The sequence below is a fragment of the Prunus persica genome, chromosome G4 (genome assembly GCF_000346465.2).
Source record: "Prunus persica cultivar Lovell chromosome G4, Prunus_persica_NCBIv2, whole genome shotgun sequence".
In the NCBI taxonomy this organism is placed as follows: Eukaryota; Viridiplantae; Streptophyta; class Magnoliopsida; order Rosales; family Rosaceae; genus Prunus; species Prunus persica.
Genome location: NC_034012.1, coordinates 9,525,546 through 9,587,847, shown reverse-complemented (window position 1 = coordinate 9,587,847; position 62,302 = coordinate 9,525,546). Strand labels below are relative to the sequence as shown.

The window sequence follows — 62,302 nt, the reverse complement described above, 5'->3', positions numbered from 1 at the left end:
ACTTTTTGCTATTTTTTATTTTCTTTCAATTTCGGTACCGAGTTCTCTGTGTTCATTGAGAAAAACTAATATTCAACGACTATCGTACATGAGTTTTGAACTCAAAACTTCTTCTAACAAAATGGAGACAGGAGTTAAATCTATTTGATCAAGATTAATCCTTCTTTGATGCAAGTCTGTAGAATGCAGAATTTAGCTTTCGCTATGGTTAAGGATGTACATATCCAAGGCATAACTTCGAAGCTCACATTGTCATTTACAAGAGCACGGATGTGACAGTGGATGACGTTGAGATCACTGAGTCTGGCGGGAGAGAATTATAATCCAAGAATCAACAATCGTGAACAACAACTGTGTCACTATCCTAGATGGAAACACCGGGATCAACGTCCAAAAAATGACCTGTACACGCAGACGGCAATGGCTTGGCATGGGGTCCTAGGCAAAACTGACAGAGGGGCCGTTTATGGGAGTGACGATGAGAAACTGTACCTTCTCACACTGAGGGTGCTATTATAAGATCCAGAGTTTGGTGGCTTCTAATGTTGATATAGCCGTCTATAATTTGGTTTTTGAGGACATTGGTATGGACTAGCTTCAGAACATCCATATAATCTTAGACCAAGAGCATTGCCAAGCAAAGCAGTGCCCCAAGCCAAATCCCCCTCCATTGGTATCAAATGTGAGCTGCAAGAACATTAAGGGCACCTCCGTGCACCCTCATATCATCGTTCTTTGAGTGCAGCACCGCACTCGATCGGCGCATGCAAGGACGCCAAGTTTATCCATGTGAAAATTACTGTCGAAGGACGACCGTTTCGAAGCTCAATTTAGATGTAAAAGCGTGAAGCCTGCTGTGTCTGGCCAAGTCCTGCTCCTTGTCTTGCTCATTGCATTTGCTTACTTCCTTTTTTTGGCTAAGAAAAACAAGGATAACAAACAACCATGCACAAGTACATATACATTAAGGCAGATGTGCTACACCACGGCATATATCTCTGTACTATCTTAAGAATATCAGATATTTGGTTTCTTGCTTCTCCCAAATTCAGTTTTGTCATATTCTTTGTGAAGCAACTTTGTTGAGAAAGTATGGGTGCATGTATATTTAGTTAAAGAAAAGTTTGAAAAGATGCCTATTTCACCCACCAGTACCCAGAACATACAAAAATTACTCCTATTTCACACACCAAGTATTCACTAATTATGTAATACTCTCTTTGTCCCACACTACTCCAACCCCCATTATAAACAATTAAATGAGATCAATATCAAAATATGTGTGCAGTGACGCGAATAGATATAATAGGCCGATTTTTATTCATAAAAAATAATAGGTACATTATTATATATGTATATACATCAAGAGTATTTACAAAAATTAGAATGCAAACTATTGTTGTAGGTATATTATAATTACTAATAATAAAAATAACCAATAAACATTATAATATTAAATAAATTATCATTGATGATTTGGTCTACTAACACAGAGTCTCTATTTTGTTTAAGTAGATCATGAGTTCAAATCATGTGGACGAAAGTTATTGAAACAATTTGTTAGAGGTCAACAAAACTTTTTCTTATTCACAGAATTTGCCGGAGGTCAACGAAATTTACCCGTGAACGTAGTTTCTTGGAAGAAGCAAGACATATGTTTCTTGTGTGAATAGTAGGAGCCTAAATTAAGCAAAAATAACAACTAAAATTGGAGGAAATTGAATCCACCTAAAGGAAAGTAAATAAATAAAAGAAAGTCAGCACCTGAATAGGACTTAAGAGATTAGTAGTGGTCCACATAAATTTTGGTTCACAATTTTGCAGTGGCGAGTTTCCTTTTTGACACTATAAAATGCACCCTTTGAGAACGATCCTGAATCCAACAGTATTGAGATTATCAGCGGCTAAAAGTTGTACAAATACAATTCTAAAACATGGGTTCAAAATTTATTCATGGAATTACCTGGTTTTTGTTCTTGGTAGCGATATGTGCCATCAAAGCCAAAGCTATCAGTGTTGATGTCGTTAAATTTGGAGCCAAGGGTGATGGCAAGACAGATGATACCAAGGTAACAAATAACCAACTCTCGATCATGATATTGAAATTCAGATTTTTCTCTAACAAAATAAACTTTAGTTTTTTCATCGAACAATCAAATACTATTGCGTCATTCGGTGAATAAAATTTAGTGTGCTGTGTGATACCTTTGGTGTTATGAAAAAGTTTACAAGCCAACTGAATTGTTTCTCATCAAACTAATGTTTTCTTGTTACGTGACTAAATTGTCAGGCTTTCACACAAGCATGGACACAAGCCTGCAGTGAGAGGCAAAATAACAGATATGTGATACCCAAAGGAACATATATAGTTGGTCCGGTTGATTTTGCAGGGCCCTGCAAAGCAAAAACTATTCACTTTAAGGTTGACGGAACAGTGCAGTCTTCAAAAAAGCAGTCGGTAACTGGAGGTGCGCACCCTAATGCGTGGATTAGTTTCACGCAGGTTAACAACTTGTTCATCTCAGGCGATGGCATTTTTGATGGCCAAGGATTTGAAGGCAATTGTACTAAAGCTAAACAATGCGAACAACCGCCTCTAGTACGCATCCCCATTCTCAATAATTTTAATTTTTTTGTTTGTTTATTCAACAACTATTTATCGTACATGAGTTTTGAACTCAAAACTTCTTCAAACAAAATGAAGACAGGAAGTTATGATCTGTTCGATCGGGATTAATTAATGCTTCTTTGATTGAATGCAGAATTTAATTTTCGCTATGGTTAAGGATTCACACATCCAAGGCATAACATCGAACAATAGCGTCGGCGGTCACATTGGCATTTATCGGTCAATAAACGTGACAGTGGACGATGTTGACATTGGCATCAAAGGTGGGGAGGGAATCCTGATCGAAAAGTCAACAAACATTAACATCATCAATACAAACATCAAAATCCTTCACGACAACTGTGTCACTATCCTAGATGGAAACACTGGGATCAACATCGAAAAAATGACCTGCTCACAAGGCAATGGCCTTGGTGTGAGTGTCCTAGGCAACACTGGCAAAGAGGAGCCGATTAAGGGCGTGACCGTGAGAAACTGTACCTTCTCACATACTGAGGGTGCAATTAGGATCCAGAGTGCGGCGGCTTCTAATGCTAATATAGCCATCTCTAATTTGATTTTTGAAGACATTATTTTCGACTATCTTCAGAACATGGCTATAATCCTAGACCAGGAGCATTGCCCATCAAAACAGTGCCGAACGACAAACCCCTCCAAAGTTAAGGTGGAAAATGTGAGCTTCAAGAACATTAAGGGCACTTCCGTGGACCCTCGTATCGTTATTCTTGAGTGTGGCACTGCTCCCGACGCATGTAAGGACATCAGGTTTATCGACTTGAGAGTTCTCGTCGAAGGGGATGACCGTTTGGAGACTCAATTTAGATGTAAAAACGTGAAGCCTGCCGTGGCTGGCCATGTTGATCCTGCTGCTTGTAATACACGAGCTGTTGCCTGATATTAGTTCACCTACGACATCTTTACATCCAAGATAGAGAAAGAGATAAAGACAGATAGAGAAAGAGATAAAGACAGATCAAAATGGTTTGTTATATATATAATAGGGTATTCACCCCTTCCTTCATACTTAATTGAATGATGGGTGGTGATGTACGTATCTAAGAATCACATCTGGCTTTAAATATTGCTGCTTTTTGTAATAACTTCTGGCTTTAAATATTGTTTGTTCAGACTAATCATTTACTAGTATTCGTCGGGAACAAAAATTAGCTCAAGGAGTTCGTTCCAATGTGGTGATTATTATTTGGATTTTAACTGCATTTGCGTGTTTATATCAAACTTGAACATTAAATCAAGGTAATATAGCATGCATTAATAGGCTCTGTTTTATGGGGTTTGTTGGATGTCAATGAGTTATTTCACAGACGCCGATTAAGCAAACGCACGACTGAAAATTGCAGGGTAATTTGACTCCAACCAGAAGAAATTAAAAGAAATCAAGGAAGTTAGGAGGACCTCTGCAGAGATAAGTCCACAAAAAAATCGGTTCAAAATTTTGTGGTAAGATTTAGTTGAACTCACAGATATAGCAGATAGAGGATACCCCTTGGATTTTCAATGCATGGATTCTAAAAATTTAAAAGCCAAGAAATGCCAAAACAAACAGAGGAGTTAGATTCTAAAAATAATGGTTTATAATTTCCTGCATAAACTTTGATTATACTGACATAGCACAAGCTGACCTGATTCGCTTTTTAGAAATCATTCCAAATCCAAGTAAAACCAGAATCACTTTGGGTGCAGATACCTCAACTACAATCCAGAAGAATCCCCACAAAATGAAATTGAGTACAGAATACACATATTTATTTGAGGTACCACCAAACAGGAAGATGCACGAATGTGGATGAGCTAGACTTTCCTCATTGTTCTCACCAAAAGGCCACAGTCTTCTTAAGCCAAAATCCAAATTAGACAATGATTTTTTGTTGCATTTGCTCCCCACAGTCTGCAAGGTGCAGTAAGAGCTACAATTGATGACGGTGTTGTAATCCTAGGCTACTTTTATGAAGCTTACAAAAGACCGAAGTCGACTTGCTCTGGCTACCTTGTTTTTCTTTTTTGGCTTGAGATTACCTTCATCCCTTATGAAGAAATGAGATGGATTATGATTATAATTGTGAGTTTTTCTTTGGGTTCAGAAAAAAAATAAAGAAATGTATCTCCCTTGTGTAATCCTAAGACCCGCTCGATTATGATTTTGTTAGTTGATGTTTATGTATAGATGGCCATAATTTTTATCAACAAAAATTCAAATGGAGCATTGTTTGTTCCTGGTTTACAGCAGAGATAAGTTTTTGGAGAGGCTGCTAGGTGGCTGTTGGGTGGTTGGGGAGGTGCTGCAAGTTTGGACCAAAATGCCCCTCAATAAGTATCAGAAATTGGGAATTGTCCTTAAATTGGTTCAAATTGAAATCACAGGGACAAAAGTGACGAAATTGAAACCACAGGGACCTTAGTAGTAAAAGTGGTAAACCACATGGACCTAAAATTACTTTTTGCCATTTTTTATTTTCTTTCAATTTCGGTACTGAGTTCTCTATGTTCATTGAGAAAAACTAATATTCAACAACTATCGTACATGAGTTTTGAACTCAAAACTTCTTCTAACAAAATGGAGACGGGAGTTAAATCTATTTGATCGAGATTAATCCTTCTTTGATACAAGTCTGTAGAATGCAGAATTTAGCTTTCGCTATGGTTAAGGATGTACATATCCAAGGCATAACTTCGTGAAAGGACCCACCCCGAATTTCTCAAAACCCGAGGCGAATCCTGTGGAATTTCCGACATCATCCTGATGCCGGGCCCACTTACTAAAGACTGAGACTTTCTGCCGAAATTTCAGCAGAGTCTCCCTTATAAATTGGACATTTCCCAAAATTTCAATCTGCATAAAATACATTTAATATTCCCAACAGGCAGCATGCACAAAATAATTTCATGCAATTCATATAAACGGCCTTCGGCCTTCCAATAATTCTCAACAAACTATCAAGTACACTAACAAATCAATTCATGCCTTAAACAAGGCAACCAATAAATTCAAATATGAACTATGACTACTAAATTTCGACATGCATCATTTTGCTTTTCCAATCCCAATATATAAGGTTTTAACCTCCTAACACAATCATATCTATGTCCGCAGCTGCACCTAATAACCTTAGGCTGCCTACATACCCTCACTGAGGGATCAAGCCACACGTAGTTCTTCCCTAAAACCCAATTCCACACATAGGCAATACTTTTATTCATTTATCTGTATTTCACATAATCTCCCCATACGCTGGTACTACCCACGCCACGTATGGGGTCTGTCAACACGTCGAATAACCTACGCCACGTGCGACCTCACCATACTATCACAATATCTCCCCATACACCGGTACAACCAACGCCATGTATGGGGTCTGTCTCAACGCCGGATAACCTACGCCACGAGAGACATGCACATCATATCACATATCTCCCCATACGCCGGTACAACCAACGCCGCGTATGGGGTCTGTCGACACGCCGGATAACCTATGCTACGTGCGACCTCACCATACTATCACAATATCTCCCCATACGCCGGTACAACCAACGCCACGTATGGGGTCTGTCGACACGCCGGATAACCTACGCCACATGCGACCTCACCATACAATCACAATATCTCCACATACGCCGGTACAACCAACGCCACGTATGAGGTCTGTCTCAACGTCGGATAACCTACGTCACGTGAGACCTCAACATCATATCACAATATCTTCCCATACGCCGGTACAACCAAAGCCACGTATGGGGTCTGTCGACACGCCGAATAACCTACGCCACGTGCGACCTCAACATATTATTATGTAATCTCCCCATACGCCGATACTACCAATGCCACGTATGGGGCCTGTCCGCACGCCGAATAACCTACGCCACGTGGGACCTAACTTTCACAGGGTGGTACATGTAGTGTAACCAAAATCCGGGGATGTGCCTAAGGTAGTGCGTATAGCACTTCAAACTGACATTCTAGACTCTCTTTTATACTTTTATAAACATATATAAACATACATATTAATTTCTAATCCCACATAATCAACAAGATTCATCTAACACTCAAGACCTATCTCTACGGCCACTTAAATCCTCCTGGGAAGGTGAGACTACTCCGGAAGACTCACGATCAACCAAGGGTCAAACTACCCTAACCCTGGTCAAACGGGCCCACGGGGCCCACGACCTCCAAATTCTGATCTGAAAGATCCTATGGATTCTACAAGGTATAGGATACTTGTCCTGCAAGTTTGGTCCAGATCGGACGGTCGGATCACTCACGATCGCACGATCTGACGGTTGTTACAAAACATAAACTTTAAATTTATAAATCGGAACATCCGGGGCTCCGATTCACAATCCGTGAAATCCTACACGATCCTAGAAATACCTAGATTAACATATATTAAATTTGACACCATTCAAAGGTCCCAACCTATCGAACCCGGATAACACGCAATAGGCGGTATCCGTTCGATAGTCAAATGACGTCCGAATTGAGATTCGCGAAATCCTACGCACTCGTGACAACCTATGGATGTCATCGAGACACAGTGCAACTTCACTACCCTGGCCCACGCGCCGCCACATGCGCCGGCAGCGCTGGGTGCCCAAACCGATTACGCATCGCCGGAAAATCTCAAAACCATGGCTCCAAACTCCTACCCTAGGTATAACACCCTATTTGAAGCCACTTTTGTTCTTAGACCTACCCCAAAAACTGACCGGAGGTGGCCGGAATCGCGATCCCTAAACCGGCCGAATTTCAATTCGTAAATCGAATTACCTACGCTAAGAATAGATCCAATCCTACCCGACAGGCAACTAGATTATGAAGAATGGATGAATTTCCATACCTTGATCGCCAGAAATAGAGGCCGAAGGAGGAAGATCGGAGCCGGCGAAGTTTGAGAAAAAACTGGGCAAAAATCGCCTTTTTCCGGCGGCTGGAACGACGGCCGATGTTGGGGAAGGGCCGGGTCGTGACGCCGAGGCCGAGCTAGTCCTTTTGGCACCGGTCCCGTCCGCGGCCGCGGCCGGTGGCAAGAGATTCGAGGAGAGAGAGAGAGAGACCGTCGGGGAGAGAGAGAGAGAGAGAGAGAGAAATCTGGTTTTTATAAAAATCCCATTTCGAAATAATTACGATTGTGCCACTGAGTTTCTTTTGACTATATCTCTCTCGTTACAACTCCGATTTGAGCCTACCACGTGTCTACGAACTCATCTCAGTACGACTTATCCAAAAATACCAGTCACTGCCCCTAACTCTCTCCGGGTAAGAAAATGATCAAAATACCCTTATCCCAAGGGTAAATTTATAATTTCACTTAAATAATTTAAATAAGGGGTTAAATTTGGAGTTGGGGTGTTACACTTCGAAGCTCATATTTTCATTTACAAGAGCATGGATGTGACAGTGGACGACGTTGAGGTCACTGAGTCTGGCGGGAGGGAATTATAATCCAAGAATCAACAATCGTGAACAACAACTGTGTCACTATCCTAGATGGAAACACCGGGATCAACATCCAAAAAATGACCTGTACACGAAGACGGCAATGGGCTTGGCATAGGGTCCTAGGCAAAACTGACAGATGGGCCGGTTATGGGAGTGGCGATAAGAAACTGTACCTTCTCACACTGAGGGTGCTATTATAGGATCCAGAGTTTGGCGGCTTCTAATGTTGATATAGCCGTCTATAATTTGGTTTTTGAGGACATTGGACTAGCTTCAGAACATCCATATAATCTTAGACCAAGAGCATTGCCAAGCAAAGCAGTGCCCCAAGCCAAATCCCCCTCCATAGTCAAGGTGTCAAATGTGAGCTGCAAGAAAATTAAGGGCACCTCCGTGCACCCTCATATCATCGTTCTTTGAGTGCAGCACCGCATTCGGCGCATGCAAGGACGCCAAGTTTATCCACGTGAAAATTACTGTCGAAGGACGACTGTTTCGAAGCTCAATTTAGATGTTAAAAAGTGAAGCCTGCTGTGTCCTGCTCATTGCATTTGCTTACTTCCCTTTTTTGGCTAAGAAAAAAAGGATAACAAACAACCTTGCACAAGTACATATGTATTAAGGCAGATGTGCTACACCACGGCATATATCTCTGTACTATCTTAAGAATATCAGATATTTGGTTTCTTGCTTCTCCCAAATTCAGTTTTGTCATATTCTTTGTGAAGCCACTTTGTTGAGAAACTATGGGTGCATGTGTATTTAGTTAAAGAAAAGTTTGAAAAGATGCCTATTTCACCCACCAGTACTCGGAACATACAAAAATTACTCCTATTTCACACACCAAGTATTCACTAATTATCTAATACTCTCTCCGTCCCACACTACTCCAACCCCCATTATAAATAATTAAATGAGATCAATATCAAAATATGTGTGTAGTGACGCGAATAGATATAATAGGCCGATTTTTATTCATAAAAAATAATAGGTACATTATTATATATGTATGTAGATCAAGAGTATTTACAAAAATTAGAATGCAAACTATTGTTGTAGGTATATTATAATTACTAATAAAAAAATAACCAATAAACATTATAATATTAAATAAATTATCATTGATGATTTGGTCTACTAACACACAGTCTCCATTTTGTTTAAGTAGATCATGAGTTCAAATCTTGTGGACGAAAGTTATTGAAACAATTTGTTAGAGGTCAACAAAACTTTTTCTTATTCACAGAATTTGCTGGAGGTCAACGAAATTTACCCCGTGAACGTAGTTTCTTGGAAGAAGCAAGACATATGTTTCTTGTGTGAATAGTAGGAGCCTAAATTAAGCAAAAATAACAACTAAAATTGGAGGAAATTGAATCCACATAAAGGAAAGTAAATAAATAAAAGAAAGTCAGCACCTGAATAGGACTTAAGAGATTAGTAGTGGTCCACATAAATTTTGGTTCACAATTTTGCAGTGGCGAGTTTCCTTTTTGACACTATAAAATGCACCCTTTGAGAACGATCCTGAATCCAACAGTATTGAGATTATCAGCGGCTAAAAGTTGTACAAATACAATTCTAAAACATGGGTTCAAAATTTATTCATGGAATTACCTGGTTTTTGTTCTTGGTAGCGATATGTGCCATCAAAGCCAAAGCTATCAGTGTTGATGTCGTTAAATTTGGAGCCAAGGGTGATGGCAAGACAGATGATACCAAGGTAACAAATAACCAACTCTCCATCATGATATTGAAATTCAGATTTTTCTCTAACAAAATAAACTTTAGTTTTTTCATCGAACAATCAAATACTATTGCGTCATTCGGTGAATAAAATTTAGTGTGCTGTGTGATACCTTTGGTGTTATGAAAAAGTTTACAAGCCAACTGAATTGTTTCTCATCAAACTAATGTTTTCTTGTTACGTGACTAAATTGTCAGGCTTTCACACAAGCATGGACACAAGCCTGCAGTGAGAGGCAAAATAACAGATATGTGATACCCAAAGGAACATATATAGTTGGTCCGGTTGATTTTGCAGGGCCCTGCAAAGCAAAAACTATTCACTTTAAGGTTGACGGAACAGTGCAGTCTTCAAAAAAGCAGTCGGTAACTGGAGGTGCGCACCCTAATGCGTGGATTAGTTTCACGCAGGTTAACAACTTGTTCATCTCAGGCGATGGCATTTTTGATGGCCAAGGATTTGAAGGCAATTGTACTAAAGCTAAACAATGCGAACAACCGCCTCTAGTACGCATCCCCATTCTCAATAATTTTAATTTTTTTGTTTGTTTATTCAACAACTATTTATCGTACATGAGTTTTGAACTCAAAACTTCTTCAAACAAAATGAAGACAGGAAGTTATGATCTGTTCGATCGGGATTAATTAATGCTTCTTTGATTGAATGCAGAATTTAATTTTCGCTATGGTTAAGGATTCACACATCCAAGGCATAACATCGAACAATAGCGTCGGCGGTCACATTGGCATTTATCGGTCAATAAACGTGACAGTGGACGATGTTGACATTGGCATCAAAGGTGGGGAGGGAATCCTGATCGAAAAGTCAACAAACATTAACATCATCAATACAAACATCAAAATCCTTCACGACAACTGTGTCACTATCCTAGATGGAAATACTGGGATCAACATCGAAAAAATGACCTGCTCACAAGGCAATGGCCTTGGTGTGAGTGTCCTAGGCAACACTGGCAAAGAGGAGCCGATTAAGGGCGTGACGGTGAGAAACTGTACCTTCTCACACACTGAGGGTGCAATTAGGATCCAGAGTTCGGCGGCTTCTAATGCTAATATAGCCATCTCTAATTTGATTTTTGAAGACATTATTTTCGACTATCTTCAGAACATGGCTATAATCCTAGACCAGGAGCATTGCCCATCAAAACAGTGCCGAACGACAAACCCCTCCAAAGTTAAGGTGGAAAATGTGAGCTTCAAGAACATTAAGGGCACTTCCGTGGACCCTCGTATCGTTATTCTTGAGTGTGGCACTGCTCCCGACGCATGTAAGGACATCAGGTTTATCGACTTGAGAGTTCTCGTCGAAGGGGATGACCGTTTGGAGACTCAATTTAGATGTAAAAACGTGAAGCCTGCTGTGGCTGGCCATGTTGATCCTGCTGCTTGTAATACACGAGCTGTTGCCTGATATTAGTTCACCTACGACATCTTTACATCCAAGATAGAGAAAGAGATAAAGACAGATAGAGAAAGAGATAAAGACAGATCAAAATGGTTTGTTATATATATAATAGGGTATTCACCCCTTCCTTCATACTTAATTGAATGATGGGTGGTGATGTACGTATCTAAGAATCACATCTGGCTTTAAATATTGCTGCTTTTTGTAATAACTTCTGGCTTTAAATATTGTTTGTTCAGACTAATCATTTACTAGTATTCGTCGGGAACAAAAATTAGCTCAAGGAGTTCGTTTCAATGTGGTTATTATTATTTGGATTTTAACTGCATTTGCGTGTTTATATGAAACTTGAACATTAAATCAAGGTAATATAGCATGAATTAATAGGCTCTGTTTTATGGGTTTGTTGGATGTCAATGAGTTATTTCACAGACGCCGATTAAGCAAACGGACGACCGAAAATTGCAGGGTAATTTGACTCCAACCAGAAGAAATTAAAAGAAATCAAGGAAGTTAGGAGGACCTCTGCAGAGATAAGTCCACAAAAAAATCGGTTCTAAATTTTGTGGTAAGATTTAGTTGAACTCACAGATATAGCAGATAGAGGATACCCCTTGGATTTTCAATGCATGGATTCTAAAAATTTAAAAGCCAAGAAATGCGACAACAAACAGAGGAGTTAGATTCTAAAATTAATGGTTTATAATTTCCTGCATAAACTTTGATTATACTGACATAGCACAAGCTGACCTGATCCGCTTTTTAGAAATCATTCCAAATCCAAGTAAAACCAGAATCACTTTGGGTGCAGATACCTCAACTACAATCCAGAAGAATCCCCACAAAATGAAATTGAGTACAGAATACACATTTATTTGAGGTACCACCAAACAGGAAGATGCACGAATGTGGATGAGCTAGACTTTCCTCATTGTTCTCATGTAAATCGGAGACCAGCAAAATTCATTCGAGCACCAAAAGGCCACAGTCTGCTTAAGACAAAATCCAAATTAGACAACGATTTTTTGTTGCATTTGCTCCCCACCTTGTCATAGAGTATTGTGTAGTTTGAGCTGCTTATATTTCTGAAGTAACAGAATTTACCACCATCATATCTGTAGACTTGCTGAGTGCTCCCCAATCCACTCACAACCAAATTGTTTTTCACAACCATATTGCCCTCAGCACTCTGCAGATTTCTGAGAGAGCTGTTCGAGAATCCCAAACCAGACTTCTTCTCAATAAATCCCAAGTCCACATTTGTAATCAATAAATAAGTTCCATTTCCTTGTCCTAAGAAGTCAGTGTACAAATAAAGTGGAAATGTTTTGTGTGATGTCAGTGAGTGAACATAGGAGGATGGCAGGTTAATATGAACTGAGTCATTGAAAATGATCTTCTGGTTGACTATCTGCATATTACCATCTTTTCCCAGGACCATTGAGTTACTGTAATAGAAGTCTTGAATTGAACGGGTTGTGATATTCCCATAGGAAGACTTCACCCATCCAGTTGATGACACGGCCCTGCTTGTCCTTGTCAAAAATGTGCCATTTAAACCCTTGAAATCTGAAACCAGGGAAACAACAAGGGGCAAGCTACTATGTTCAGAAAGCTTTCCTTCAGTTTTTGTGCTCTGTTTGTCCAACCAAAGATGCAAATTTGCATCAACGTACCAAACATTTAAGGCATTTGTAACATTAAACCCAAACTTGTGGCTCTTCCCATCTAATATCTTCCCTAAAAATGGTGTAATTTCGATATCATAAGTCGGAAGATCGAATGAGCCAATTGCAGTAATGGGTCTCCACAAAAGAGGATTGATCCCTCCAGTGAAAATCACTGTAAAAGGCCAGACTGCACCAACAATCTCACCATCTAGACTGACCACAACCTCCCTAAAAGGCCCATTTCCAGGTGTACCGCTAAGGTTGTTTGCAGCTATGTACTCATTAGGAAGATTTGAATACCAAAATTCATCATTCTCATGAAATGAAACATACACCTCCAACACAGCCCTATAAGCATTTTGTGGAATCTTGAACTCCTTCAACTCCGTATCATTTGAATTCTGAACTTCAAACCACAACCCATCATTCAAAGGCAGATTTCTCGAAATGGGTAAAATCAAATCAGCCCAAGAATGGTACCCAGATGCCAAATTATCCAACTTTTGCTCAAAAGAATTCAATTTCTCTTCAGCAGGGTAAAAACGAATGCTTATATTCACATGATAAATCCCAGTGTAGGTTTTATCTATCAAATTGCCAAGATAAACAGCAAGTGTTTGATTACTCTTAAGCAGTGAATAGTACCTTGTGATGTCCTTCTCGACAGTCCAAACAATCCCATTAGGCCTTGGTTCTGCTGTGCAGCTCCTGAGAATCTCAACCCCACCAAGCCAAACCCCGAAAATGCGGTCAAATTGCCTTCCTCTGCAGGTAGCTTTCCATTCAAGGACAATTGTGGAGAAAGTTTGAGATGGGCAATGGGAAGGAGGGGTGTAGTTTGCAAAGACTGGAGCTTGGCCATATGTGTAGGCAAAGTCATGCTGGAGAATGAGCTGGGAACACGGCTTGGTTTTTGGTACTTCAATGGGTTTGGTTACTTCAAAAAATACAGTTGGTGGGGTGTCATGTAGAGGTGTGGGTTCGGAGAGAAGCTCGGATCGGAGGAGGTTGAGCTTGTGGACATTGGCTGTGGAAAACAGAGGTTGGTGGAGGAGTAGGAGGAAGAAGAGGGGCAACAGAGAGGCCATGAGTGACTGACTGGTGGTTGAGCTTTTGCTTTGGTGGTTTACTTTGTTTTAGATGCCTTGGTTTGGTGGTATTTTTCTGTTTTATTAGGTGTCTAGGAGTGGAAAACAATGGTGATTTTAACTATGTAATTTTTATTTATTCATAAAATGTCCACTTTTTGATTTGAAATTCTGTTGAAGTTATTGTTGCGTTTGTTACTGGCTCTCAACCTAAGCAAAGGAAATGATCGAATGTAGCCATTGATTGTTATTGTCAATCTATGAGATGATGGTGACAACCAATTGAGCTATATACCTACACCCACTGAATGATTGTTTTAGTTTTAATTTTAACTAGCCTCTCTGCACGCGCTTCCGCGCTTGCGAGAGGCTTTTTTTTTTAAAAATTTAAATTTATTTTAGAATTAAAAAAGATAATGGGTAGTTGTGTTCCCTAAAAATAGGATCCATTATCTGCTTTTTCTTTTTCTTTTTCTTTTTTAAAATATGAAAAAGTATGAATTTACCGTATTATCCTCATTTAATTAATAATTTGAATTCTTAATGTTTGCATCAACCAAGAGTATTTTCTGGTATTTGGAATGTTTCACCATTCTCTGCCTTTTGCTTTATATATATAGATAAGGAAAGTCAAATTTCAATTTAGTTTTTCAAATTGGCGAGTGCTTGATAAATCAATTTACTTTTCTCCCTTGCTCTTCGGCTTTTAATTTATCTTTTAGTAATTCCAGCACAAATCAATTGTGATAAAAGTAACTGGCAACAAAAAATTGTGATAAAAATAGCTACATTTAGAACCAAATTTTGCAATTTTTATTTTCTAGAAAGGGCAATTGGAATGTCTTTGGAAAAATTGTACATACTACTACTATTGTGAAAGTGAACAGTGACAATTCAAGTGACATTTCTATGAAGAATTGTATACCATAAGAGCAACTCCACCCATTTGCCCTTAGCCATGGCAAGGGGGGAGCCAGGGCAGCCACTATTCACGTGAATAGTGGTTGCCCTTGCAAATAGTATTTTGAGTTTCCACCCATTGCCATGGCTAAGGGCAATTACTATTCATTTTTTTGTTTTTTCACAACTTTTTTTTACTTAAATAATTAATTTGGATAATATTTTCGGATAAGATTTTTGGGTTCCTACGTGTCAATACTATTCATATCGGATAAGATTTTATTTTATTAGTTGTATTGGTTGGTATTCATTTAAAAAAAAATTAGGATTTGGTGTTAAAAGTGAAGAGTATTGGTTGGTATTTATAGACACGGGCGAACCCATAATTTTTTTAGCGGAGGTGCAATATTGGCTAAGTATGAAAAATGGTTTTTCGGAATAATTATTTTCTCAAGATAATTTTTGGCGGCTTTTATTCCTTACACATCAAATAAGAAAACTTGATTTTATGGGATTTTAATATGAAGTATATATTGACTTAATGAGCCATCATTTTTAGCCTAAATCGTATTTTGCACTAAAACCGATTTTTCATATTTTGATTTGGTGGGAATTTGATTTTCTAGTATTTTTATTTGAATCCAAATGGGGGGTACTTCCTTATTTACATTGTAAACTTAAGTAAATGGAGTAATATAAAAATAAATTAAAGTAAAAGGACAAAGACATTTACTTAGGGTATTGATAGGTATTTATAGAAAAAAAATATCAGAATTTTTTAGAATTTTTTAAAAAAATTTACGATTTTTTTTCATATTTTTATTGCCCAAAAAAGCCTCAGCCGTTGGATTAATTTGGAGAAGCAGATCGGAAAGCTGGGGAGGCGACACGTGGCAGCGTACCTTGGACCTGGCGCGCTGACGTCAGCGTGACGCGAGGCTGACGTCAGCAACACGCGAGTTGGACCTCGGGCTGGTCTCGCCTTCGGGCTGGCCCGAGTTGGTGGGTCCCACACCACCCCCGGGCCTGGGCTGTACGCTGGAGCGACTTTTTTTTTTTTTCCTGCCCTCGCCTCGGGCTGGGCTCCCTCGCTGGAGCTGCTCTAAGAAGAAATTTATCCACGTGGCTCTTTTTTTGGGGTTTCTTTGTTGCTTTTAATACATTGATAGCAACGAACATTCTCTATTATTTTTAGTCTGTAAAATTAACCTGAAAAATATCGTCATTTCATTACACTAAGATTTACACATCTCTGATATTTACACTCAATTAAGAGTTCGATTTAAAACTGATATTTGACCAGAGTCACCGTTCAACAAGAAAACCTCCAAAGGGACATAGGTGGAGGCTATTGATGATCCAAATCTGTAGGTAGGTTGCAGTAGTTTGCTTCCTTTGGCACACTGAAATGATCGAAGCCTCGGCCCAGTTCTCATCTGCCAAATCTGCATGACATTGCCACATGAGCAAAACATATTTAAGTTAATCAACTGAAACCAAGGTTGATCTTAACAACTAAGGCAGTGGTTTAGCAAATGCACAGAGAAGGCCCCATCAGTCCAAAACTAAACAGAATTTTGCGATCGTACTTAAATTTGAACTATATGTTCTCTCTTTAATACATAATGATATCCATTCATTCTACCCTCGGGCCGCCACAAGCATTTGATGCATATATGCAACTCATTCACATCATTTAAGTTAAATGGAAGAAGAGTGGAGCCCTGTCCCCATCATCTAATTTCGAACAAAACTTTCAAAAGCTTGCATAAAACTTTGAAATATGATTCTTAAGGCAACTAATATATAGAATGCCTCTAAAAGAATCAACTATCAATTTTACACTCTATTTCTCTAACATTTATACATGGACTGCTGTACAATACCTTCAAGATCCACAATCGTCCGCATAAGACTCATAATAATTAAGGTAGAAAATGTATCTAGAGGAACTTATCACTTTACAGTCTATTCTTTGCAATTAAAAAATTTACTAAAGAGTTCCTGATACAAATACCTTCAAGAAAACAGGAAAGATTTATTTGCAGTCTCACTAATATAGTATAAATAGTAAGCTAGCAAAACAATGTAACTACGAGAATGCAAAGGATCTTTGACTGCTTTAATGTCGGAAAATGGAGATAATTTCTGAGGGCATAGTAAAAGAAACTACCTCAACAATTCCTTTCCGAGGGGCATGAATAGCCAAACACAAGCAGTAATCACTCTTCGTAGGTTCATAATAACTAGAACCGGAAGCTGCAGTATCTTTTTTTGCCAGCATCTCCATGAATAGGCAACTAGCATCCCGATATCCCTACAAATCGATTCAAACCACTAGTAGGAAACAAAATGAAAGGAAAAAAAAACAAGTAAAAATAAATTCAAGGATTCTGGGATGAAACCTTCCAGAGCCGCACTATAACAAGTGCTTGAGTGTCTAAAAGCAATATACGACCAAGTGAATCTGTAATTGCAGCCAACGTGCCACTAGGTGATAAGGTAAGCTTCTCACCCTTTCTTGGGAAATCCTTCAAACATGTCAATGGCGAAGCTGTCACAAATCACACTGCAGGTCAGCCAAAATGCAGTTGATAAATGATTGTACGTAGAATTTGATATCCAAGAAGAAAAAACCAATTATAATAGTACCACAAAAAAATTAGATTGGATTTCTTTTGAGCTTACACTAAAGCATATCATATCACTCTTGATTGAATGTCACAAGCACAGAAAAACTAAGGAGAGCACAATAGTCATGCGAGTAGCAGACAGGGCCACCAGAGATAAGGATGCATGATTCACCATTTCTCTATTCATTGTGCTTATATTTTTGACTTTATAAGATCATGTCACTTTTGTGCACTTTTACTCAACCCCTCAGCCAAAAGAGTACTTTTGATTTCTAATTCCATTTATTTCATGTCTTTTCATCTGAGTCTATCGCTTTATTTGGTATTTGCATAATTTTATCATATTTTATTTCCTATAAATTTGCTATAGCCACAGATGCGCACATAAATGTAAAGATCTATATGTTTCCATAGATATCTGGAAAACGCATAAGGTCTTTATATAGAGGCAATGAAGTCAATCATCAATATAATTCAATGATCTCCTCCTTTCACCAATACATTCGGGTGAAAAAACTACACAAATCAGTCAACAACATCATTACTTTAAGTTAATAACAACAGTAAATTATTCTCACCTCGTGCAAATGGTTGAGGCTTCTCATCTGATTTTCTAGGTGAAGTCTGGTCACTCCGCCATATCATTTTTGACAATGAAGCTATTGTCGAAAATGTTGCAGGCACAACTTTAGACAAGATAGCTCCCACCAAAGACCTATTTTTGTCTTCCGAAAGTCTTTATATGAAAAAAAACATATAAATATATATATCTAATCATTAAATATACCAAAAGAACATAAGAAAGAGAGCACTTTGGATTGCAAAACATAAAAATAAATTTTACTAAGTGGGAAATTTTTGAATTGCATCATCTCATCACACTAACCTGAAGGCAGAAATCACGGCATCCTCTCCAACAGTGATTCCACAGTAATAATGTTCATTTGACTGCCCAACAATAAAAGCAGCTGAATTCAAATCCAAAATAACTTCAGAAGGCTTTCCATGATTTATAGGGAATTAACATCAGAAGCATTACTGCCAGGGAAAACTAAAAAATACAAAAACGGTGGACAAGCATGGCAATAAGAAAAAATTGTAAATGTTACAGAAATAAATTTCGGTACAATATATCCCCACTGTTTGACATCTTTTTATCTTTCAAGTCACTGGTGACCTCAACAGAACTTATTCTATCCAGGTGGAAACTGAAGAAAGCATCAGAATATGAAAATAAGCAGGGTAATTCTACCTGGATTTCCATCAGTGGTGGAGGCATAATGCCAGTAATTGCTGCATCAGCACAGGTACCATACTTGCTGACACTCCATAACTGGTAAGGCAATTTACCATAAGAACGTCCAAAATCATCTGAGCTTCGCTTTCTGGGGTTTGGATCCCAAAACTGAGACTGTGTTTCTTGAAACCACTGGTGCAGCTTATTCTACATTCCAAGCATGTAAAGCATATTATTAGAACCCATACTGATTGCGCTCCTAAAAGGTAGAAGCAAACACAAAAATCAAACCAGAAAAGAAGGGGCAATCTGAACTTTTTCCAAGTCTCCAACAGTAAACATCCATACCATCTTGTTAACTTATAACTAACAATACTTTATCTTTGCATTTCACAAGGTGAAAGAGTGCAAAATTCAAGATAAACACTAACATAATTTACTCTCAAAGATGACATTACAGCTAAAACTCTTCATTGCTAGCAAGGCAAAAACACAAAATTTTCTCATACCTGAATATCAGAACCATCAAAACGGGCGACTATGCCTGGCATAACAACACAAACCTCCTCTGAGGATGTTTCATGGCTCAAATCTCTCTTCGTTCCGCGCACTCTCAACCTTATAATCCGTGCAGGATATACCATCTGTAAGTACATAAATTAATCAAAGCTGCATGACCAACATAACTCAAGTTTTTCAACAACCAATACCAGAAATGAATCACAATGCCATATTTACAAACCCAATATGCAAAAACTTAACGAACGGAATGAAATTTGCAACATTGAATCATAAATGTTCATCGACCAAACCGAATGTGGCAGCTTTACCTGTTTATGAATTAAATCACCAGCCAAAGAGAAAAAGAGGAGGGAGCCAGACGAAGTCCCGGCCACGACGACCCTTATCTCATCAAACACCAACCACTCGATAGCCGTGACGAACTCCGCCGAGATCGGGGACAATTCGGGTCGGATCTTGAGCCGGGTCGAGTCGGGCTCGGCCCACCCGAGAACCACAATAACGGACCGGTTGGCGAGCGCGAGGGAGTGGGTGTCGAGGGCGCAGAGGAGGCTCGGGTTGTCGACGAGCCAGCCCTCCTTGCCCGCTCCGAGCTCGCCGAGCTCTTCGCAAGCTATGCTGCCCAGCTCTGTCGTATGAGCTCGCTTCGACATGGTTGATCGGATCGGGATCGAAGAAGAAGGAGCAAGACGAAGCAAGAGGAAAGGGATATCGATCGGTTCTGCTTTGCGTTTCATAATTAGTATAACTAAAACGTCGTCGTTCTCCGTTCCACAATAAAGTATAAGTAAACGATACCGTTTTAACCATCGTTTTGGCCGTTAATGCACCTCTAGGATTAAACTGTAACACAGTTTTGGTGGTCGTTCGAGAAATCAAAAATGTTGAGCCAAGACCCCTCGCTCGCTAAAACCCTAAACCTTTCTCTCTTTCTCTTCACTCCATTTCCCAACCCTCTCCGGAAAACTCTAACACTTCAACCCATTAGCACCGCTCCTAAACGCCTCTGCATCAAAGCATTCTCCCAATTCCCTCAAAATTCCGACCCCAATTTCACATTTTCCCACCAAATTCCCCAACTCCGGCGGGACATCCGCTCGTTAGCCGGCGGTAGCAAGAAGAAGCCCGGAGGTGGACCTTCCCCGGGCCGAATCGAAGGTAACGCGGAGTTTCGCAAGGAGGTGAAGCAAAATGCTCGCCGGAAAAGCAAGAAGCTTGCGGAGTCCATGTTCTACCGACTCAAGAACCCCAGCCGGAAGTACGCCGATAACTTCACCGATGACGAGCTCCAGCAAATCGGGCTTGGGTACGACCGCATGGTCCGGTTCATGGAGAAAGACGACTCCAATTTGCGCCACCCCCATGATTGGTACAAGTACGGCGAATTTGGGCCTTACTCATGGCGTGGAGTGGTCGTCGGTGAACCGGTTCGGGGGAGGTTTACCGACGAGAGGGTAACGATGATTGGTGAAGTTAAGGACCAGGAAGAGTGGGAAAAGATTGAGCAATTTGAGATGGGTCAAGATTTTGGGAAGAGATTGACACAATTGGATAGGAGCAAAGGGTTTAAGTACTTTTGGGTGTTTGTGAGGCACCCAAGGTGGAGACTTTCAGATTTGCCGTGGCAGCAGTGGACTTTGGTCTGTGAGGTGGTTGTGGAAGGTGATAAACAGAGGTTGGATAAGTGGAACTTGATGGGTAGGCTTGGGAACTTGACTAGGTCCATGATAACAAAATGTGCAGCTTGGATGAGACCAGATATAATATACGTGAAGAGGCCGGTTTATCAGTGTAGGTTTGAGCCTCAGGGTGATTTTTTCAGGGTGTTGGCGCCTTTTCTTGATCCGAAAACAGAGGAGGATTATTTATTTGAGTTGGAGAGAGATGATGGGAGTGTTGAAATGTGCACTTATTTTGGTGGGTTGTGTAAGATTGTGAAGGTGAATCAGAAGGCTTTTGTGGATGATGTGGTGAAGGGTTATGAGAAGTTGAGTGATGAAGAGAAGTCAAGGTGTTTGGGGTTTTTGCTGAAGAATCATCCGGTTCAGTTGTTGCATCCCTATACGAAGGAGTGGAAGGCTAAGTTGGAGGAGTGGGAGTTGGGTTGTGATGCTCCGGATGGTGATGATGATGTCCGCGGTATCAATGTGGTTGAGAAGGAGTATACGGATTGGATTGAGGTTGACGAGGATAATAATGAGGAAGAAGATGTTGTTATGGAAATGGAAGATGGCGGAGAGAATGAATTTGGGGATGATAATGAGAACAGCAATGGTGACGAGGAGGAAGATGATGGAGACGATGAATTGGGAGTTGAAGAAGAAGAGTTGAGTGAAGAAGAGGATGAGAAATATTGGGAGGAGGAGTTTCAAAAGGCGGTGAGTAGCTCTGATGCAATGGAAAAGTTAGCAAAACGGAGTGTAGAGGTAAATACTGAGTATTATAAGAAGCAATTGAGAGCAATGGAAAGGAACAAATATGGAAACTTGGAAGATGATGGTGATGAAACAGCCTTGAGGAGAAAACGACCGACTGTGAGCCCCGAAGAATGGAAGATTGCTGGGTATGGTCCATGGAGGAAAAGGATTAAAAAGAGTAAAATTCCTCCGCAACTGTTCTTGCGAGCAGCAGTTAGGCCATTCAATTACAGAAATCTTGTGAAGGAGATTGTTTTGACTAGGCATGCAATTCTGGATGGTGAATTTGGTGCAAAGACTTGAAACAATATCATTTCATGCCTCTTGTTTGGATAACTGTATCGGCTAGTTTAGAAAATTACAGAGAACATGTGTATGTTATGAATTGATGATACCAATGGATTTTATGTATGTAAAAGGAGCTGTATGAAGTTGAAGTTGAGACAGTTTATTTGCAAGAGAGAGTTTTGCCATGGTAGTTTTGAATTATCTTATTTCATATTTTCAGTATTTCTATGAATTATCTTAATTTGCTGTAAGTTAATAATTAAATAAATGGATTCTTGTAAAATAAATAAATAAAATAAGTGAAGATAAAAATAGTTATTTTATTTTATTTTATTCTTTGGAACTACAACGCAAAGCAATCAGCTATAGCCTCCTCTGCTTTTCTCTTGTTCTTGCAATAAAAAATGGCGGGAAATCAATCATCCCTAAAAGCCAAAAACCTATCTTCCTAATGCTGACCATCCCCAATTTCCATGCAACTGTCGGTAACTGTATCTTCACCCATCTAATTCCCTACCTCCCCAAAACCCCTAACTCCGTGCTACTCTCTCTCCACACCCCGAAACGTTTCGCTCGTATCCGCTTCTCCACGGGACTAATGTCGTCTTCTTCTTCGACCCAAATATTGGCCGAGTACGCGAAATCGAAGAGGTCCTCCTGCAAGAAGTGCTCGAAAGCGATCGACGCTAAGGCTCTGAGGCTGGGCTTGGTCAGCAGAGACGCGCGCGGTTTCGACGTGACCAAGTGGCACCACTTGGATTGCTTTAACTTCGGTTCCGAGTCGGTTGCTTCGGTCGAGAAAATTAAAGGGTTTCAGTCTTTGGAGGTTTGGTCCATTTCCAGTTTTGGGTTTTGCTTTGTTTGGTCAGTGAGAATTAACTATGGCTTCTGTTTTTAGGAAAACAAAGAAAAATGAAGTTGAAGTTTTGGGTGTTTTCTAGTTCTCGCCTTTATTTCGAGAATAATTAAGCAGCTAAATGAAAAATGAACTCTTTTTCTTATATAAAAACAAAAACTGAATTGAGGAACATTTTGAAGTAATTTAGATTGTTTCTTTTTGGGTAAGAACCAGGGTTGCATGTGTAAAGCATTGAAGTTTTGGTTTTCAAAATATCAATTAAAGATTGAGCTTTATATTCCCTTTTGGTTTCTGAAGTTTCTCTGCAATCAAACAGGACCTTTGAGTGTAATAGTGTTAATTAGTTTAGTAGATATGGTTTCAAGTTTCAACTTTATTTGATTATTGTCCCACTTGTTTGTACTTTCAGAGTAGTGATCAGGAATCTTTGAAGAAATTGGTGGCTGCCACGGATAAATCTCGAGGGGAGGTATGCCTTGATTTCCTGCTATTTCCTGCTGTAGATTGTGAATAAGAAAAACAAAGGAAAAGGGGAATAATATAAACTTACATGAGGGGGGCTTACAAGCCTGAAAGTCAGTGTGCGTGGTAACGAAGTATTATTAATCCTGAAAGTCAGTGTTGTGCTACAATAATGCGACTCAAAATTATTTCTTAATTTTATTTGGGCTCCTGCATCATTGAGGCTAAATTGAAGCTTGCTGAAAGTAAGATGATTGATGACAGAAAGAAGACAGAACAGCCTAGATACTAAAGGTTTATGAGTATCACATTTCAGAAAAAGAGGTATCAGGCACCCAAAGCCTGGCCTCAACACGAAATTTTATTGTAAGGGGCTAAAATACTTCACTCATAATTATTCATAACATAATATGTATAGCTTATCTACACTCCATCCTGTGAATGGTGAAATTGCAAACTTGAGGGACCAAATAAACTTGAAAGAAAACAACAACTTACAAAGATGAACCAAAACCAACAAATAATGTCCTAAAACAAATGACACGCATATTCTAGCCTGACCAATCAACTCACAAAACAATACAAAAAAGACCAATATTCCCTTGACTTGAATACCAGCATATTCCATCTTACTCAAATCCATTAGCATTTGTTATTATAGTATATTAACGAGGGAAATTCCCAAGTCAATTCCAGCCTTTTATTCTTTCACAATTCTTGGTGAAGTGAACGCTTTGGTCTATTTGTTTGATTTCTGCTCTTCATCTTCTCGCTGAATCTGCTAGGTTATTAATGTCTTATTTGAAATACCTTTTTTTCTTTTTGGTAAAAAATAATATTGAATCATGCAGGATTCAAATGAAAGTACATACGCGGTTGAAGGAAAGGAAAGTTCTCAAGGAAAAAGAGTAAGCATACCCTATTTTTGGCTTCCTTATAACATGCTTTGCCAAAGGAAATTCCTGTGGTGATTTTTTGTGTTTCCTAATATAGGTTCATGAAGTAGATGAAAATGAAAATGAAGAAGAGGAAAGGAGCCTAAAGAAAGTGAAGGTATGCAGATGCCATTTTAGAGTAGCTAAACATATCTTTATTTGTATATATATCTCTTGGACTTGATTTGTTCATCTTGGATTTCTTCTACTTTACTCAGTGCGCTCTGAGATACTGTCTGAAAATTTGCTGTCACTCTACTCTCATTGAACATCTTTTCTCAACATCATGCTTCCCTACACATTCCTTCTCAAAATTTCAGGGATTGCATGCGAAATACCTTAGTGTGGTTCTTTTTATTTACTGCCTGATTCAAGCTTTTTATTCAGTTTTTGTAGACTCTTATTAAGTTTTCTGTTTGCTTCTGAATTGTTGTCCTCTACTATTTCTTTCCATGTTTTTCCAGATTGCAATTCCTTGTTTCCTGAGTTTTGCTGTGTCTTTTTGTTTGTGTTCCTAAGTAGATTACAAATATATCACATGGACTGAATGCATGTTACTCTTACTATTCCTTCTTTTATTCCTGCATCAACGTACAACTGCAACTCATAATTACTCAGGAACTCATTATATGCTTTATGCAGATTTGCTCATTTGTAATAATGAATTATGTTAAATAGGAGTTAAGCTATACATTGTTTCTTGTCCTTGATATAACTTCCTATCATCAATCTTTATTTGTTTTTTGTTTACAGTCATCTAAATGTGATGGACAAGCTAAGCTGGACATATCCTTTACAATTTCTGATGTGAAAGACAAGTACAAGGTCTGATCCATCTCCTTACCTTCAATGTGCATCTGTACATTTTGTGGAATTGAAGAAACTTTTTGTGCTTCCTCAAAAATGTACCTTTCACCTTTGTTTTCTTTCATTGGAAATGTTTACTGGTGCAGGATGCAACTCTTTCACCTAAATGGAAGGCATTCCAAACAATCATATTTCTTGAACGGGTGAGACATTTATCTCTATTTGTAAAGGTTCTTTTAAAAAGCTTGTTTGATAATGAAAATCAATATAAGGGCTGATTTTATGCATACGTCGACGTGTTTGTCTATTACTCAGGCTACTTTGTTCCACTAATAGTTTTATGAACAAAGTATTTTTATGCTGGATTTCCATTTATTTTTTTCGTTAATTGCTTTTATCTGTTTTTCTTGCTTCCAACATAAAATGGTGCATATATATGTTCACCAATCACAACTTTTTATGATCTATAATTCTCAATTGTACACATGCAGTCATACGTTAGACCTACCAAACAAACTTCACTTGATAATTTTTAGCAGAGGTAGTTTAATGTTGTTCACGTGTTCGTTGTGTGCTTTGCTTTTTTACAGGATGATGGACTACATGATTCAAGTAAAATTGCTGCTTTTGATTTTGATGGATGTCTTGCAAATACTAATGTAAAGAGGTAGTGGATATTACTATTTTTACATTGGCATGAATAATATTTGTACACATATATTATTCATGCCAATTTAACATAGTCCCCTTCTATTAAGAGATCCCTAAGAATATCATATCATAGGCTTTGATTTCTCACATCCCATCTATCAAGTGAGGATTTTGTACTTCAATGGGTTTGAAATTTTTCTTCTTTATGTTAACTGACTTCATCAATCTTGATTAAAAGGAAATCCTATGGGAATTATAAGTATATACTATATAGGCCCATGAGAAAGTCTGTCATAAATATCTCTTTTGAATGGTTTCGTGCAATGTAAATGTATAAGTGAGTTTCATTTGTACGAAAGAAAGAAGTTCTCATTTGGCCTAGACCCCAGAACTGTGGACAAGAATTTTTGTTGACAACCTAATATGCTGGTCTAATCTCAGGGGAGGTGCTGATGCTTGGTCCCTTATGTATCCTTCAATTCCTGATAAGCTACAAAGCCTGTATGAGGATGGCTACAAGCTGGTTTGTATTTTTTTGTTATCATATGAGCTATTGAAATTTGTACAGAAGTCTTGTGATTTTTGGACAGTTTGACATTCTCGTTTGTTTAGTTGTTTGGGGCTGCACTAATTGAAAATTTGACCACATCAGGTAATTTTTACAAATGAGTCCAACATTGAGCGCTGGAAGAACAAGAGACAAGTAGCTGTGGACTCAAAAATTGGTCGGCTCAACAACTTTATTAAGAAAGTGAAGGTCCCAATTCAGGTAATTCTTTTTGACTAACTTACATTGCCTACCTCACGTGGTTGCAAGATCCAACCATGGTCCATTTCTGATGCAACTGATAAATTCATCTTAAATTCTTAATCAGGAAGTCTGTTCACCCTTTGTGATAAGAGTAATTTGGTTGAACTACCCATATTTTTGAAAAGGGACATTCAGCCTTGGCAATAAGGAGAAAATAGTTTAGTAGTAATTTTTTTTTTAAAGTTATTACTTCAGCTTCTGACGTGTAGAAAAAATTCAATATTGCATAAGAGTGTAGAATCTTATGATGAGAACAATTATGTTGAGAACTATGAAATGACACATTTTTTCCTTAAGAAAAAAAATGCAAGGAGTATTGAAGTTGTCACTGTCCAGGTTTTCATAGCTTGTGGCCTTGGAAAATCCGGTGGTCAAGCAGAAGACCCCTTTCGCAAACCCAAGCCGGGGATGTGGCATATATTGGAACAACACTTCAACTCTGGCATTTCCATTGACATGGATCAGTAAGCTCTTTTCTTTTCTTGTTTGGTTACCTATCACTATTCTGCACATAGGAAGAGAGACATAGAATTGCTACCTTATTAATCAGTGTAGTTTTGTTCGTTTCAATAGCAATTATTATCAAAAGGACAGGATCAATGAGATTATAAAAGCTTTTTCTGTCTGCATTGTAGATCCTTTTATGTTGGTGATGCAGCTGGGAGAAAAAATGATCACAGTGATGCTGATATTAAATTTGCGGAGGTACTAACATCCTACATTATGATATTAAATTATGACATGCGTGGTTTAAAGTTTTATGTCCCAGTGGAATACTTGGGTGTTTATGGTTGTTTTTTATTTTCTTTTGCAGGCCGTCGGTTTAAAATTTTATGTCCCAGAGGAATACTTTGGTGTTTGAGCAAGGGACATTGACATCGAAATTATGTTGCCCTTCAGCCCCCAATTTTAGAAAAAGAAATCTATATCATGTAATTATTATGTAGTTGGCCTTTCCTCGGAAGTTACTGGAACTTCTGTTTTGCTTAGAAGTAGTATTTTTTGTTCCTTGCTAGGAGGTTCTGTTAGCTTATGTTGTGACTGAATGTTGCTCTAGCTTAACATCCAAATTACATCTGCCGAAAAGCAAAAATTTCTCTGCGGATTCTGTTGTAACATTGTAACATGCAGTTTGATAGCTCAGTTCTTCATAGTGATAGATGTTCTCCTCTTTAATGACATTAATGTAATTTCAAAAACAAAAACAATGATGGCTTTTCTGGTTTATGAGGGAATTATCTGAAAAAATATTAGAACGAATTTCCTTTTGGCCAAATTTTATTATTATTATTAAATATTTATGTATTGAAAAAAGGGGATCAACTAAAAAAGCTTAATTTAATTGCATGTAGTTTGAGTGTGGTGTGTCAATTGTGGACTTCAACAGCTTGAGAGCCTTGAGCAAAACGTGGCAGCATCCCACAAATCTTAAATCCCATGCAATACGATGTTGTCGGATGGAACTGGAAGCAAGCAGCAAGCAAACGATTAATGAAGAAGAAGACGAATCAGCAAGAACTGGAACTGAGTGTTTTTTTGTGTGGAGACGTTGAGACTTTGAGAGAGAATTCAATTGCTGCATTTTCACAAACACCACCAAGGTAACAACCAGCTACAGATAATCAACCCTAACCAGAGCAATGGATCCTTACTTCGAACAGAGACTCAGAGATGAAGTCATCTACCTCCACTCTCTCTGGCACCAAGGCCCCCCCACCTCCTCTAACCCTAACACTAACCCTACAACTAACAACCCCAACCCCAATTCATATCCCAATCCCACCAACACGTCAAACAGGAAGAGAAACAGAAAGGCAAGAAATGAAAGAGAAAGGCCCAACAAGAAGAAGCCCTCGCAACCCGACCCGCCTCCACATTCGGGCCGTCCTTGGCCCTGCCCGACCCCGACCCATGACTCCACTCCCGGTGCATCATTACCGTGGCCCACGAAGCCCAATTCGGCTCCGGCAACCCACCGTCCATCGCCAGAAGAACAAGCGAAACTCGCCGCGCTGAAACTACAGCACAATGCCTTGGACGCTTGCCGTGGATTATTTTTGGGCAATGCCGGGTCGGACAGCGAGGAATCTGAATCCGAATATGAGGAGGACGAGAGTGGAGATGGAGATGACTATTGGGTTGAGGGTGGTGAGAGTGAAGTGTACAAGGTGTTGTTGAATGTGTTCGTGGAGAAGAGTGAGCTGAGGAGTTACTATGAGGTGAATTATGAGAATGGGGAGTTCTATTGCTTGGTGTGTGGTGGGTTGGGAAAGAACAAGTGGGTGAAGGGCTGTATTGGCCTTGTTCAGCATTCGATTTCGATATCCAACACGAAGAAGAAGCGGGCTCATAGGGCTTTTGCGCAGGTGGTTTGTAGGGTTTTGGGTTGGGATTTTAACCGGCTCCCCACAATTGTGCTCAAAGGTAAAAGGCTTGGTCTTTCGATGGAAAAGCCCGGCCAGGAACGAGTAAGCTTTGTCTTTGTTTGCTTGATGTTGGTTTGTGGTGGTTGTTCTTAATGTTTTATATGAATTTGGTTGAGTTGTGAATGTTGCAGGGTGAAACTGAGGTAAATGCTGGTTCCTCTGAGGGTGTTTCGGTTGTTGTTGAAGATAATGTGGCAGCTGAAAATGATGCTAATGCTGAATACGGTGAAAAAGAGACATTCGATGATCATCAGAATAAGGGTAAACAACTAATGATTTGTGAGGTTAGTTATGTCTATCACTTTTTAACTTAGTTTTTGGTTCTTGAGTTTTACATGAGTATCAGAGACAGTGTACTTTTTAATTTGATTTGGGATATGTTGTTTCAGAACTCTCTGAAATATGATGGTACAAATGAAAGCACAGAAAGGACTGAAAAGGGTATATCAGAAACCGGAACAAACAAAGAAGCAGTGGATACTTCTGTAAGATATTGCTATTGAAATGAACTGCATTGATAACTTCAATTACAACTGAGATGATATTTTCTCTTCTTTTTTGTTTAGGGTTTAGTGAATGATGGCATACTCATTGTACTTTTGGCTAAAACTATATGTTATCCAAAACTTTGTATTTTTTTAAAAAATGTGAGGACTTAAATCTCATTTTCTGGAGCCTACAAATGTTTTTTTTTACACACTTTTAAAGAAAATATATATATATAATGTAGGGAATTGATCAATCACTGGTCTCAAAGATTGAATGGCCATGTAAAGAGTCCAGTGTTTCCTCGTCAACAGTGTTAGGTTGGCCAACCTTTAGTTCTCACTCGGCATCTGCAACATGCTCCATTCCGGTGGAAGAACAAGCAAGGCCTGCTACATTATTGTTACAGCAGAAAGCCTTAAAAGAATGCCAGGATTTCTTTGCTGGCTACAGTGGTGAAGATATCAGCGAAGATGAGGATGAAGGAGATTTGATGGATGAAGATAGGTCTGACGAAAGTGAAGAATTAAAGTTCTTTTCAAAGATATTTACAGATCATGGCGAGTTAAGGAGTTTTTATGTCAATAATTACGAAGATGGGGAATTTTACTGCTTGGTTTGTGGTGGGGTAGGGAAGAAGGTATGGAAGAGGTTTAAAGGTTGTGTGGCGCTTCTTCAGCACTCCACTGCCATATTAAAGACTAAGAAGGTGGCTCACAGGGCTTATGGCCAGGTTATTTTTAAGGTCCTTGGTTTGGATATTGGTCAGCCTCCAACCGTTGGGTCTAAAGATATACCTCTTGATGATGGACCTTTGGCAAAGTCAGACAATTTGCAGGTAATTATTGCATGTGTGATATGTTTATATAGAGTTGTTCCTGAATTCTATAAGCGCTTTTACTGAACGTTGCAGGGTGAACTGGAGGAAAATGCTGATGATCACAAGGATAATGTTGTTGTTCCAAAGGAAAACTTGGACTCTGTGAGTGATCATATTGGTGAAACAGTTTCAAAGCAGGAATCTGTGAGTGATCATGTTGTTCAGAGTACTGGAACATCAAAGACATGTGAGTTGCAGGTGAGTTCCATCTCCATTGTTCACTCCTCAACAATGTCATATACTGAGTCACAGATTATTATGTCATACGTAATTTGTGTATGTACATCATAGAAGCATAGTTATTCGTTCCTGAATTCTGTAAGTTGCCTTTGATTGAAACCTTTGATTGAACACTGCAGGGTGAAGTGGAGGAAAATGCTGATGATCACAAGGATATTGCTGCTGTTTTGAAGAAAAACTTGGACTCTATGAGTAATCATAGTGGTGAAATAGTTTCAAGGGAGGAATCTGATGTTGTCCCGAGTAATGGAGCATCAAAGACATGCGAGCAGCGGGTGAGTTTCACTCAGTTGTTCATTCAACAAAGTCGTGCTGAGTCACAGGTCATTATTTTATGCGTAATATGTTATATACATCATAGATTCATAGTTCATTGCAGGTGAGTTCCATCTCCGTTGTTCACTCCTCAACAAAGTCATGTACTGAGTCACATTATTATGTCATGCATAATTAGAATCATTTGTTCCTGAATTCTGTAAGTAAGTTGCCTTTCATTGCTGCTGTTTCAAAGGAAAACTTAGACTCTATGAGTGGTCATGGTGGTGAAATAGTTTCGAAGGAGGAATCTGATGTTGTCCAGAGTAATGGAGCATCAAAGACATGCAAGCTGCAGGTGAGTTTCACTCAGTTGTTGTCTCAACAAAGTCATGCTGAGTCGCAGGTTTTTTTTAATCCGTAATGTGTGCATATACATCACAGATTCATAATTAGTTGTTCCTGGATTCCATAAGTTGGTTTCATTATACATTGCAGGGTGAATTGGAGGAAAATGGTGATGATCACAAGGCTAATGCTGTCGTTTTGAAGGAAAGTTTGGGCTCTATGAGTGGTCATAATGGTGAAATAGTTTCAACAGAGGAATCTGATGTTGTTCAGAGTGATGGAACATCAAAGACAAGTGAGTTGCAGGTGAGTTTCAACTGAAGTTGTTCTCCTCAGCAAAGTCATGCTATGTCACAGATTATTATTTCATTCATAATATGTGCATATGCATCATAGATTCCTAGTTGCACCGGCGTGTTATAACATGGTTATAATTGAATATTTGCAGGGTAAGACTCAGAAAAATGCAGGTGGTCCCAACGAAGATTTGAACGTCTTTATGGAAATTTAGACCCTTTGTGAACAGTGATAATATTGACCGAGTTTCAGGTGACTTTTTCATGTTTGTGATATATACTTTGCGTCATAGTATTACAATGCTTTTATGGAACCTTGCATGACAAGCCTGAGAGAACTGAGCCTGGTCACAATCAAGATTCGGGTATATCATTGAAGAAAAGAAGGGAATGTGAAGTCATACTTTTAAGTTGCGATAAGTACTGTATAGATAGAGTTCTACTCTTCCAAAGAAGGACAAGCATCATTGGAAAGAGTAAATCTTTAATGAAATTCTATCTCGGCACTGATGTATTCTGTATATTTTTTCTCAAGAGTATTGTTACTATTAAGAATAAATTAATATTGTAGTTTCTTTTAGTAAAGCATTAGCTAGGTGACTCTTCAATTCATAACTTGAATATGTACGCTACAATGTGAAGAACCAATTAGAGTAAAATTAAGATTTAGTGCCGACGGTAGCATTTGCAAAAGAGAGACTGATATATTGGATGAATTTGTTTTGTACATTAGCAGATCCCAAAGACTCACAAATACTGAACCCGAAATGTTGAAGTTGGGACCTCCAGCTCCAGCCCCAGCCCCAGGCCGATCTGAGCTCAGAGTTGGTTTTTATTTCTCAGTTGACTACTTAACAAAAGATTGAGTTCTTCATTCTTGTTTCATTTTCGTTTCGAATTTTGATCAGTAAGTCATAGTGCCCTTCATTAAAAGTCAATCCAAAGGATTGATATATGTCCAACCTGGTTCTAAGCCCTAACCAAAGAGTGGAAAAAAGAATCTTCCTTGTTATTTTTTCCAAAGCCATTCAAACATGTGACGTGACCGCAAAACTACGACACCAACCTTCAAACCCACATCCTTCCAATTATTTTCAAAATTTACATAAAATTATGAACCACCGAAGATTTCAACAGCAACCCATGACATAATCATACAAAAGCAACATTTACAATATAAGCATCCTCCGATCGAAACATAACCATTGAATTCTCTTTATGTAGAGTGGAGCACATAAATGGAAACATCCAAAGGCACCAGCACCAGCTTCTTAAATAAAAGATAAAAGTAACAAAAGAAATTATCTTACTCACAAGCCAGTTTTGTGCCAAAGCTGGTAAGGCAAATAGCAAATGCCTGGAAGGCTGACAAGGGCTGCCTATAATCCATCGTGAACGTATCATCACCCACTTTTCCAAACTGAAGAACCGTTTCCTCATCTCCTTTCCCCCCTGACTGGCTTGGGTCCACTGTCGCAACCAGTTGAAAGTTCTTCACTGATGCTACTGTGACCCGACCATGGAAATTCAAACACCAGCACTGCAACTGATCATGCCATCTTGGAGCTTTATTCCTCAAGATGGTGTAGCCAGAACTGGTAGATTCTGGTTTCTTCATCTTGGATTTTTCCAAAGGTTTACCAATTGCAGTTTCACCTGATGGTGGGCAATTAAGCGGGCAGACCATCCTCCTTGGACCTCTTGATTTTAGAAGGTTGAACTTGTAAGAGACCTGCCCAACTTCAAAGTTGCCTGCTGGAACTTGGGGGCTTATTTGCTTGCTTGCGAAACGGCGGGTAGACCTGCTGCTAGCAGGCTTTGCACCAGTATGCGGCGGCTGGCTGTCATAGATTGTAAAATTGGTGCCCAGAAAATCCGAGCTGCAAAAGGGTTTGGCATTAAATAAGAGTGCAGATGAGAAACGGGTTAACATTGAAATTTGTTGTTGTAATTCAATAGATCTTGAAATATGACTGGTTGGGGGTTTAAAAGAGCACAAATTTTGAGACCATAAAATTTTGGTTTCATCGTGAAGTCAATTGACCTTTACAGTCCAATTTCTCTGAAATGCAAACTAATGAAAACCCAGTGTCAAACTGGTTCAAAATTGTAATCATATCAACCTAACTTGGTACTGGACTGAAACCTCTTATATGTAGTTCAAAATATAGTTCTCAACATATGAAGGTCCTTAAACCAGAAGACATTATATGTTACTACCCACTAAAAACGATCAGAAGGAACTACATCACATAATCAATCACCTTAACTCTCTTAAGAAGAATGCCTTACCTTAGTTTTCCCACATAAGCATTGCTTCCTTGGGATATGTCATCAGCATCAAGCGATATAATATACTCAGTGTGAGAGCCACGCCTATATCTTCGTGCTGCTAAAAGAAACTTTCCCTTATCTGTGAATGCTGGGAAGGAGAGAGAAAAAGAAATATCACAGAGCACAAAAAAGACAAAATAACCATTAGCATGTCACAAACCACTCACAAAGTGCCAAATAAAACAAAAGATCAACTGCGATACATACAACACAAGAATTAATAAGGAAGCAACATTTATCTATAGCCTCAATTTATGCACAACCAACACAATACCATAACAATAATTTGTTTATGTCAGTAATCTAAAATCAGAGAAATTTCTCAGACAAAAAGAAAACACAGTAACTTAACTTCACAAACTTATAAGTGTATTTAATGAGTATCTTTCAGCATTGACTAAGTGCCGTTCAATAATTTCTTCAGGCAAGCAATACCCGTTTAAAACTTATAGGTTATATTAAAGGTTTAAACTAAATCGATATCTGACATTCAAGTCAAAATCATGTAAGACCAGGAAACTAAAGTTTTGTTCAAAAAGTCTTAGACAGATCTTGCTGAGTCAAGTCAACTTAGGAATTTAATCACCAGCAAAAAGTCTCCATTTTTTAGTTAATGAAAAGTCAACTTAAAGGTTCAGACCACGAAAGTGCCCCTTTTGAATATGCCTTCAATGACTTGCAGGTCAAAATTTGAATTAGTAAGAGTAAAACAGCTTCTGAAGACATATAGGAGGAAGTCATTCCAGAAGTTGTTCTCATGTACATACTCACATGGGGTAAATGCAAGATAAAGGTAAAATGTTGAGGTCTTCTTGTTTCGTTTTATTAGACATTGATGGGGAAAATCGCATGGTCCTGGCTGCAAGAATCACAAAGAAATAAGACAACCAATTGCAAATCAGTTATTACAAACCACTAAATTCAATGAATCACTGAACACATCAATATTGTCAATGACAAACCAGAAGCAACTTAGTTTTAAAACTTCAATCTCTCTTCAAGAAATGCCTGAAAACATAGCTAACCAAATAATCTTGATAGTTCATTCTCTTTTATATGTAAGGACTACGATTAAGCTTCGTTCATTATCTAAGAGTAACAATAACAATAATCTGCCAGAAAATCCATAATTTCTGCAACCACAACATCAACAGGTTAGATTTTGTTTTGCAAAACACAAAAATAACTTATTTATAGGGAAACCCATAAAAGTATTGTTTTTAAGACACACAAAACAATGAAATCAAATTTTACGAACTTCTTTGAACTCTGTGGCCAGTGCATATAGTGCTTTTAAATTCCAAATTTTCATTTAACGGTCATAAACTAATTCGAAATGGGAAACCAAAACGGCTCCAAAATGGGATAGAACGTTGAAATTCGGTGTGTTTTTATATCATGCACCTTCTTCAAAACTTACTCAAAAACTTCTGAGTTACGCAAATTCACTCCAATCACAGAAGAGCCCCATTATGAATTTGCGACCCTTTAAGGTTTTAAACCATTTCCAACTCTTGATTTTGCCATCATCCAAGAAAAGTTTATCATCATTTCAGATTCTAATAGTGAAATTGCAGAAAGCAAAATCCTCCACTAAATTAGCAAACTTTCAGACAATCCTGATCGATCTCCTAAGGAGACTATTCAAATCGCAAACTAAAAAAACCTAAATACTATTTAAAAAAATAATTCAATCAATCGAAGATGATATTGCCAAGGGAATACCTGTTTAAGGCAAGAAGGGAACGTAATTTTGCCACTGTAGGAAGGCGAGCGCGCGATCTGCTTGGTAATATCCCTCCACCGCTTGCAGACACAGGCGCAAGCGACGACGTTTTGGCGGTTAGGCCACTTGTCCTCGCTGTTCTCTACTCTCTGTATGATCTCGCCGAGGAGCTCCGGCAGCATAGTCGACCACGAGGACGATGACGACGAGTCGGCATAGTCCGCGACTCGGTCCAACTCGGCCGAGTCGCCGCGCGCGACTCGGCGGTCTCCACCACGCGCCTGATCATCGTCTCGAAATTTCAATTCTCTAAACGATTTGGAGAATTTCCGAGAGAGCAAGGCTTTCCTCAGAGACATGGCTTGGGATTGGGGCTTAGGGTTAGGGTTTCGATCTCGTAGACATTGGTAAAGAGATTTTTTCCTCTTATGGAGAGAGGAAGAGCGAGGGAGCGAGAGTGGTAGAGGTCGATGATGAATATGAGAAAATAAAAAATGATTTGTGGTAAATTGACAGGCTGTGACGGGTGAGAGTTGGAGGCCCAATAAGGGAGTGAGGATGCGACACGTGGAAGTTGTAGAGACAGATGTAAATTGGTGTTGGATGACGGGATTGTGAGATTAGAGGTGTAATGAAAGGGTGGTGGGAGTTTGACTGGGTCAATTCAACAGAATAGCTGAAGCCGCAAGCGGCAAAAGACTGTAACCAACCAGTAACGACCAGCTATTTACTTGTAAGTTGTACTCGTTATCTCGAACGCGTCTCCAATTCTTTTTTTCTTTTTTTACTTTAACCCCCTGATAATTTTTTTAACAAAATTAGTAAAAAATTATTGAGAGATTCACTATTATACTCAATATAAGGACTCAAATTATATAAAAGCCCTATATGAAATGTACTTTAGAAACACATCCAAAGCCCATTTAAAATATAATAAAGAGGCTTCGAACTTTTTATAAATTACAAAACTGACATCAATTTCTTAAAACAAGCCCAATCTCAAAATCTCATAAAAAAATTCAAAACACTCAATAAGTTATTAAAGTAATTTTATAATTAAAATTAAATTAAATAAGGTTAGCTGTCATTTTTTTTTGTTTATTTTTTTTATAGAAATTAAGCGCTCATTTGGCATTGCTTATTTGGAGTGATAAGTGATTTTTTAAAAATTTAATGAAGCCTAGTCCGTTTGGTAAACTATAAGAAAATCATTTATTGTTAAAAATTGTTGTGAGAGAAAACTATAAGGGAAAGCAGCTAATAAGGGGCTTTCATTTTCTGATTATGCAGGAATCAATTTCGAAAAGGCACTGGATTTAATGATTATGTGGCAATTATTTTCTAATTATGCGAAAATAAGTACTAACAACACTTTTAACAGTAAATTTGACAGCGATTATTTTCACAGCACAGCAATATCAAACTGGCCCTAAATAGTGTAGAGTTTATCTATATTACTAGTGCTAAGAATGAATATATCACTAAATATGTCAAAAATATTTTTAGTTATTTCTAATTGACCAACAAAATCAATGTTAATTTTTATACAAGATTTTTTTTTTTTTTTTTGGTATGACAAAATGCACTTTTTTCTCATTTGTAATTTTGCTGCCAACATGTAAAGAAGTATCTCAACAATACTTAGAAGGATGGAAAGATTTCACTCAACCCTTCACTAAAAATGAATACATTAAGGCATGTTTACGTATCAGTAATGGAGAAAGTAAGGAATCAGATAATTTAGGAATCGGGGAACTACTGAATCGGTATGGGAAGAATCATTCCCATTAAGCTGTTTACTAAACATACGAAATTAGTAAAGGAATGGGGTTGATTCCCATTGTTATTGTTTACTAATTTTCATGAATCAGAATCCAAATTAATTTGATTACTAAAATGCCCTACACATTTTCACCACATCACATATATAAAATTCACCCAAAACCAAAAGCTATAGGAAAAGGGGTTTTGAATTAATCAGTAAGAGGGAATCCGTTATCAAAGAAAATTATCAGCAATTTATTCTGAACCAAAAGCTAGACAAGCTAACCTGGCTAAGAAATCTTTGATCAAGTGAGATAAAATTCACAAAAGAAGTCACCTGTGTTGTAACGTTAAGGGTTTGAGTTGTTTGAACTTCTTCTGGCGTGTATTTTTATTTTTTTTAGGGTTTGAGTTATTTTGGAATTATAGTAAAGTGGTAAGGGTATTTTTGGAAGTTAATAAGAGAAAGCAGGAATGGGAATCGTATCGACTAGTCCCCCCTAGTCGATCTGATACCTAGTTTTGAGGGAATGTGATTACGGATTTTGAGGTGGGGCCCACTTATTTTTTCATTCCTGATTGCAAGTAAACGCAGGGGAAGTCAGGAATGGAAATCATTCCCTTTCCTCCCATACCCATTACTGATACGTAAACATGCCCTAAAATTAAACAATTACCCATCAAATTCTTAACGATACACATAAGCAAAATGGTCAATATCACTTGCTTATCAAATCTCACTCTCACACCACCACTCATACCAACCTTAAAAACTGAATGAATGTACAGAAAGAATATCCAACTCCACATGGACAAGTAATCCTAAACTCCAAAATAATAGATGGAATACAAGCTAATAAGTGCCGAAGCTATAATTAATTTGGCTTTCTCCAATATCTCACTTAACAAAAATCGTATCTCCTCACTCTGTATCAAATTCGAATCCACATTCCCATAATTTAAATTAGACTAAAATATAACAAATTTAAATCCACATTCCCATAATTTAAATTAGACTAAAATAGAACGGAAAATAAGTTGGAATATTTTCTTGTGAAAAAGAACAAAAATGATTATTTATTTTTGAGGTGAAATCGTGGTTCTTGTTATTGAGAGGCAGTGCAGAGAGTGCCCTCAGCACGACACGTCATCCATGCAAAAAATACAAGTGTCCGCATGCATGGCCTTGGACGCTCATACGAAGACACGTCGAAATGTAACTTTAACTGCCATCAACTTTGCCCTTTGACGAAGCTTTTTGTCTCCTTTGTTTCATTTTCATCTTGTTTTCCTTGTACGAATCATTCAATTAAACAGATCCAACGGTGCATCTAGTGCGAGTCTTTTATTATCCAACGGTGCTGATGGATGATACGAAACACAACAATATCCATTTTGTTAAACAAAAAGAAACATTTTAAACAACCTGCATAGCTGCAAACAAAGTACAAACGCATACCCAATTGACATCCGCCAACGAACAATAACCACCGTCCGATCACAATCACGATGACCAGAAAAATCAGACATTCCCACGTTGACGGTCCTGATTCATTCCCCAGCCACGGACCCCAAACTGCAACTCAGCAGCAGCAATCAAAAACTCCACAGCCTGCTGTGGTGTCAACAACTCCACCACCTTCCTCACCGTTCTCAGCCTCAGATTATCAGCCTTCTTCAACACGGTCACCAGCCGACCCATCTTCATATCCAGATTCGTGCATGCCCCCATCAGCTCACTCGCCCCCTCTTGCCACTCCGACAACTCCTCCGATATCGCATTCTCCTCTTTCACCTAGAAAACAAAGCAATTAATTAAATGAATTACAAAAAATATCGCGCTGATTAGTACAAATAAAGTTTTTGGAAGAAGAAATTCAACACATGACAGCAGAGTTAAATTCTCTTAACAATTTGATCGTTAGTTATAAATAGAAATAGGGAATGCGGTTGTTAATGTTGGTGGTTAATTTATAGGGTGTGCTTACAGTTTCGCATTGGAGTTCGCTGACGCGGCGGAACTGGGAGGGGGAGAGGTCCCCGAGGTCTCCGGTGCTAAAACCGCGGAGGATGTCGACGATGTGGGCCTCGAAGTGGATGGAGGACTCGGAGTAGACGAGGTGGAAGGCGGTGGTGGGGCGCCAGCCTGCGATCCAGTGGAGGGAGCGCTCGAGGGTGGTGGCCCACGGGGCGACGAAGACGGCCAGGGCGTCGCGCTCGGCGGCCAGGGCCTTGACTCGGTAGTACTCGTCGTAGTGGGACATGACTTTCTGGACGACGTGTAGGAGGTGGTGGTGGTGGTCAGGGGTGGTGGGGGGTCTGGGACAGGTGGAGAGCTGGTGGACGAGGTTGTGGAGCTGCTCGAACCAAGTCTCGTAGAAGCTGGTGAAGCTGCTGCTGCTCATTGTTGGGACTTTTGGGTGGTGGTTGGTTTTTTCCGTTGGATGGAAAACTGGGTTGAGAGAGGGTTTGAAGGGTTTTTTTGGGGTTTGGTTCTGATGCCAATTTGGATGTGTGTATGGGGCGTGAGGTTTTGTTATTGGTGATGGAGTGACAACGAGGCACGTACTTGGCTACGTGGAAGAAGATGGTGAAATGTTTTCTGTTTGATAGACGGCGGTCTCTGTAATTTTTAGTGCCAGTTGGACTAGATGCCAAACAACTTTTATTTGAATCAAAACTTAAAATCCAAGAAAATATATGTTGTGGGGGTATGCGTTTGTTTTGCTTTTTCTGTGCATGCTAATTAGTGAGGCAATTTTGCAGTAGGTTCAGGTTGGTTGGTTTGCTTCTCCGTGAGGAAAAAGATACAACCTATTCTTGGAAGGATAGATAACCACCAACAGATAAGCAGCCAAAGAAGGAAATTAAGCTAGAAATTAATATATATCCAAAGTATATATGCTACCAGGCACCCACACCAAATTTATGTACTAAATTGAAGTGATAAAAGATGAGTTACTATACATGTTGATACCTTACTTGTCAGCTATCGATATATGTTTAAAGTAAAATCACATTTGAATTAATCAAATACCGCTGCATCATTTGATAAATAAAATTTAGTTAATAGATTTGGTATGCACTCTACGTACCCTGATTATGTTCATGAATATATTCTTTTAATCACTTGAATTACAATGATACAATAATATCAGTTCGTTTATATTTTCTGCCACCAAGATTGGGAGTCATACAAATAACCTCTCTTTTACTAAGTGTTTTGGTATACGACTACTTACTTCAAGCAATAATATTAGAGAACTTAGGGCTCGGTTGTGAAATTATTGCAAGCGCACAATCCATACAAGTAATATAGAAATAAGTAGAGTGTCGTTCCCACGAAGACTGTAATTTCCTATTAACTACCAATTATGATTAATGCATAAGTTTATTTGAACAGTTGATTAAGAAGATTGATTAATTTTAAGAAAACTAAAACAATTATGAAAAATAACAATTTAATTAACAATAGAAAATTAAGATGATGAGACACTAGAGCATCCGACTTCACCATAACCAATTCTACTTAATTCTTATAGCCAATTAACCCTAATTACTATCCATGCTGACAGTTGGTTTCTCCTAATTCATTCGATATCCCCTCTCGGGCTCAACCAAAAGTATTCTCAATTAACAACCCATTCTCTCTCGAGCAACGGATTTAGAAAACCAAGAACCCATTAAGTTCTATGAGAACCTACAAGAAAACTGCATGAGTCATGGTAGTCCCTCTCGGGCACTCATTCAAGTCATGGTATTTGTTACAAGAAGCAAACACCAAACATCTCCTCTCGGTCTCCGCTTGGATCATCAATTAAATACTAGCTAGATATTTAAATCATTAAGAACAGTAACAAATACTCAACATGAGATAATAATCAGAAATTAATATAACGATAGAAATTAAGTATTCAAGGTTAGGCTACATCGTAGCCCTAGCAAGGGAAATTAGTTCATGACAGAAGAAAATATAAACAAGAGAATTATTGTCATAAAACCAATTTGGCCGATGGACTTGATCTTCAGAATCTTCACAGGAACACCTTCAAAAGCTCCTCAAATAATGCAGCAGCAAATTCTTGGCTTCCTCTGATATTTCTCTGGTTGAATGAAAGTTGGTGGAAAAATATGGTAGAGAAGACGATGGTGGAAAAAAGATGCCCTGGCTATTAGGTTAACGCTTTGTATTTATAGGCCAAGGGACTCCTCCAAAAATAAGGAAGATAATATTTATTTAGGAAGGAAAGGAAAAATAGGAATATTAGAAAAACTAAGACCTATTCTCAAAAGGAAGTAACATGCGGCTTAGTCAAAGAGGGAATTTGCTTTGGGGTTTTAAAGGGAAAATAGGAAAGTATTCTCAAGGGTCCAGCCGATACCCACAATTTGCTCCAAAGCCTTGCTAGGTATGATTTCCTACAAAATCTTCACCAAACGCATTAAACTAACCAATTTCACATGAAAACAATGCAAATAAAGATAGATTATATATGCAAAATATGAATCTATCAAACTACCTCAAACCTATCTTTTGCTAGTCCTCGAGCAAAATTAGAAATTAAAACAAACACAAAACAAAAACTAACTGAATCGCAGGTAAACTCGATGGCACTTAGCATGTGCCACAAGCCGTTAAACCTCTAGGTGTCCCTAGTTGGAGGAGTTGTGTCTCCTGAGGGTTTACCAGTCACGATACCCACAAACGTTTTACTACAAAACAAAAGAGCTAAAGACACCACTTTAAACAGGCTAATAAAAACCAATGCATGCCAATCACATTTGCATCACTAAAGATATGCCACCTTGAGTAAATTGCATCATAGTGTAATGTGTAATACCAAAACTCATAACATCAAAGCTTAAAGACAGCCACACTCAAACGCCATGGAATTATTTCGCCTTGACTCTAATCCTCACCGGATATCACTCTATAATTTTTCTCTCAGAGTCCTAGGCTTACACTCAAATGTCACATATGTGTATGAAGTTATGTAATGGAAATCAAATATTAACACATATGCTTAGCTTGAAGAATGGCAATTTTTGAAAATAATGTCTCATGAAAAGAATCGAATACTAAGAATTAGAGTACATACCTCACCTCCAAGAAAGATTTCCCAAAAGATCAGTTAGGTCTTTTACTTTGGTTGTAATGAAAGGCTCGGTTCGGGTTAAGAAAGAAAGGAAAGGAATAACAAAAACTTAGGACATACCAAAGCATTATTCACGATCACATATACGGCCAGCTCTTTTTGAACTTTTTATACCACTCAGCGTCCAGGGATTGTGCAATTTTCTACTCCATTTGGAGTGATTTTGAACTTTTATTCTTTGGATTTGCAAAATATTTCCTTTTCTTCTCTTTTCTTATACTTTTTTTTTTCTTCTTGCAATTTTGCACAAACACCTCGGTACACGCCAATTCTTTGGTGTAGAGCTCAACCTTCTTATTTTCATCACTTTGGCACATCCTAAGCTGTAAGGTATGGCTTAGAAACGGGTTATATAGGTTAAAAGATAGTAGGGGTGATGAAGGAAGGGCTAAGTGTTTGGTTACAAAGGAGTTAATGATGCACACAAAAGGGTAGGATGAAAAGTCTTTTAGAGGGTGAAAACATGCATAGCCTAACATCATCTCTTATGGTCCATCCAACTTGGAAGCGACGTACCTACAAAAATAAGAAAATTCTTTAGTATCTAATACAAACCTAATGAGAGCAATCTAATTAAGAAAAATAAAAATAAAAATTGAAGAGTGTTTAAGAGTAGAAACAATAAAACCCCTCTCAAAGAATGGCTTTTGGCTCAATTATCTCACAAATGCAGTCTCCACTAATATTCCATAGTCATTCGAGCATAGCAACCTTGTCCACCAAAACATTACGAATGTGGTATTGTGAAGTGCAAAGATTATAATGCAATAACCCTTCATGGCAACACGTTAGTAAAGCATTCATGATCAAAACATGGCATATGCATCTCTATTAGCAAGAAAAAGTAATAGCTTTAACTAGAATTTACATTTCATCAGAAAAACTGCTTCTTTTCAATTTCGACCTCAGATCAGTTTTCAACAATTATCTCACAAAGCATTGCACAGATTTTGACAAGCCCTATATGCTCAGAAAATAGACAAACAAATGCACAACTTTTCTTTAGACAAATACCAGAAAAACAGATGAAAACTGACTTTAAATACAGATCACAGTACATAATCGCAGAAATATTCGAGTTCCAGACCCCTGTTCAGAAAAACAGCTATAACTTCCAAACGAAAAGTCAGCAAATTACGAGCCTTATATGGCTGGATTCAGCACGAAAAACTGAAGAAGGCAACGCGGGCCAAACCTTCAATTCTATCACAGATTAAAACAGTATTACCGAAACATAAACACCAATGTTTTGCATGACTCGACTAATAAAAAAAATGTTAAAATTAAAAACGAATGTTACCCGCCTCAAACCTAAACGAAACATTGTCCTCAATGTTTTAAAAAGGAAATAGAAGCAAGGACAAAGAATAGTAAAAGAAATGAATGAGGGAAACACACAAATAAAAATTAAAAAGATAAGGAATGAAGGTACCTAGTTGGGTTGCCTGCCAACAAGCGCTTAGTTTAGAGTCAATAGCCCGACCTTAGGATGCGTTTACTTGGGGTCATCGAGGAGGACAGTGGTTTCCTCCTCAAGAAATGCAGCTGCCACATAAGGTTTGAGTCGATGGCCATTAACTTTGAAAGTTGTACGGTCACGATCATTCTTGATTTCAACTGTCCCATAAGGATACACTGTTAACACCGTGAATGGCCCAGACCAACGAGAGCGAAGTTTCCCAGGAAAAAGTTTCAACCGTGAGTTGTAGAGGAGAACGCTTTGACCCACATAAAAGTCCTTCTTCAAGATGTGCTTGTCATGCCACTTCTTTGTACGGTCCTTGTAAATTTTCGCATTCTCATACGATTCATTTCGAAGTTCCTCTAGCTCATTCAATTGTAACTTCCTCTTCTCCCCTGCTGAACTCATGTCAAAATTGAGCGTTTTAATAGCCCAAAACGCTTTATGCTCCAATTCCACCGGAAGGTGGCATGCTTTCCCAAAAACAAGTCTATATGGTGACATCTCAATTGGCGCTTTGAACGCCGTTCTATAAGCCCATAGTGCATCATCCAATTTTAATGACCAATCTTTCCTAGAGGCACTCACCGTCTTTTCCAAGATTTTCTTCAATTCCCTATTTGAAACTTCAACTTGCCCACTAGTTTGCGGATGGTAGGGAGTAGATACTTTATGGGTGATGCCATATTTTGCAAGAAGGGAATTAAATTGACGATTGCAAAAATGCGTGCCTCCATCACTAATAATTGCACGAGGGACCCCAAATCTTGTAAAAATATTCTTTCGTAGAAATCTGACCACAACCTTGGCGTCATTCGTGGGTAGGGCAGCTGCTTCGACCCATTTGGATACATAATCCACTGCAACCAAAATATACAAATTCCCATATGATGCTGGAAACGGACCCATGAAGTCAATACCCCAAACATCAAACAATTCCACCTCCAAAATATTATTCAAGGGCATTTGGTTTCGACTAGAGATATTTCCTGTACGTTGGCAAGGGTCACATCTTGTAACAAAGTCTTGAGCATCTTTAAACAAAGTAGGCCAGAAAAATCCAGATTGTAGAACCTTGGCTGTAGTCTTGGATGCACCATAATGGCCTCCACATGCCAAAGTATGACAATGCAATAATATGTCAGCCATCTCTGTCTCAGGTACACATCTTCGTATAACTTGGTCAGGACCATGCTTCCACAAATATGGATCATCCCAATAATAATGTTTAACCAATGATAGGAATTTCTTTTTCTGATAAAAAGACATATTAGGGGGAAGAATACCACAAGCTAGGTAATTTACAAAATCTGCATACCAGGGGGTGATGAATTTTTTCTCAGAGTAGATGGAAAATAATTGCTCATCCGGGAATGTCTCTAGGATAGGCCCAACATCTTCTATAACTTCATCCTCACGGACTAGCCGAGAGAGGTGGTCGGCCACCACATTCTCAGACCCTTTTTTATCTCGAATTTCAATATCAAACTCTTGAAGTAATAAAACCCATCGAATTAGTCTTGGTTTTGCTTCCTTCTTGGCAAGCAAAAATTTCAAAGCTGCATGATCTGTATACACAATTACCTTCGCACCCAATAGGTAAGAACGAAATTTATCCAATGCGAATACCACTGCTAACAATTCCTTTTCCGTAGTGGCATAGTTCAGTTGGGCATCATTCAATGTACGACTTGCATAGTGAATTACGTGTAGTAATTTATTCTTCCTTTGACCCAAGACGGCTCCAATAGCATAATCACTTGCATCACACATAATCTCGAATGGTAATTCCCAATCAGGTGCCATAATGACTGGTGCAGTGGTGAGTTTTGTCTTCAATAAATTAAATGCCTCCAAACAGTCTGAATCAAAGTTGAATTCAGAATCCTTCAATAACAACTTGCAAAGAGGCTTTGTAATTTTTGAGAAATCCTTTATAAATCGACGATAAAACCCAGCATGTCCCAGGAAGCTTCGAATTCCTTTCACTGTAGAAGGGGGTGGCAGCTTTTCTATGGTCTCAATTTTTGCACGGTCAACCTCAATACCTCTTGCTGAAATTTTATGCCCCAACACAATTCCTTCTTGTACCATAAAATGGCATTTTTCCCAATTGAGAACTAAATTGGTTTCTTCACATCTTGCCAACACCAATGCCAAATTATCCAAACAAGAATCAAAAGATGAACCGAAAACAGAGAAATCATCCATAAATACCTCAATAAATCGCTCCACCATGTCCGAGAAAATGCTCATCATGCAACGTTGAAAAGTGGCAGGAGCGTTACATAACCCAAAAGGCATACGGCGATAGGCAAAAGTTCCAAATGGACATGTGAAGGTCGTTTTTTCTTGGTCTTCAGGCGCGATAGGAATTTGATTATATCCTGAGTATCCGTCTAGGAAACAGTAATAGGCATGCCCAGCAAGTCTTTCTAGCATCTGATCAATAAAAGGCAGCGGGAAGTGATCTTTTCTGGTTGCAAAATTCAATTTCCTGTAATCTATGCAGACTCTCCATCCTGTAACAGTTCTTGTTGGAACTAACTCATTATTTTCATTTTTTACTACAGTCATCCCTCCTTTCTTTGGCACAACCTGTGTAGGACTCACCCAACTGCTGTCAGATATAGGGTAAATAATACCTGCATCAAGCAATTTTAATACCTCTGCACGAACCACTTCCTTCATGTTGGGATTCAATCGACGTTGATGCTCCACGGATGGCTTATGCTCCTCTTCCATTAGTATTCGATGCATACACATAGAAGGGCTAATACCCTTGATGTCAGCGATTGTCCACCCAATTGCAGTTTTATATTTTCTCAAAACCCGTAATACTTTTTCTTCTTCAGTTTCACTCAAATTGGCAGCAATAATAACTGGTAAAGTTTCAGAATTTCCCAAATAAGCATACCTCAAATGTGTTGGCAATGGCTTCAGAGTAAGTGTGGGTGCAGCAATCACAGAAGGGGCAGCCTTAGGAGGTGCTGCTCCTAGTGGTTCGAACTGATTCCTTTGCCTTGGATGGTATGGTTGTGATGCATCCAAATATAAGGCATATTCAGCAACCATGGGGTTGTCATCTTGGGAGGTAGCAACATGGACCAATGTAGATTCCAATGGATGGCTCGGATTCTCCTTTTTAAATGTGTCTGAAGCAATTTCATCAATTAATTCCATGTGAAAACAATCCTCCGCTTCTCTTGGAAATTTAATTGCTTCAAAAACTTTGAATGTTGCTTTTTCATTCCCAACTCTCAAAGTTAGTAACCCTTCTTCTACGTCAATCAGAGTGCGTGAAGTAATCAAGAATGGGCGGCCCAAAATTAGCTGCGTGTCAGAATCTTCTTCCATATCCAAAACCAGAAAATCCGCCGGAAATATGAGTGTATCAACCTTTACTAGAACATCTTCTATAATTCCATCTGGGTATGTGATTGACCTGTCCGCCATCTGCAAAGAAACAGTAGTGGGTTTAATTTCACCAATACCAATCTTTTTAGCAACAGATAAAGGTAGTAAGTTAATGCTAGAACCCAAATCACATAAAGCTCTTTCAAAGAAATTATTTCCAATAGTGCATGGAATTTTAAAACTCCCTCTATCTTTTTGTTTTGGTGGAAGCTTCCGTTGTAGGATGGCGCTGCACTCTTCTGTCAGTTGGATTTTCTCGTGCTCTCCAAATTTCCTCTTCTTGGAGAGAATGTCTTTCATGAATTTTGCATAACTTGGCATTTGTTCCAAAGCTTCAGCAAAAGGAATGTTGATCTGTAACTTTCTGAACATCTCCAAGAATTTTGCAAACTGCCCATCAACTTTATTTTTTCTCAACCTCTGCGGAAAAGGGATTTGTGGGACATATGGCTTCAGTTGAGGAGAAGGAATTGGTATAGAATTTTCTTCTTCTTGGGATTTTTCTGTGGTGGTGATTGGTGGTGAAGATGCATGCCCCATTTCCGCTGCAGACTTCTTAGCTTCTTTTTCTTTCTGTAATGCTTCTTGTTCCAAGTCGACTGCTGTATTTACTTGCTTCCCTTTACGAAGAGTGATTGCCTTTGCTTGTTCTTGATTTTTCGGGTTAACTTCAGGTTGGCTTGGAAATACTCCTTGGTTTCTTCCACTTATAACATTAGCTAATTGGCCAACTTGCACTTCCAAATTCTGAATAGAAGCTTGCTGATTCTGAAATTGGGTTTTTGTTTCAGTCATGAATTGGGTGGTAGACATAGTCAACTGAGTAAGCGCATCTTCCAAATTTATTTTCTTCTCTTGAGCCGGAAAACCAGGTGGTGGTCTCTGCACATTATGAGTGTTGCTCCATGAAAAATTTGGATGGTTTCGCCAACCGGGGTTGTATGTATTGGAATAAGGATTATTCCTTTGTCGATTAAATTCTCCAACCTGATTGACTTGCTCAGCGGACGCAAATGGGTTCCCTTTGGTACACTCTGAACTTGGATGAGGGCCTGCACAAAGTTCACAACCAAAATTAGTACTAGTGTTTATAGCATTAACACTTAAAGAATCAACTTTTTTAGTAAGGTTAGAAATTTGTGCTGTTAGCAAAGCCATAGCATTGACTTCCAAGACCCCAGCTGGTTTCAAATTCATTCTCTCACTCGGCCATTGGTAGTTGTTGGATGCCATGGTCTCCAATAATTCAAATGCTTCGGTAGCCGTTTTTGTCATTAAAGCCCCTCCAGCAGCTGCATCAACTAGTGTCCTGCTTGTTTGACTCAACCCATTGTAGAAAGTCTGAACTTGAATCCAGGTTGGTAGCTCATGGTGAGGACACTTGCGCAATAAATCTTTGAATCGTTCCCAGGCTTCATATAGAGGTTCCTTATCATATTGAGCGAATGACATAATATCTTGTCGAAATTTTGCTGTTTTTGCTGGTGGGAAAAATTTAGCAAGGAATTTCTTAGATAAATCATCCCAAGTACGGATGGAGTCTTGTGGCTGTGACAGTAACCAAAGCTTGGCTTTATCCTTCAAAGAGAAGGGGAATAGCCTTAAACGGATCGCATCGTCAGTTACCCCATTGAACTTGGACGTATCACAAATCTCCAAAAATATTGCAAGATGGATGTTGGGATCTTCATTCGGTAGACCACAAAATACGGATGAATTTTGCAGCATGGTGATCATGGCTGGTTTGATCTCAAAATTGTTGGCTGCAATAGCAGGACGTCGGATCGCTGAGGGAGTTGCCACTGGGGGGCCAAATTCCCCCACTGCTCTTTCTGCTTCCTTCGCCATAGGTGTGGATGGTGGTTCCACCAAAGTGTGCTTTTTGTTTCCTTTGTTCCGCTTATGAAACGTCCGTTCGATTTCTGGGTCAAGTGGTGTGAGTTCTAGGGTACGAGAACGGTGCATATACGGATCAAAGTACCTGAAACAAAAAGAAGAAATTCAAATTAAACTCAGAATTAAAATATATTGATATTAATACAAAATAAAACAGTCCCCGGCAGCGGCGCCAAAAACTTGTTGTGAAATTATTGCAAGCGCACAATCCATACAAGTAATATAGAAATAAGTAGAGTGTCGTTCCCACGAAGACTGTAATTTCCTATTAACTACCAATTATGATTAATGCATAAGTTTATTTGAACAGTTGATTAAGAAGATTGATTAATTTTAAGAAAACTAAAACAATTATGAAAAATAACAATTTAATTAACAATAGAAAATTAAGATGATGAGACACTAGAGCATCCGACTTCACCATAACCAATTCTACTTAATTCTTATAGCCAATTAACCCTAATTACTATCCATGCTGACAGTTGGTTTCTCCTAATTCATTCGATATCCCCTCTCGGGCTCAACCAAAAGTATTCTCAATTAACAACCCATTCTCTCTCGAGCAACGGATTTAGAAAACCAAGAACCCATTAAGTTCTATGAGAACCTACAAGAAAACTGCATGAGTCATGGTAGTCCCTCTCGGGCACTCATTCAAGTCATGGTATTTGTTACAAGAAGCAAACACCAAACATCTCCTCTCGGTCTCCGCTTGGATCATCAATTAAATACTAGCTAGATATTTAAATCATTAAGAACAGTAACAAATACTCAACATGAGATAATAATCAGAAATTAATATAACGATAGAAATTAAGTATTCAAGGTTAGGCTACATCGTAGCCCTAGCAAGGGAAATTAGTTCATGACAGAAGAAAATATAAACAAGAGAATTATTGTCATAAAACCAATTTGGCCGATGGACTTGATCTTCAGAATCTTCACAGGAACACCTTCAAAAGCTCCTCAAATAATGCAGCAGCAAATTCTTGGCTTCCTCTGATATTTCTCTGGTTGAATGAAAGTTGGTGGAAAAATATGGTAGAGAAGACGATGGTGGAAAAAAGATGCCCTGGCTATTAGGTTAACGCTTTGTATTTATAGGCCAAGGGACTCCTCCAAAAATAAGGAAGATAATATTTATTTAGGAAGGAAAGGAAAAATAGGAATATTAGAAAAACTAAGACCTATTCTCAAAAGGAAGTAACATGCGGCTTAGTCAAAGAGGGAATTTGCTTTGGGGTTTTAAAGGGAAAATAGGAAAGTATTCTCAAGGGTCCAGCCGATACCCACAATTTGCTCCAAAGCCTTGCTAGGTATGATTTCCTACAAAATCTTCACCAAACGCATTAAACTAACCAATTTCACATGAAAACAATGCAAATAAAGATAGATTATATATGCAAAATATGAATCTATCAAGCTCGTGTAGAACCATTCTATATGAATTAAGTATTTTGGGTAAGCTGAATGCGTGCTTCTAGTTAATAGATGAATTTAAAAGTATGTGAAAGTATTTTTCACATACGTACTTGGTTAAGAGCATTTTCTTATGCGCACAAAGTTCTAAATTCGATTTCCCCCTCTTCAACATCACTCGTAAAAAAAAGTATGTAGAAATAAGTTCCACAGCAAAATGGTGGCAATAAAAACTCCCCAAGATCACCAACTATAGCCATTATCCAATCTCTAAATCCCAGTTTACTGTTGATGGATTGTGACTCTCTACCTTCCAGGAAGTTTCATGTCAATCTTTGCACGAAAGGGCGGCTCGGAAAATTGTTAGGTGTGTCTCGATCGGACGCAATATTGTAGGTTCTAGTAGAATGATTTGAGTTAAAAAAAAATATCGACTCAGAATATAAAAATAATTCAATTCTCTAAATATAGTTGTGGATTGTATGTGAACTCGTTCACTTGCCTTTGCGGCGAGGTTTGTCTCATTGATGAGGTCAACAGGCAAAACTGTAACATTCTGATGCCGAACATATATATCGCACCTGCTCTGGTCGACTGCTTTTGTTTTTGTGTTTTTCAAACATCTGACCTCAATTTATCCCTTGCACATGGCAAGACAATAATTATTTGCTCAACCACTGTTATGTTCATAACTTCATATAAATCTTTGTGGTTGGAGGTTTTCCAGAGAATTGTTGGAGGGTTCTACATTGAATGAAGCCTTTATGTAACAACCCCCAATCTCTAATTTGAAGAGATTTTCCCCGTGCTGGCTAACCAAACCCCTTAATTCGTGGAGTGAAGTAAATAGGAAAGGTATAGGTTTGCTATGAATGACCCAAAGTTTCTAGGCAAAAACAAACATAAAAGCTTCAACTCCAAAAGTCCCTCAAGGCTTTCAAATGAAAAACTGCTTTGAACAATATGACTGCAGCATATATGTACCAAACAGACTTTCAGACGCGAAACCATCTCCGTTCACAAAATGATCTCAAAGTAGTTGTAGATGCGGAGAAACATCAGGTCCCTAAAAGCCATTGGATTGAGTGGAAATCATCTAGAGGAACAAATACAAGCTGAGATTCTTTCATTGAAATCCTTGTCCTTCCTCTCGTTTGGTTATAACCGATTCACCAACCTCACAGGGGCAATAAAGTTATTGAGAAGTTGCAAAAGTCTTCACACATTCACCATCTGATGATGACATGGCTGATTTTGACGGATTCCAAAATCTTCGGCTATTGAGTTTGGCTGATTCTGACTTTACTGGTCAAATACCTTTATAGTTTTCAAAGCTCAAGAATCTAGAGATCTTGACTCTGGGTAATAATCAAATCATAAGACCAATTCCAAGTTGGTTGGGGACTCTTCCTAGGCTGCTTTGTCTAGACTTGTCATAGAACCGAATTTCAAGTGAATTTCCAAAGCAACTTTGTAGACTATCAAGGTTGGTTTATGAACCTAATATTGCATCTCAAGTAGAAAACACTAGTTATGAATTTGAATTACCTATCTTTTCGGGCGTACTCACAAATCCAAGTTTTCAATGGAGGAAGTTGTCTTTCTTTGGAGCATCGATAGACCTATCTAATAATAACATAGATGGTGATATACCTACTGAAATCGGCTAATTGCAGCTTCTTCGCCAGTTGATTCTTCACTCCAACAACTTCTCCGACGTCATTCTAGACCAAATATCCAAACTCAAGAACTAAGAGAATTTGGATATCTCCGTGAATCTTTTGTTTGGAAAAATCCAATCCTCATTGGCGAGCCTTAATTTCTTGAGTGTATTTAATATCTCGTACAATAATCTCCAAGGACCAATACCAATAAGCACTCAGATCTAAAGCTTTGACGCTTCGGCCTTTGAGGGGAACCTAAAACTTTGTGGTGCTCTACTTCCAAATAAGTGTGGACCAAATAAGGGCATTGATGAAGATGACAGGAACAACATGGACAATGGGCGTCATCAACTTCCATGGTTTTATATTTTCACTGCGTTGGGGTTCATAGTAGAATTTCGAGGAGTATGTGGTTCTTTAATTATTAACAAGACTTGGAGATCTGCATTTTTTCAATTCATAGATAACGTACAACATAAGCTCTATGTGATGATATTAGTGCGCATCAACATGATAAAAAGAAGGCTTAGAGGCTAGATTGGTTTTTCTTTTTTTCTTTTGTGTGTCCTGATGTAATAAGGCAGTGCTTGTTCTTATAACTATGTCTTCTTTTTCGGATGTGATTTGTTCTTATAATTATGTCTTCTTATTTGTGTCTACTCTTCTCACATATTAGTAAATTTGTGGCATTTGATTTTAATAATAATGAAGTTTGCCATAATTATCATGCTGATAATAAAGTTTAATTTGGTTTTTCTTGTGCATATTCTTGCACAAATACCAGAATTGAAGACTGTACGGCCCCAACTCTCTTATTGGTGGTGGAAGAGCTAACATTGGTCGTATATAATCTCCTTGTCAATCTATTTTTTCTTTGCACTTTCCAATTTTTGTACAGCTTGTCTTACGCTCTTCTTGCTTGAAATGATTGTTTTCGTTAATTTCATAAAGGAACAAAGATTCCTCTGTCAAAAGAATCAATCCATCTTGAAAATGCTTGACAGGAAGCTTATTGGGGCCCTGACAATGTTAAATCTACGTGTTTATATAGGATCTAGATATTAATTTTACGACACTGCTTCGCTCCATCTCTAGAAGAAGACATTCCTGTTTTTTACAGATCACAGTTTGACACTTACACAAAAATAACTCATCAAAAACACAAAACATCTTTACACACATATCAAAATATGATTGACAGGAAAGTAGGAGTTTTTACTTCTAGGGAATTAGGCAAGTATTTTCCTTAATTGAAGAGGGATTGACACAGGAATCTTTGTTCCCTTTAACATTTTCAGTGACAAAGGGTAGTGAGAATGTTAAAGGGAACAAAGATTTCTGTGTCAATCCATCTTCAAAATGATTGACAGGAAGCTTGTAAAACATGGGAAGATTTGTATAAGAACTCGTTCACTTGCCTTTGCGGCGTTTTGTCTCATTGATGCAGCCAGCCACCAGGCAAAACTGTAAAACATTCTGATGCCCAGCCTCGCACATGCTCTGGTCAATTGTTTGTTTTTCCAAACATGGCAATCGTCTGACCTCGATTTATCTCTTGCACGTGGCAAAGTCAAAGACATTATTTGCACACCCGCTGTTGTATTCCTATATATGGTTGGAGGTTTTCTAGAGAATTTGTTGAGGGCTGAACCCAATCTCTGGTTTGAAGAGATGTTCCCTGTGCTGATCTAAAAGCTATGAAACGTTCTTTAAAATAGTTTGAAATGTCAAATCTTAAATCCTGACCACATATTCAGATATGATTCTGCCCAATCAATAACCTTTGTTGATATAGTTCGACAAAAGAATGTATCAAGGCAAAAACAAACATGAAAGCTTCAGCTCCAAAAGTCCCTCAAGGCTTTCAAATAAAAAACTGCATCCAGCTATCTAGCTGCAACAGAGAACTATATGCACCCAACAGACTGTCAGACTCAAACAATCACTATTGACAGAACTATCTCAAAGCAGTTGTAGACATCCCTTAATTTTTGCAAACTCCGTTATCACGAAACTCATTTGGACAGATTTATTTAGAAACTGAGTGAAAACTTTGAAGAAAACTAGCATTACATATCACCTGCATTAAGTGAAGGTTGCAGAACTCAGTGAAGTGATTGCCTCATGGTTTTGGCTACATTATGTGAAGTTAGAAGTTAGAACCTCCAATTGATTATGCATAAGCATCCGAGGATAGTTGAAAGGGAGCATGCTGCAAAATCCATGACATAACAGTAGAAAACTACTGACTCTCACCGCCCTACAAATCACATACATATCGCCTATTATCATACTGGCACTAAGTTCCAATTTCATTAATAACTTAAAAAACATGCTTGCTTATATACTTGAAGATAGTTTAACGTAGCATCTACAAAAATACAAGGTCCACTAACGTATAATTTGAACCTTCAAGAGTAAGTTGTTCTGATAACCAACAAATAAAATAGTGCAACGCATGACTATACAAAGTGAATAAACAGAAGCACGCATGCTATGGTATTTCTATGGGAACCCCAAGCCACCTTATGCAAAGCATCTTAGATAAAGACTGCCTGAACTCTTACCTAGCATTATTCACAGATGACAAATTCGCCTCGATTTGGATTAGAATCCACAGCTTCAATAGACATACATATTCTAAGATGAGAAAGCTCTTTGGTATTCACAATAGCACCCCCCACTGCGCCCATGCGCAAACACACACACACACACACACCCATAATCTCACCTTCTTACTCAATATCAATAATCTCACTACTTGAGAAATCCTCAAGAATGGTGTATATTGCCCGAATCAAACTATAAGCTAGAGAGAAAATGTCACAAAAGAAGCACAAATGTATACAAAATCGAAATCTTGACAAAATCCCCATTACCATTCAAATTTGTACACTGAATACTCAGACTAGCAATTTGATCAAACTCAAAATGAAGCCAAAGCAATTTGCACACATAGGTATTTCGTATATTCAAACAGATTGAAAGATATGAAATCTTGCACCATTTTCCACATAATTTAACAACCAAACTACCAAAGCTCAGTCTAACACGAGTTCAGCTGAAGCAGCACATACAAACTCAAAATGAAGCCAAAGACCAAGCTCACTTGCCAAATTCCATGATAAAAATTGAAAATTTGCCTTAAAACAACAGCAAGATTTTCAAATAAAAAACCTGGAGATCACTCAAGGACATTTGCGGCATTTTCAGGGAGCTGTTGCTGCTGCTGCTGCCGCTGTTGTAAAATGGACTTGCGCTGAAGCTCACGCCATTTGTTGATTCCAACAGTGCAAATAACTACCCAGAATTTAAAATCAGCCAACCATTTAAAAAAGGAGAAGAAGAAGACTTCAAATTGAAATGAAAATTCATGACTTACAGCCAGCGCCGACAAAATAAAGCAGACGAAGGAGCTTTGGCGCTGGGGGCCCCGCTAATTCTTCTCCACTCATTGCTCCTCTTCTTCCTGTTACAGACTTCTGTGTGAGAAGTTAAGAACTGAGAAAGACTACGACGACCCGTTTTGGTCCAGAAACTGAAATGGGTCGGATCATATCGAACTCGGGTGTTTATTTAGAGCTGTTCCACCAATGCAGCCCAGCCCGAGGCGAGGGTAGAAAAAAAAAAAAAATTTGTTCCAGCGTTGCGCCTAGGCCCGGGGGTGGTGTGGGACCCACCAACTCGGGCCAGCCCGAAGGCGAAACCAGCCCCAGGTCCAAAACGCGGTTGCTGACGTCAGCACTCGCGTCACGCTGACGTCAGCTAGCGCGTTTCAAATTTTTTTACGCGCCAACTGTAAAAAAATTTGAACCAGCGCGCGCTGACGTCAACGCGACGCCAGCGCCAACGGTACGCTGCCACGTGTCGCCTCCAACGCCTTCGATCTGCTTCTGAGGATTAATCCAACGGCTGAGGTTTTTTTGGGGGAAAAAAATATGAAAAAAAATCGTAAAAAATTCTAAAAAATTCTAAAAAACTCTGATATTTTTTTTCTATAAATACCTATCAATACCCTTCACTTTCAACACCAATACTCTTACATTTCATTATACTTCTACTATTATTCACTCTTTTTACACAACATTTTTCTCTTTTTCATCTAGCATTTTGATTTCACATTTTTATGGCTTCTTCTATTGAAACCGGAGGGGCTTGGAGCACAATAGAAGATGTTTCCTTGTGTGAGGTTTGGCTCCAAATTTGTCATTGTCCCGTGTCCGGCAATGAAATGAAATTTTTTCATATGTGGAAAAAAATTCATGCCGAATTTTGTGAAAAAATTCCGGGGTCTACTCGTACGGAGATGGCGTTATCCAGTAGGTGGAAAATCCTGAATAAAGAGTTGGGAAAATGGAGAAATGCCCTAGCAAAAGCGATGGACAACTATAGAAGCGGGCAAAATTGTACTAACGAGGTAAGTATTTTATAATTTTTGTTTTATTAAGTTTAATCTCCTAATATATATAATTTGTTAATATTGCTTGCATTTTCAATATTTTGTTAATATTTCTTGCATTTTAAATATTTTGTTCATATTTCTTGCATTATCAATATTTTGTTCATATTTATTGCAATTTAAATATTTTGTTCATCGACTTGTCTCTGCAACTCATTGACTTCATTTGCTCTACGGTTTCTCTCTCTTGTTTCTCTCTCTTGCCTCTCCAAGCATCTCCTAAATTCTTCCATTCAGAATGAATGAAGTATGAATTCTAAACTCTGAGAAATGAAAATATAGAAAGATGTGGTGTGAGAGGTACGAGCTGAGACTCTGGTTTTATAGAAAATTTTGGCAAGATAGACATGCCACGTGGCTTGATTTTATTGAATGAAAATCTTATCTGAAATTTGAAATTCATCCGAAATTTGAACCCTAATTTGTATGAAATTTGAATTTTGAAATTCATCTGAAATTTGAACCCAAATTTATCTGAAATTTGAACCCAAATTCATTCGAAATTTGAACCCAAAAATTTATCTGAAATTTGAACTTTGAAATTCATCCGAAATTTGAATCCAAAAATCTTATCCGGAAATTTTATCTGATTATGAATAGTCTTGACACGTAGGAACCCGAAAATCTTATCTGAAAATATTACCCAAATTAATTATTTTCATTAAAAAATTTGAGGAAAAAACAAAAAAATGAATAGTAATTGCCCTTAGCTAGGGCAACGGGTGGAAACACAAATTACTATTTGCAAGGGCAACCACTATTCACGTGAATAGTGGCTGCCCTAGCTCCACCCTTGCCATGGTAAGGGCAAATGGGTAGAGTTGCTCTTATGCATGTCCAGCCTGTGCCACAAAGGCCCGAACACAATACTTTTATATTACAAATGTTGTGCCAGACCGAAGATGGCAGAAAAAACTTATCTTTTGAGACTTTGAATTAGAATTTGCAGAGAATTGGAGGAGACTTTGATTCCATATCTTGGCTTTAACATATTGATTGATCCAATGTGCATCTTTTTAGTGTTTTTTGCTTTGATTTCTCACTGATTATTTTTGGGAAGTTGAAATTTGTGACCCTTGATTTCTTGATGGGTTATAAATGGAAGTTATTATATATAGTCTAATATGAATTAATAGAAAAGATTTTTATAACATGAATAGGGCATCAACGTATGTTTACATCTGATTTGAGTCTTATCAATTTCAACATTTTGTTCTTCACAACTCAATGCTTTGTTTTTTTTTTTTTATGGAGTTAATGAATATGGGCAAAGTGAGATGGAGAATTGAGTTTCAGAGGATAAAATATGACAAATTGAGTTTCAAATGACAAAATGAGATTCAAATTTAGTTTCGAGGGCCATATAAATAATTAAGCCTTTTAATTTTATGTTATGCTATTTGTGTAATATGAATAGTGTTGGCGTGACTTGTGGATATTGACTTACTTTCCTTACACACTAAGAATTCCTATTATAATTGTAATTGATTTACTTTAATTCCTGATTTCCTACTGCAAATAGATTTAGGAATTTATTATTTACTTGCCCATTCAGGTTTCGTTGTATTATAAATATGACCTGAGAAGAATACACAGAAAATTCCCAAAAACAAATATTCTCTCATAGTTTTCATATTTTAGCATGGTATCAGAGCGGCGATCTTGGAATTGCTGACTCTAGTTTCAAACCCCCGCCGCTGCTATGGGGGTTGATGATTTTTTCAACCCTCATGGAGGTAGCACCACCGACTCCTTCTCTCATTCTCCACCAACCATCATTGAGTTGAGTGCCCAGATGGCTCCGCTCCTACAGATGCAGACTTTGACCCTGAACCCGATCCAGAATCAGGATCCTTTTTGACGACCCCGACCTCGACCCTGACTATGACGACGACGACCCCGACCCCGACCCCGACTATGACGACGACGACCCCGACCCCGACCTCGACTCCGAAGACGACCCCGACCCCCACTCCGATGATGACCCCAAACCCAAATTTGTCTCTGATTCAGACCCTGATCCCAATTTCGACTCCGACTCTGGCCCCGACTCAGGCTCAGATTCCGATCCCAATTCCTACTCAACCTGTATCCTATGCATCTTCCGCTGCACAAATTATGACTTTTAGACTAACGACCCCGACACGTGGAATAGATTGCGCATATTGTGGTGATCCACGACACACTTGTGAGACTTGTTTTAAATCGCATGGCTACCCCAATTGGTGGGCTACTCTTATAGATCGAGGACAATGCAATATGACCAGTAATGGTACTGGTTATGGATTCCATACTTCCGATAAGATTGATTCCAGGAGCTGGATAATTGATTCCGGTGCAACTGATCATATGACGTTTGATCCTGATGATTTTCTGAATACTACACAACCTCGACGAACCTGTATTGCAAATGCCAATGGTGTTACTTATCCTGTGACAGGGGCTGGCACTGTTGCACTCTCATCCTCTCTCACATTGTCTAATACTTTACTTGTTCCCATCTTTATCCACTAAATTATTGTCAGTTAGTCAGCTTACTGAACAATTGAATTGTTGTGTACTCATTTACCCGAGTTTTTGTTTGCTTCAGGATATTCACACTAAGGAGATTCTTGGTCGTGGTACTAAGAGAGGGGGGCTATATTATGTCGATGACTTCAGTCCCGGCATGGCTAACAGCGTGACACATCCCTTTGATAGCAAACAAAAGCAAATCTGGTTGTGGCACCGTCGATTGGGACATCCTTCTTTTAGTTATATGAAGCATCTTATACCAGATTTATTCTCAGGTTTCAAGGACTCTGACTTCACATGTGATACTTGTATTTTGGCCAAGAGTCACCGTGTGCCCTACCCGTTGAGTACGAACAAGTGTACTGCTCCATTTATGTTAATTCACTCTGATGTCTGGGGACCTTCTCCTATCACTGCTCCTTCTGGTGTTCGATGGTTTGTCACATTCATCGATGATTGTACACGGATGACATGGCTTTATTTGCTGAAGAATAAAAACGAAGTGTTTTCCTGTTTTCAGTCCTTCCACAAACAGATGAAAACTCAGTTTAATGCTCAAATCCAGATTCTTCGCTCCGACAATGGTGGAGAATTTGTCAATCATGACTTTCAGACTTACTTCCAACAACATGGAATTATCCATGAGACGACTTATCCTCAGACACCACAACAAAATGGTGTTGCTGAATGAAAGAATCGACATCTTCTTGAAACCGCCCGAGCACTTCTGATTGGCGCTCATGTTCCTCGCCATCACTGGGATGATGCTATTATCACCGCAGTTCATCTGATCAACCGCATGCCTTCTAGTGTACTGACCTTTAAACTCCCTTACAGGTGCTTGCACAACACAGACCTCTGCCTTCTGTTTTGGTACTCACACCCCGAATCTTTGGATGTGTGGCTTTCGTTCATCTCCACAAAAATCAACGTAGCAAAATTGATCCATGTGCGCTTCGTTGTGTTTTTGTGGGTTATGCCACTCATCAGAAAGGCTACCGTTGTTATCACCCTCCTACCCAACGAACCTATGTCACTTTGGATGTGACCTTTCTGGAATCTGAGTTGTTCTTCCATGACCCATCATCCAATTCTACACTTCAGGGGGAGATACGAAGTGCAGAGCAGAATTGGAGCAACTTGGAAAATCAAGAAATTCTCCTTTATACAGAAATGATTGATCATTCCGAGTTTGGAGCATGAGATTACTCTCTGTCGAAAAGCGACCAATCGCCCATTCATAGCGATCAATTGCCTGACCCACCTGATCCACGCGAAGATATTTCTGATCCGAGTCTCACACTTACAGACAATACAGAACAACAAGATGAAGACCCCCCCTCTAACTCAACAGTACCAACAGACCAATCTCTTGAGAATATCCTTGAGGTAACTACTCCTACTAGACTTGTGCATTTAGATGATAAAACTATTGGATATCAATTACCTTTCAGGCAAAATCGTGGGAAGCCACCAAACCGTTATTCACCTGATATTGGCAAGACATCCAAGTATCCAATTGCAAATCATGTATCCACTGACAAGCTGTCTGAACCACTTAAGGCTTTTGTGCATCAGTTGTCTGCTATCCATATTCCAACCAAGGTCTCTGAAGCATTGAAAGATCCTAAGTGGGTCCAAGCTTTAAAAGAGGAGATGAAAGCCCTTGAGAAAAATCAGACTTGGACATTGGAGATTATACCCTGAGAAAAAAAAACTATCGGATGTAGATGGGTGTTTACTATAAAACACAATGCAGATGGATCTATCGAGCGATACAAGGCAAGACTTGTGGCAAAAGGGTACACACAGACCTATGGTATAGACTATGAAGAAACCTTTGCTCCCATTGCAAAGTTAAACACCGTCAGAGTCTTATTGTCCCTTGCAGCTAATTTAGATTGGCCACTACACCAGTTTGATGTAAAGAATGCTTTTCTACATGGCGAACTCACGGAGGAGGTGTACATGGACATTCCTCCTGGATATAATACTACTCAGACTGGAACAGTTTGCAGGTTACGAAAAGTATTGTATGGATTGAAACAGTCACCACGTGCATGGTTTGGACGGTTCACCATGGCAATGAAGAATAATGGTTTCAAATAGTGCAACTCAGATCATACTTTGTTCTTGAAACATCGAAAATGGAAGGTAACAGCATTAATAATTTATGTTGATGATATGATTATTACTGGGAATGATAAACAGGAAATATCACAGCTACAAGACTATCTGGCTAAGGAGTTTGAGATGAAGGATCTAGGTGGACTCAAGTATTTCTTGGGAATTGAGGTGGCTCGATCGCAGCAAGGCATATTTCTCTCTCAAAGGAAACATGTCTTAGACTTGTTGACAGACACAGGAATGCTAGGTTGTAAACCTGCGGACACTCCTATTATTCAGAATCATCATCTTGGAGAATATCCGGATCAAGTTCCAACTAACAAAGAAAGATACCATATGAATGCAGTTCTTCGGATACTTAGATATTTGAAGTCTGCACCTGGAAAAGGACTTATGTTCTCAAAGCATGGTCATCTAAATATTGATGGTTATTCAGATGCAGATTGGGCAGGTAATGTAACAGATAGAAAATCCACATCGGGTTACTTCACATTCGTGGGAGGTAATTTGGTGACATGGAGAAGCAAGAAACAGAATGTAGTAGCTTTATCCAGTGCAGAAGCCGAGTTCAGAGGCATGACTAAAGGGATTTGTGAACTTCTTTGGTTAAGAAAGTTGCTTACTGAACTTGGGTATAAACCTACATCCACAATGAATCTCTTTTGTGATAACAAGGCTGCTATAGCCATTGGACAGAATTCGGTTCAGCATGATCGTACTAAACATGTTGAGGTGGATCGACACTTCATCAAACAAAAGCTTGAGGCTAAAGTGTTTCAGTTTCCTTTTGTGAAATTCGAGGATCAATTGGCGGATATTTTGACAAAGGCGATTTCCAGTAAAGCATTCCACAATTCACTAGATCAGTTGGGCATTGGCGACATCTATGCACCAACG

General features: G+C 38.7%; 11 protein-coding genes across 16 annotated transcripts; 5 read left to right on the top strand and 6 right to left on the bottom strand.

The window, feature by feature from the left end:
• On the top strand, window positions 1,933-3,788 carry LOC18778927 (polygalacturonase). Its single transcript, XM_007214662.2, has 3 exons — window positions 1,933-2,069; window positions 2,291-2,599; window positions 2,763-3,788. Exons 1-3 carry the CDS (start codon window positions 1,935-1,937, stop codon window positions 3,522-3,524), a joined length of 1,206 nt encoding a protein of 401 aa, XP_007214724.1. The 5' UTR covers window positions 1,933-1,934; the 3' UTR covers window positions 3,525-3,788.
• Window positions 9,621-11,637, top strand: LOC18778184 (polygalacturonase). The gene is made up of 3 exons (XM_007212104.2): window positions 9,621-9,807; window positions 10,029-10,337; window positions 10,501-11,637. Exons 1-3 carry the CDS (start codon window positions 9,673-9,675, stop codon window positions 11,260-11,262), a joined length of 1,206 nt encoding a protein of 401 aa, XP_007212166.2. The 5' UTR covers window positions 9,621-9,672; the 3' UTR covers window positions 11,263-11,637.
• LOC18778411 (peptide-N4-(N-acetyl-beta-glucosaminyl)asparagine amidase A) lies at window positions 11,936-14,218 on the bottom strand. Its single transcript, XM_007211319.2, has one exon. The coding sequence runs from the start codon at window positions 14,012-14,014 to the stop codon at window positions 12,194-12,196; it is 1,821 nt and encodes a 606-aa protein (XP_007211381.1). The 5' UTR covers window positions 14,015-14,218; the 3' UTR covers window positions 11,936-12,193.
• On the bottom strand, window positions 16,077-20,006 carry LOC18781141 (rab3 GTPase-activating protein non-catalytic subunit). The gene is made up of 8 exons (XM_007211560.2): window positions 19,615-20,006; window positions 19,294-19,428; window positions 18,800-18,991; window positions 18,434-18,495; window positions 18,126-18,283; window positions 17,320-17,468; window positions 17,088-17,231; window positions 16,077-16,359 (listed from the first exon to the last, which is right to left on the bottom strand). Exons 1-8 carry the CDS (start codon window positions 19,957-19,959, stop codon window positions 16,180-16,182), a joined length of 1,365 nt encoding a protein of 454 aa, XP_007211622.1. The 5' UTR covers window positions 19,960-20,006; the 3' UTR covers window positions 16,077-16,179.
• On the top strand, window positions 20,136-22,199 carry LOC18781477. The gene has a single exon (XM_007214349.2). It carries the CDS (start codon window positions 20,188-20,190, stop codon window positions 22,024-22,026), a length of 1,839 nt encoding a protein of 612 aa, XP_007214411.1. The 5' UTR covers window positions 20,136-20,187; the 3' UTR covers window positions 22,027-22,199.
• LOC18779538 (polynucleotide 3'-phosphatase ZDP) lies at window positions 22,610-27,398 on the top strand. Its single transcript, XM_020562251.1, has 13 exons — window positions 22,610-22,837; window positions 23,280-23,339; window positions 24,184-24,240; window positions 24,326-24,385; window positions 25,021-25,092; window positions 25,221-25,277; window positions 25,665-25,741; window positions 26,167-26,248; window positions 26,378-26,494; window positions 26,601-26,627; window positions 26,732-27,000; window positions 27,172-27,241; window positions 27,351-27,398. The coding sequence occupies exons 1-13, from the start codon at window positions 22,610-22,612 to the stop codon at window positions 27,396-27,398; spliced, it is 1,224 nt and encodes a 407-aa protein (XP_020417840.1).
• Window positions 27,892-32,160, top strand: LOC18778727. Of its 3 annotated transcripts, none has more exons than XR_002271127.1 (9): window positions 27,892-29,004; window positions 29,094-29,246; window positions 29,352-29,447; window positions 29,693-30,286; window positions 30,362-30,526; window positions 30,688-30,843; window positions 30,938-30,947; window positions 31,080-31,181; window positions 31,322-31,426. XR_002271127.1 is itself a non-coding variant. In XM_020561581.1 (9 exons), exons 1-9 carry the CDS (start codon window positions 28,177-28,179, stop codon window positions 31,680-31,682), a joined length of 2,313 nt encoding a protein of 770 aa, XP_020417170.1. In that variant the 5' UTR covers window positions 27,895-28,176; the 3' UTR covers window positions 31,683-32,160. The 3 variants fall into 3 exon arrangements, 2 of the variants coding, with proteins under 2 accessions (XP_020417171.1, XP_020417170.1); XM_020561581.1 differs by lacking the exon at window positions 30,938-30,947 and adding an exon at window positions 31,620-32,160 and having other exon boundaries at window positions 27,895-29,004; window positions 31,322-31,477; XM_020561582.1 differs by lacking the exons at window positions 30,938-30,947; window positions 31,080-31,181; window positions 31,322-31,426 and adding an exon at window positions 30,948-31,067.
• LOC18779669 (tubby-like F-box protein 7) lies at window positions 32,522-36,005 on the bottom strand. 2 transcript variants are annotated; one of them, XM_020561584.1, is made up of 4 exons: window positions 35,527-36,005; window positions 34,573-34,660; window positions 33,760-33,880; window positions 32,522-33,347 (listed from the first exon to the last, which is right to left on the bottom strand). In XM_020561584.1, the coding sequence occupies exons 1-4, from the start codon at window positions 35,884-35,886 to the stop codon at window positions 32,774-32,776; spliced, it is 1,143 nt and encodes a 380-aa protein (XP_020417173.1). In that variant the 5' UTR covers window positions 35,887-36,005; the 3' UTR covers window positions 32,522-32,773. The 2 variants fall into 2 exon arrangements, with proteins under 2 accessions (XP_020417173.1, XP_020417172.1); XM_020561583.1 differs by having other exon boundaries at window positions 33,760-33,889; window positions 35,527-36,004.
• On the bottom strand, window positions 38,321-39,993 carry LOC18779895 (protein DOG1-like 4). Of its 2 annotated transcripts, XR_002271349.1 has the most exons (3): window positions 39,280-39,993; window positions 38,751-39,086; window positions 38,346-38,652 (listed from the first exon to the last, which is right to left on the bottom strand). XR_002271349.1 is itself a non-coding variant. In XM_007212857.2 (2 exons), exons 1-2 carry the CDS (start codon window positions 39,694-39,696, stop codon window positions 38,814-38,816), a joined length of 690 nt encoding a protein of 229 aa, XP_007212919.1. In that variant the 5' UTR covers window positions 39,697-39,993; the 3' UTR covers window positions 38,321-38,813. The 2 variants fall into 2 exon arrangements, 1 of the variants encoding a protein (XP_007212919.1); XM_007212857.2 differs by having other exon boundaries at window positions 38,321-39,086.
• On the bottom strand, window positions 43,943-49,853 carry LOC109948603. Its single transcript, XM_020562250.1, has 4 exons — window positions 49,834-49,853; window positions 47,555-49,307; window positions 45,061-46,642; window positions 43,943-44,556 (listed from the first exon to the last, which is right to left on the bottom strand). The coding sequence occupies exons 1-4, from the start codon at window positions 49,851-49,853 to the stop codon at window positions 43,943-43,945; spliced, it is 3,969 nt and encodes a 1,322-aa protein (XP_020417839.1).
• On the bottom strand, window positions 53,386-56,279 carry LOC109948425. 2 transcript variants are annotated; one of them, XM_020561326.1, is made up of 3 exons: window positions 55,688-56,279; window positions 55,483-55,605; window positions 53,386-54,565 (listed from the first exon to the last, which is right to left on the bottom strand). In XM_020561326.1, exons 1-2 carry the CDS (start codon window positions 55,758-55,760, stop codon window positions 55,490-55,492), a joined length of 189 nt encoding a protein of 62 aa, XP_020416915.1. In that variant the 5' UTR covers window positions 55,761-56,279; the 3' UTR covers window positions 53,386-54,565; window positions 55,483-55,489. The 2 variants fall into 2 exon arrangements, with proteins under 2 accessions (XP_020416915.1, XP_020416914.1); XM_020561325.1 differs by lacking the exon at window positions 53,386-54,565 and having other exon boundaries at window positions 55,166-55,605; window positions 55,688-56,065.

Coding starts and splice junctions, on each gene's coding strand:
- LOC18778927 (XM_007214662.2), top strand. CDS start 1,935: ATGGGTTCAAAATTTATTCATGGAATTACCTGGTTTTTGTTCTTGGTA. Junction 2,070..2,290: donor GCAAGACAGATGATACCAAG/GTAACAAATAAC, acceptor CTAAATTGTCAG/GCTTTCACACAAGCATGGAC. Junction 2,600..2,762: donor AATGCGAACAACCGCCTCTA/GTACGCATCCCC, acceptor GATTGAATGCAG/AATTTAATTTTCGCTATGGT.
- LOC18778184 (XM_007212104.2), top strand. CDS start 9,673: ATGGGTTCAAAATTTATTCATGGAATTACCTGGTTTTTGTTCTTGGTA. Junction 9,808..10,028: donor GCAAGACAGATGATACCAAG/GTAACAAATAAC, acceptor CTAAATTGTCAG/GCTTTCACACAAGCATGGAC. Junction 10,338..10,500: donor AATGCGAACAACCGCCTCTA/GTACGCATCCCC, acceptor GATTGAATGCAG/AATTTAATTTTCGCTATGGT.
- LOC18778411 (XM_007211319.2), bottom strand. CDS start 14,014: ATGGCCTCTCTGTTGCCCCTCTTCTTCCTCCTACTCCTCCACCAACCT.
- LOC18781141 (XM_007211560.2), bottom strand. CDS start 19,959: ATGTCGAAGCGAGCTCATACGACAGAGCTGGGCAGCATAGCTTGCGAA. Junction 18,496..18,799: donor CACCACTGATGGAAATCCAG/GTAGAATTACCC, acceptor ATTGTTGGGCAG/TCAAATGAACATTATTACTG. Junction 18,284..18,433: donor GCCGTGATTTCTGCCTTCAG/GTTAGTGTGATG, acceptor TTTCATATAAAG/ACTTTCGGAAGACAAAAATA.
- LOC18781477 (XM_007214349.2), top strand. CDS start 20,188: ATGTTGAGCCAAGACCCCTCGCTCGCTAAAACCCTAAACCTTTCTCTC.
- LOC18779538 (XM_020562251.1), top strand. CDS start 22,610: ATGTCGTCTTCTTCTTCGACCCAAATATTGGCCGAGTACGCGAAATCG. Junction 25,278..25,664: donor CAATCATATTTCTTGAACGG/GTGAGACATTTA, acceptor GCTTTTTTACAG/GATGATGGACTACATGATTC. Junction 26,249..26,377: donor ATGAGGATGGCTACAAGCTG/GTTTGTATTTTT, acceptor TGACCACATCAG/GTAATTTTTACAAATGAGTC.
- LOC18778727 (XM_020561581.1), top strand. CDS start 28,177: ATGGATCCTTACTTCGAACAGAGACTCAGAGATGAAGTCATCTACCTC. Junction 30,844..31,079: donor CAAAGACATGCGAGCAGCGG/GTGAGTTTCACT, acceptor GCTGTTTCAAAG/GAAAACTTAGACTCTATGAG. Junction 31,478..31,619: donor CAAAGACAAGTGAGTTGCAG/GTGAGTTTCAAC, acceptor GAATATTTGCAG/GGTAAGACTCAGAAAAATGC.
- LOC18779669 (XM_020561583.1), bottom strand. CDS start 35,886: ATGTCTCTGAGGAAAGCCTTGCTCTCTCGGAAATTCTCCAAATCGTTT. Junction 34,661..35,526: donor TCCCTTCTTGCCTTAAACAG/GTATTCCCTTGG, acceptor TGATTCTTGCAG/CCAGGACCATGCGATTTTCC. Junction 33,348..33,759: donor GCTTATGTGGGAAAACTAAG/GTAAGGCATTCT, acceptor ACCCTTTTGCAG/CTCGGATTTTCTGGGCACCA.
- LOC18779895 (XM_007212857.2), bottom strand. CDS start 39,696: ATGAGCAGCAGCAGCTTCACCAGCTTCTACGAGACTTGGTTCGAGCAG. Junction 39,087..39,279: donor GCGAACTCCAATGCGAAACT/GTAAGCACACCC, acceptor TTTGTTTTCTAG/GTGAAAGAGGAGAATGCGAT.
- LOC109948603 (XM_020562250.1), bottom strand. CDS start 49,853: ATGACTCATGCAGTTTTCTT. Junction 49,308..49,833: donor ATGACTCATGCAGTTTTCTT/GTAGGTTCTCAT, acceptor TTTTTGTTTCAG/GTACTTTGATCCGTATATGC. Junction 44,557..45,060: donor AAGATGTGTACCTGAGACAG/AGATGGCTGACA, acceptor CCTACCATCCGC/AAACTAGTGGGCAAGTTGAA.
- LOC109948425 (XM_020561326.1), bottom strand. CDS start 55,760: ATGAGTGGAGAAGAATTAGCGGGGCCCCCAGCGCCAAAGCTCCTTCGT. Junction 55,606..55,687: donor TTATTTTGTCGGCGCTGGCT/GTAAGTCATGAA, acceptor AATTCTGGGTAG/TTATTTGCACTGTTGGAATC.